Source organism: Gastrolobium bilobum, unplaced genomic scaffold (assembly GCF_033153095.1).
Source record: "Gastrolobium bilobum isolate Gb01-03AN ecotype WA unplaced genomic scaffold, APGP_CSIRO_Gbil_v1 utg38780, whole genome shotgun sequence".
Lineage (NCBI taxonomy): Eukaryota > Viridiplantae > Streptophyta > Magnoliopsida > Fabales > Fabaceae > Gastrolobium > Gastrolobium bilobum.
Genome location: NW_026895749.1, coordinates 450 through 72538, shown reverse-complemented (window position 1 = coordinate 72538; position 72089 = coordinate 450). Strand labels below are relative to the sequence as shown.

Sequence of the window (72089 nt, the reverse complement as noted above, 5' to 3'; positions counted from 1 at the left end):
GTAGAATTGTGTAATTGAGTGGTGGGATATTTGTATGAGTTAATTATAGGATTGTATGATGTATGAAAGTGTTGAATTGGATTGGAAATCTTTTGGTATGAATGCTCCTAGAATTCGGCCATTTGAGGGGTTATAAGGTGGGATGATGTAAAATTCATGAAATTGGTATTCTGAGGCTTGGAGCTAAGTTTAAATAGGATATGTGATGGTGTGGTGTAATTGAATTGGAAGAAAAATCATTGGATGTATTTGTGTGTGTATTTCGACCTAGAGAAGAATTTTGGGGAAAATGATGTGAAGAAATATTGTGTAATCAATGGTTGATGCCTTGGTGTATAAATGGTGGAATGGTGAGTCTGTTTAATGACTAAGAGGAGTGGAATTGTTGAAAAAATGTGAGATAGCCCTTAGGCCTAAATGGATAGGTTTGGGTATTATTGTTGTGAAATTGAATTGCTTGATATGCGAGTTATTGATTGATCATATTGTATATGGTCTTGTAGATTTCCTCTCACGGATTCCATAATGGAGGATTGAGCTTGGAGCTTATGTTGGAGAGCTCTCTTGAGGAGCAAGGAAGCAGAGCTTGTGAAGGAGTTACTTGTGGTAATCCCTTGGTACTGGGGTTAGTCCCCGTGTGTGCTTCACCATGTCCCTTGAGGGTAGTGGTTGGAGGTGTATGTTGATAGTATATTATAACATGCTCATGCATTTATGTATGTATAGTGGTACATAGGATGTACTGTGTCTCTGGCCAGTTGACTGTTACCTTCGGGCGTTACAGACTTTCACTGGATGGGTCTCCGTGAGGGAGTTCTAGTTGACCTGAGGTCATAGGGTGTCATCCGTTGAGGAGCACTCTAGGAATGTCTCGGGTGCATATGGATGGAAAGGTGCCTTGGTTAATGTTCAGGGAACACTTCCTTGGATGAGAACCCGTAGGCTATATGCCGAGGCCAATAGGCTGAATGTTGCATGGCTTTGGCATCGACCATTCCAGCTTCATCGTATTTTTATTCCATATGCATCCCTACTTCACTAAATTCCTTGCTTTATCCCCTTTTGGTTGTTATAATATGTTATTGATTTACATCTGAGTGAGCCATTGGGCAGAGTAATCTTTAGAACCTCTGGGTTACTTAGATATATTCGTATATCTCACCCCGCGTTTGGGGGTATCATTGCAAGTTCTAGTGAGCATGGAGGATCTTCCGGCAAGAGGCCTGCATAGAGGAGGAGTTGATCAGGGTGTGCATATGGAGAGCATAGTATTTTGAAGATTTATATTTGATGCACATAGCATTGTATCTAGTATTTTGGACTTAGGTTATGAACATATTGCACGTTGATATTGCTATGCTTTTGGTTTTCATGACTAGATTCTAAGTCTTTTGTAATTGATGTCTATTTCATGCCTCTTGTGTATATTGGTATTTTGGTGAGCATGATACTTGTCCATGGCCACATATTATGTTTTGAGGTATTTGGGAATCATAGATGTAAATTGGCCATATGATGTTTAAATGGCAATGAAATGGTGAATCTTGTAATGGATACATTGTACAAGGTTTATGCATGATGGAAGGGCCTATGGCCTACATTAGTAATTATACAAGTTTTATATTGGGTATTAAAGTGTTAGGAGTGAGACACTTGGTCTCTTTTGAATTCAAAAAGCTGTCAAAATATGATTTCCCAGTAGGGTAATCGATTACCTTCAGTGTGGTAATCGATTACCTGAAGCAGAGGACGCAGATTTCAGCCACTGTGAGGTCTGGTAATCGATTACCTAGAGAATGGTAATCAGTTACCTAGTTCTGTAATCGATTACCTTGAGTATGGTAATCGATTACCCAAAACAGGGGAACCAAAATTGAACTTCTAACTTCTACAGTAACCTGATGGTAATCGATTACCTTGAGGATGGTAATCGATTACCTCATTGCAGATTTGAAAAAGATGTTGTTTTATAACCTGGAGTTGATGGTATTGCTCGGAGGGGTTATAAAGAATACGTATTATGCTTCCGCGAGTTTTGCAATTATAATTACGGTGTTGGTTTTAATTGATTATAAAAAAGATTAATGGTTAACCACAAAGAAGTAATAAAGGAAAAAGTTTACCCGTAATTTAATTAACTTAATTATTGTGATTGTAACTGCCCTTAAGACCATATGCAATGTTAACATTATCGTTACATAACGGGCTGTTACAGTTTACCTGCAGAAACACTTCCAGCCTGAGAAGAGGGTCGTTTACTAGGCTTCAACAGGTTCGTATATCCTCCCAGCCCTACCACATTTCCTTTCTTGTTGAATCCACTTGCAGTTGTAATGAACATGCTCTCATTATCGGAATAGGAGGAGCTGGACTAACCGCCTGTCGGCGCCTGTGTGGACCTCTCCTCATCAAGCTTTTGATAGTTTTCCTACAAGTAAAGAAAAACCAGCACACATATGGACATGTAAAACATGACATAAATCCTCATAGGAAAAAAAGTCAAATAATAGACGCTCAAACCGTTATTTGCTCTGCTCTCGGGTTTAATCACCGCTTCTGGCCAGTTGTAGACTATTGAGAATGCGTCCGCTGGGAGGTATCCCAATCAAACTTTTCTGGTGGCACTTCCCCAGAAGCCTCCTGGAAATACAAATGAGAATCATTTATTTATTAGTTGCATTTACAAATTGTTGAATACCGAAATAGAAAACAATTAATACTTACTATATTTTTCCGATGCTTGCTGATTGTAATCGACCCTCCAACATATATGGCTCATCGCTGATTGGCCCTATTTAGCTTATTTTGCTCAGATCTCTTCTAAAAGTCAGGACAGTTCTTCCATTTTTCTTTCAATTGTGTTTTTACATTATCACGAGACCATTCATTTTTTCCGATGTTATATCTTACTTTGTGCATTCTATCTGAGAACTATGTAGTGGTTTTTGAATGCCAAGTTCTCGCCAGGTTTTGGCGATCCTCGGGCAGCCACCTATAATGATCTTGTAAATTGCCAATTTTTTGATTAGCGCATAATTTGGTGTCAAAAGTGTAGTTAATATATATTTTTGTAATAAATAATGAGATATACATAACTTACCAAGAATTCATTCAACCAACTAGTGCGAATGGGCTCAGGAACTTCTTTCTAAGTGCTCCATGGCTGAGTAAAGTTACGCAATATTTTATCTTCTATGAAATCCTTGATCTCATCACAAGGCTCAAACTTGACAACATTAAATCAATTTATTTTATTATAACAATTGAATAGGCATAAAGTCGCATTAATACATCATTAGTAACAATTAAAACTTACTTCGTAGTGCCTAAAGGACGAACCCATATACATCCAGTCTGTGGATTACAAGTCCCCCACTCTGGCTGAAGTGCTAAAGCAGCATCTCCAACCTCATTTGTAGGGGATGGAGCCTGCAAAAGGAAAATTTGTTAACCATTAAAAAGTTAGTACAGAGATGCTTAAAGGAAACATTAATATAAATCTAAATTTATGAGCGATAGTTTACTTAACTTGCTGTGTTGACCCCAGCGGGGCAGTGGGAGTGTGAGGAATACCCACATCGCCCATAACAGAGTCGGAGGTAGATGGTTACGATCCTATCTAGAATGGGGGAGGGATGGGAAAGCTGTACGACCTCTACTTGAAGGGGTAGATAACGTCATCCTACCTTCTGTGCCACCATGGAATGTAACTCGACCACGACCAGTACTACCATCTCTACCAGTACGCCCATCCGTACGATCTATCTATGAAAACTTATAAACATAATGTAAAAATATGTATAAATATAAGAAGTATGACATACAATGTCTACCACTATTCCCATCCATTTGTCACTGATATGCATACACCATACAGAATCCAAATGCAATTAACAACATGAAACATAATCTTAATATATATAACAAATGGCCTACAAATAAAAATTATGTATTTAGTACAACAAAAGAGCTTAAAGAAAGAATAACTTAAATCAGTCGAATGATTCCTATTCTTCGAATTCTTCTTGTACACCTTCCTCTGGAGTCTCAAAATCGTCGAATTCAGGCTTATTATCTGAATAAATCTCTGGTTCCTCATCATCTGATTCCTCATTGTCCAATTCAATAGGAAATAATTGCAACTCTGTAGCAGAATCAAAAATATTGCTTGACACATCATCCTCTACAACATTTACGGGCAGTTCATGTTCCCCATCATCCTGAAATAGATCAGTCACGTCATTTGAGTCTGACTCGATGGACTTGGGGATAATATTTCGAGCTTTGGTTTTTATAACTTTTATCCATCCTTGTTGGGAAGTAGGGAATAATGTGTAAATAACTTGTTCCGCCTGTTGAGCAAGTATAAGTGGGTCATAACCCAACGTATAACTCCTTGACCAATTGACCTCAACATTTCCATACTGGTCCACTTTTGTCCCACGTGAGGTGTTATCAAACCAATCGCATTTAAACATAGTAACTTACTTGCCCAATTTGTAATCCAATAGAATGATATCAACTAACTTTTCGTAGTAATCGCGCTCAGCACCGTCGACTTGCCCACCTCGACAACATACACGATAATTACGACATAACATATTTTGATTTGATTCGACTGTAGCAAACCTATACCCATTGATTATATATTTTCTAAACCGGGTGACAAATGTTGCAGCTCCACCTGATAAAATCCATACAACATCATGCACAGCTGATTAGTTTTGCAAAGTACTCTTGACACCATTGAGGAAATTGAGACGTAACAAATTGATCAACTTCGGAATCTGACCATGAAGGATTATTCGCACGCATCCACTTGGAAAAGAAACTGTAAGGAAAAAAATATTATAAAACTTATGATGATGACTATTCCTAAACTAAATATAGTCGTATACTGGAAACATTATCTCTAAGTTCACAAATGGAATCTTACTCTATATACGGAATGGCCTCTGGTGAGTTGTTTAGAATGTACCACTCCGCAATGTTCTTATCCCTTCCTTTTAGAAATGACTTCCTTTGTCTTCCTACGACTCAGCCTAGATAATTAAATAGTGATATTTGACCACTCGTATCACTGTCATCATCATTTCAAGGGACTCCTCTCTATCTTGATATAAATTCAGGAGGATAATAGTACGATGCAAATTTTCCAGTCTCTTCGACGAGATATGCTTCGGCGATAGATCCTTCAACATTCCTCAAATTACTAACCTTGATCTTCAGTGTGCGTACGAACCTGTGAACAGAATATAAGGTACTTATAATTTGTTGCAGCATGTGACACTGTCAAATGTATGAACAAAAAAGCTAACCTCTCAAACGGATACATCCATCTATATTGTTGCAGACCTCTAACCCTTGCTTCATAGGCCAAGTGAACAGGAAAATATTCCATTGAGTCAAAAAAGGATGGAGGAAACACCATCTCTAACTTGCATAAGATTATTGGCATGCTCGCCTCCAAATGCCGTAACCTTTCAGTATTAAGTTGAGAAGCACAAATTTCTCTAAAGAACAATGAAAGTTCGGTCAATATATTCCACACTTTCTTTGGTAATGCTTTGAAGGCGCAAGGCAATAACCTCCGAAAGAAAACGTGACAATCATGACTCTTCATCCCGTATAACTTTGCTTCGTTCATGTCAACACACCCGGACAACTTTGATGTATAACCATATGGGAATTTACATCCTTAATCCAATGCAACAATTCTAATTTTTTGTCTTTATTCAGTGTGTACGGCGCCTGAGGTTTGAAGGTCCGCCCATTGCAGTTGTAACCAAATGCAAACCAGCCCTACTGCAAATCGCCTGTATGTCCAGTCTTGCATTAAGAGTATCCTTCGTCCTTCCCTTGGTGTCCATCACAGTATACAAAATATTGCAAAGCACATTCATCTCTATATGCATGACATAAAGGATTGTCTTAACAATTGATATTTTTAGTACGGTAGATCCCAAGAGATGTTGCGTTTGTTCCAATGGTGATCAACTCCATATCCCTCAGGGTCATCGGAAGCAGGCCTCTCTTCAACACTTGAAATGTGCTTCACCTTCTCCCATATTTCTTGGCCACTTAATCGACGAGGTGGGCCCAACCTTTTGACAACACATCTCCTAAAGTTTTTTTTTATTTTCACATCAAGACAGCTCGCATGGTGAAATTCTTTCGCAATGATACATCATACGTCAGAGCCCCTTGACTGCATAACATGTTCAACTCGTCTACCAGAGGCCTGAGGTATACATCTATCATTCTTTTTGGGTTGGAAGGTCCAGGTATTAATGCCGTAAGAAACAAGAACTCTCTTCTCTTGCACATCCAAGGTGGGAGATTATACGATGTCACAATCACAGGCCAACAAGAATAATTCCTGCCCGTTTGATTGAAAGGAGCAAAACCATTCGAACATAAACCAAGCCGCACATTACGGGGATTCGCCTCGTCAAAATAAATCCAATCTTCTGCGTCTGATAGATGTGTCACAAATTTTTCATCCTTACGATGCTCCCAGTGCCATCTCATGTGATGAGCTGTTTGTTCGGAAGCATACAATCTCTTAAGTCTAGGCACTATAGGAAAGTACCACATCTTACTATAGGCTTCACAAGTCATTTTCCTTTTGTCCCTCACTACTTCGTACTTGACATGTTCACAAAACATACAGTTGGTGCTCTCAATGTCATCACTATAATATAGCATACATATTTTGGGGCAGCAATGAATTTTTGTGCTTCCAAGACCAAGCTCTTTCACCTTTTTCTTTGCTTGGTAAAAATCCTTCGCCAAGTTATTGTTTTTACGAACAACCTGACCCATGAGCTGCATCCAGCCGTTGTAAGCAGACTCACTCATGTGGTGATCACTCTTCAATTGTAGTGTTGCTAGGGTAACTGATAGCGCTGTATGTTCACTATGTTCAATATGTTCACAACCATCCCATAATGGACGTTGCGCATCTTGAAGCATGTTATAAAACCTTTCCGCTTCCGGATTAGGATCCTCTGCCATGTAGGATGGTTCAACATGAGTATCAGGATCAAAATATTGCCCAACCGATAGTCCCGTATCGTTATTTTACTTTTTATCCTTAAGCTTAACTGATGTGTTGGTTGCTAGCTCATGGTCTATCTACTTTTGGCTATGTGGCTCAAAGTCTTGGAGGTTAAAACCATGAATACTCTATAAACTTTAGAATCGAACAACCCTAGGACTTAAAGAAAATTCTATTTTACAACAAAACTAAAGACAAATCACATAATTGCTTAAAGATTTGTCTTATACCACGCTGGAGGATAGTGTTCATTTTGTGGGCTTTAGTTTAAGCCCAACGTTTGACCTGATAATTGTTACCAATTCACTGTTGTCTTTTACTTAAATAATTAAAAGTATAATGAAAAAAATTAAAAGTTGTACATCTGACAAGCTAATTCCCTTACATTGCCATTGTTTTAACAAGCTCTAAGTATGGGGTCTAATATTCAAAATCTTGCTATATTGCTATACATCTCAGTCTTTACACCACATAATACAGTCAATGTCTGATGTACTTGTCACATAATATTCACCCACAAATGAGTGGATCATATACAAACACTGCGAGCAATAATGGAGATAAAATATAAAACTATATTATTCTTTTTTAACTTCTTTAAAGAAAAGAAAGAGAATTGATGGAGTTTAACATCTAAATAATAATAATTTGAAAAAATTCTTCATAATCAATTTATAAATTAACGAAAAAAATGACAAAAACGACTACCTTTCAAGAGGTTCCATAAATTCTTCAGAAGCTAATTTGAAAAATAAGACATTATTATAGGTTTTTCTGAAAAGCTAATGTTGTCTCCAAAAAATGGAAATTGCAATCTATTAAGAGGCAATTCCAAAACAAATCTAAATTTTAGAGCAATAGGCTGCAGGATTGCAATCAAGTCATTGTATCAAGAAAAAGAAAAAAAATCATAACAATGTAAACCTTGTTACTGTTGCCTGTATGATCATTTTTGAAATCATGAACACATCCAATCAAATCTCAACTCTCTAGTAGCCAACTACAATCATCCAATAATAATTACTTCACAGCAGAATATGAAAATCACATAAAAAAAAGTGTGGAAACCATCCATTTTTTTCTTTTTTGCAGATAGATAGGAAGTAAGAGAGACCAACAAAATAAATAACATGTACACTAAGTAAAAATAAAGAAATTACATATTTCCCCCATACCATCTAAACATTTCTTTACTACCTACCATCACTATCACTTAAACTTTACACTCCTTAAAAATCCTTTCCTAGTCATAGTAAACAAACATGTTTCTTTGCTCTCTCTCTCTCTCTCTCTACTGGTAAAAAAGACCGTGTTCTTTCCTCCAGCCTAAAAGACAAAATCTATTCTTGATATGTGATCCAACCAAACCACACTTAAAATAGCATAAAGACAAACAACCCCAATGACATGACCAACAACAAAAGAGGATAAAAAAGCATAAAAGAAACCCCATTGAAAAGGACAACATCAGGAACACCTATTTTTTTCAGGGCTTAAGTTGACCCAAGATGCCTCCATTCTGAATACACCTAATTTTGTTGTCAACACAGAGTCCTCTAAATCCGTTTCCATATTTCTCAATATGAAAATCACAAGGAAATTGGCAAAACAAAATGCAACAATATGGGATTCAATCAAACTCGCCAATACCAACTGTAACACCATAAGACAAAATCTTGCTACATTGATATTCAACCAAATACTATGGAACCAAAATAAGAAGGGGAAAATAAATCAATTTCACAGAAAAAAAATTGTTAACAAAAATATAAAAATAAAAACATTTTTCTTGAGGAGGAGGCTTACAAACGTGAATGGTTCCAAATTAGTATTTTCTGAAAAATCAAAATTTTAACCCATCAAATTCGAAGAAACATGAATAAGAAAAAGAAGATCAAAGAATGGTAACAAAAATGGATTGTACCTCCGCCAGAAACAGGGCAACGTACAATGGGTGAGGTATTCCGACCACCGGAGAGACGAAAACGAGAAGTTCTAAGTTGGTATTTTCTGAAAAATAAAAACTTTAACCCATCAAATTCGAAGAAGATTGAAGAATGGCATCGAAAATAGATTGTAACTCCGTCAGAAACAAGGCAACAGAGAATGGGTATTCTGACCACTAGAGAGACGAAAATGGGTAGGTTCGAAGTTTATATTTTCTGAAAGAAAAAAACTTTAACCCATCAAATTCGAAGAAACATGAAGAAGAAGGATAAGATTGAATGGTGACGAAAATGGACTGTACCTCTGTTAGAAATCGGTGGCGTGGGTGGTGGCAGGACGCACATCTACATCGGTGGCGAAAAACTGGGCAATAGCTAGTGAACGGAAGCAAGGGAAACCAGGAAATTTTTTTACAAGGGGACTGTGTTGATGAAAATGAAAATGCACGGACAATGAAAGTGAAAGGAAAAAGGGTTATTTTTTTTACCCTAACTTATATTTGCGAGGAGTTTTGCATTTTTTCCTCGCAGAGCATAAACAGTTCATATTTGCAAGGGATTTTGCATTTTTTCCCTTGCAGATCAATCATTAATAGCCATTAATCATAATTAATTCTCATAACAACTCATATTTGCGAGGGAGTATGTATTTTTTCCCTCGCAGGGTACTCATTAATAAGCATTAATGATTATTAATTTTTTCACAATTGCGAGAGATTTTAGATTTCCCTCGCAAAAGCATGTCTAATTTAAATTTCAAATTTTAAAAATTCTCAAAATCATTAAGGATTATTAGTTTTCAAAACCGTTCACAATTGCAAGGGATTTTAGATTTCCCTCGCAAAAGCGTGTCTACCTATTTAAATTTCAAATTTTGAAAATTCTCAAAATAATTAATGATTATTAATTCTCAAATCTGTTCGCAATTGTAAGGGATTTTACATTTCCCTCGCAAAAACGTGCGTACATTTCTTTTTTTCGTATTTTTAAAATGATAAAAAAAGATTAAAATTGTTCGCAATGGTGAAGGATTTTACATTTTCCTCGCAAAAATATGCCTACATATTTAGTTTTCATATTTTGAAAATTCTTAAAATCATTAAAATCATTCTCAATTGCGAGGGATTTTACAATTCCCTCACAAAATTATTCACAATTGCAAGGGAGTTTATATTTCCAATGGAGGACAGTGACTAATTTTGTGGACATTCCAACAGTTGGGCAAAGAGATAGTCCTCGTTGAACCTCACTGCCCGAAATAAAGCAAGAATATCGACATCCTCTATTTGTAGTTGCTTGAATATCTCCTGAGAGCTGCAATCAACAAATTTACTCTTAGATATGAAATATAATGAGTGTAGAACTTTAATAAAAAAAATTTAGCAGGATCCAGCGGTGAACTTAAGAGAAAACATTCTTGCAATATCGTTGTCTACAATAGAATCCTGCACATAAACCACTTCGGTTTGGAATTTATGGTGATGTTATTGACCTCCAACCAGACAAGTCACCTTTGGATATGAAGAATGATGAGTCAGGGATATACCAAAAAAATCTCAGCTTGATTTGTAGACGAAAGAGATATCAAAGAATGATCAAAGACTGCTCCTCCCTCTCTTCTCCAGCAATCTTTCTAAAATGGTTCTCTTTCTTTTCTCTTGTGGTGAGTGATTTCCACACTCCCTTTTCTCCAAAATGCTACTCACACATGTTCAAAATGGTTAGGCTGAACATCTTGAACTGGGAACCCTAGCTTTCCTTATTGGGCTGGACTTGGCTTTTAATTAAGTGGTGACAGCTCAACTACCAAGACTGGTGCCCTTTCTGGTGGCACCAGAAGCATGTGTCACTTTTCATCATTTGTACAGTGATGACGATGAGGGTGGCTGGAACGTGTCTCTTTCAAACATTTTACTGTGCTTCTCACTTTTCATTCATTTGTACAGTGATGACGATGAAGGTCAATGGAACATGTCTATTTCAGACATTTCCTTCTGCTTCTCACTCACACTGAAGATGTATACATATAAACAAGCTTCTGCCCAATATGTATTCCAACTACCAGAAATAACAACTCCAAAGTCACAAGGGTCAAATTAATTAAATAAAGATAAGAGGACATTGACTAATTTTGAGGACAATCTAACGGTTGAGCAAATCGATAGTCCCCTTTGAACCTCACTGTCTGAAACAAAGCAAGAATACTGACATCCTCTATTTGCAGTTGAACGAATCTCTCTTGAGAGCTGCAATCAACAAATTCACCGTTATATATGAAGTATAATGAGTGTAGAACTTTAATATAAAAATTTAGCAGGATCTAACGATGAACTTAAGAGAAAACCTTCTCCCAAGATTGCTGCCTACAGTAGAATCCTGCACACAAACCACTTCGAATTGGAATTTCTAGTGATGCTATAGACCTCCAACCAGAAAAGCCATCGTTGGATATGAAGAATGATGAGTCGGGAATATACCAAAAATATCCCAGCTCGATCGAATGGTAGATGAAAGAGATATCAAAGAATGATTAAAGACTGTTCATTCTTTTCTTAAATTAGCCTATTTTCTGAAATGGTTCTCTCTGTTTTCTCTTGTGGTGACTGATTTCCACACTCCTTTGTCTTCAAAATGCTACTCACATGTGTTTAAAATGGCTGCTGAACATCTTGAACTAAGAACCCTGGCTTTTAATTAAGTGGTCAAGTCCAACTACCAAGACCAGTGCCCTTTCTGGTGGCACCAGAAGCATGTGTCTCTTTCAGACATTTTCCTCTGCTTCTCACTTTTTATTCATTTGTACACACACCTTAAATTTCAACCGTCTTATCTCTCCTAAGATTAGCTGACATAGGCACTACTGTCACTACACACACTCAATGTCTTCAAAAAAGGATGCACGATGCATTCAATGACTTTTTCTTATACACATTTTGCATCATTTCTATATAGTCTTCTCATACCTATAATGGCACATTCCCAATTTATGCCCTTGTCCCTTTTAAATTTGACTTTATTTGTTATTTTTGAATTTTGCGAGGGAATATATTCCCTCGCAAATATTTTCAATAGATCCCTTGCTATTCCCTCGCAAATAAAGCTGTAGCAAAGTCCGACGCAAATTGCGAGGGAAATTATGAAATTTCAGTCACAATTTTTGATGCCAGGTTTTGCGAGGGAACTTCAATCGTAAATATTTTCCCTCGCTAGTTTTCGTCGTAAACTTTTGTTGTTTGCAAGGGTTTTTATTTCCCTCGCAAATTGCGACGTAATTGTGACTGAATTGCTACGAATTCTGCGATGGTGTTGTAGGGACGAAAATTTTGCCTATTTTTTGTCGCAAATTTCGTCGCAGTTTGCAAGGGATATTTTTCCCTTGCAAATTTTCGTCGCTATTTGCGACTTTTCTAGTAGTGAGTAGGCTGGGTATTATACCCACTCCGGGCGCGATTGGGTCATATATCTTTTATTTAAACCCATTTCCCTTCCACACTCTTCACATCTCTTCTCCATTATAATTCTTTACTCTTACATACAATCTTACCAGCTTATTCATACTCTCTTATTTTGCTTGTTTATATATCTAAAAAAGAGTTTACATTCTGATTCTGTTCGTGTTGTTATATATTATCATGGTAGGAAATTGGAATGCTGACGTGGTGTAATTTTTTAAGGTGAAAAAAGGCCAACACGTATCAAGCGTAACTCAACAGTTGATGAACTGCATCAGAGAATTTGTCAAAATTTAGCCCTCCAAGGTAACCAATCTATCACTCAGGTCACGACAAGATTATGACAATATGAACAATACATTAGTTTGCAAGTTGTGGATGATGAATGTAAGAACCCGCACCGTTAATTAAGGTATTTAATTAATTAATTATGCGAAATTAGGAAATGATTCCATAATTGACCCTAATAATTATTAAGAGGCTTTAATAATTATGGTAAGTGATTATGAATGCTGAAAGTCGCTTTTCGGAAGAAAAGTGCAGATACCGGTTCTGCTAGTCGGTATAAATGCGTACCGAAAAAGTATCTCGGAAAATTAAGGTAAGTGCATGATAATTACTAGAATAATATGTAGGACTTGTAAAACGAGTTTCAAGTCCAAATGATGAGAACTGGTGCTAGAAACCGGTACTGGCTTTGAAAAGCGCGTACCGGAAAGGTGCTCAAAAAAATATAATAAAAATATGTTAATTCTTGGAAAAATGTGTAGTTTCAGATTCTAAAATTTTGGATCAAAATGCTAAGCGTAGTAAGTAAAGTTAATACTGTGTGTTTATGTGTTAAATCACTATAAATAGGCACACTTGGCCCTAAACCCTAGGCACTCAGTTTTGTCTACGTGACTTGGTGGCTGACTTGCACCTTATACACTGTTCCATTGCCTTCCCTTTCATTTCTTGAGCAAGCATTCACCTTTGATGCTTGTTCTTCCATTTAAACACTTGGTGAGAGTGAAGGTTGGTCTTGGGACTGCATTGTGGTGTTGTCTACATCTTCATTGTAACACCCCGTATATATCCGGTAGTGTTATCATTACATCGTATTAAGGGGTGCTTAAATAAAAATGCGGAATATTCTTTTTCTTTTCAATTATGACGTCATTATCAATTACCATCTTGATTACTTAATCAATTTGATAAAATATCGCCTGTATGTAAATTGCAATAAAACATCTACTGAAATACCTCAATATATAAATAAAGTGTGTATCTAAATCACGGCATTACATCTCGTAATCCGGACAATATCCTGATACATTATTACAACTCCTAAGACTCAAGACATAAACAAGACATAACAGTACTATGTGTCAAGGACAATCCCCATGCTCACCAAATAAACATAGTCTCAACAAGATAGACATAAATCTCCATAAGCATGCTCTGAAGCTATAAGCAATAAACAACATACAAATCCAGCATCCAACATGTCAGCATAAATAACAGCAAATCTAACTCAGCTCCAGCCTCCTGCCGCCTGAGGTCTCAACATTACCTGACCCTGAAATAAGCATTCCCCAAACGTGGGGTGCGATCTCTAAACAAGAAATCTCTGTAAGACAAGGGGTCCTCAAGGATCTTTCACCCCAAGCTCACTTACATGTGCAATAAAAGTTCTAAAAGCATTTAAATCAATATCAGTTCCAAAACTATGTAGTGCAACAGATATCTATGACATGTGTGTAATCACTATCTACTGGCTAGAGAAATGTAGGAATACGTCTATTCCCTACATGTAGTACAAGGAACACCGCTTGCACCTCACCCACAGCCTCACCCTCTTGTATGTTCTACATACTCAGGCTTACCGTATAGGTGGAACACCTCCATGCATATCAACAAGGAACTAACATACAATAGCTCAACAACATTTCCAAAACATCAAAAGCATGTAACACAGCATGCATATACCATATCCCCATGGGACATGTTGGAACCACAACATGGCTAAACCGAGGACACGAAAGCTTACCTCTAAGCTAGCTATCCAATGCCACAAGCTCAAAGTCCAATCACAGCAGATCACAATCTGATATGGACCAAATATAAATCAATAAACATGTACCACATGCATACAATTTAAAGACAACGCCTTCTCATTACGTTTTATGTCTTAAAGCTTCTAACAAAGCCACAAGTCCTTAATCACATGATTCTGACTTAGTCCATTAATTACAGAAGTTCAACTTCATCAATCTAGGGTCCAAAAACCCCCAATAGCCTACTGTACACACAGCACAGCTACTGTTCTACGAAATCCCAGAATATCTGAATATTTCTCGGGACCATATCCGGATATGCAATATCCGGATATCTCACTGTCCATATCCGGATATGCAATATCCGGATATACAGATTCCTATATCTGGATGTCCAATATCCAGATATCCCAGAACCTCATATCCGGATATCCAATATCCGGATATTCCACGGGCAGATATCCAGATATTTCACGACAGAATGCAGCAATTGCATTTCGTGAAGATATCCTTCAAAGGTTGGGTTTTTACCGATTTAAAACACCTAAACATGCATTTCTAGGTGTGTTAAGCATTATCCAACAACAAGTTATCATCTTTTAGCCTTAACATGCATCAAGCTTCCATTTTTAAGCCTTAAAACTCAAGTTAAAGGTTGGTGATCATACCACAGCTCAAAAACAGAGGATGGAGATGCTCTTGGAGCTCAACACAACCCCTCAAGTCTGACTCAAGGATGATGCACGAAAATGAACAAGAAGGTAGGTCTTTCACTCAACAAGAAGGCATCTTGGAGCATCAAAAAGCCAACAAAAGGTCACACCCCTCAAGAACAGCAAACACAGCTCTTCAAACTCCCTCACACAGGTTCTCTAACTTAGAAACACCACCACAATGCAGTCCCAAGACCAACCTTCACCCTCACCAAGTGTTTAAATGGAAGAACAAGCATCAAAGGTGAATGCTTGCTCAAGAAATGGAAGGGAAGGCAATGGAACAGTGTATAAGGTGGAAGTCAGCCATCGAGTTACGTAGACAAAACTGAGTGCCTAGGGTTTAGGGCCAAGTGTGCCTATTTATAGTTATTTAACACATAAATGCACAGTATTAACTTTACTTACTACGCTTAGCATTTTGATCACAAACTTTGGAATCTGAAACTACACATTTTTCCAAGAATTAACATATTTTTATTATATTTTTCTGAGCACCTTTCTGGTACGCGCTTTTCAAAGCCATGTCTACAAATTCTTCAACCAGTCAAGGAAAGATTTTTTTGAGTTGTATATGGATATTGCTGGAGCTGATGATGTTATTTTACCCACAAGGTTAAATGCTTTCAATTCTCCACGTAATGCATCCTCATCTGCTGCTCCATTTCTTAACATCGAAAAGGAAGATGAAAATTAAAATGAGCGTACCTGGGTTATGGATGACGACCATGATAATGACGATGATGGAAATATCACAATGGAAGAACGTCTTCTGGCCAAGGATGCTAGTGCTTCGGACAATGATGAGGATCGTGATATATCCGCATCTCAAATGCAAGAATATCATGAACGAGGGAGGGTCTGAAGTCCCACAACATAATGATATTGCCTCAAAACTTGAAAACGATTTTGTTTATGTAATTTATTTAAATGAGTTTACTTGTATTTATTCGTAGACACAGGTAATGTTGTTGTTACTCCATCTTGCGATGGAATTCCACATTAGACATACATTAATTGGAGTGGTCGGAGCGAACAAGAATCATGTACTGAGGGTTCAATTTTGGAATCGGGATCAGTACAGGGTTCGTGGCAATTGGGTGATAAGTTGATTGTGAAGCGGAAATTTACAACCAAAAAAGAGGTGCAAATGGAAATCAAGCGAAACCTCATGAGAGAGCATCAAGGAACGATTGTGATTGAGAGCACGCCTACAAAGTTAAGCATGAAATGTTTCGCACATGAGCAGGGATGCCCGTGGAGGGTTAGGGCAATAAAACCAGTTTTCGATAAAAAATTGGAAGGTTACCAGATGGGGTGGAGATCATAATTGCTTGAATGACCATATTTCTCAGGATCACAAACAGCTTGATGTTGATGTCATTGCTTCACTCTTTCTAGGTATGACTTTTAAGTCTTATGTGCTTCGCACAATTTATTGATATTTTTTTTTTGTCTTCATGTCTACGTTATCATTTCATTGATAGGGATGGTAAAGAAGGAACCATCAGTCTTAATTGCATTAGTCCAAGAAAGGATCACCTCTAACTATGGATTCAAAGTTTCATATCGAAAGACATAGTATATGAAGTAGAAAGCAATTGCAATGATGTTTGGTGATTGGGAGGAATCATATGCATTTTTGCCTAGGTGGTGTGAATATATGCTTCACTTTTCACTAGGTTTTTTTTATCATCTTCAAACAAATGATTGTTATGCGCAACAAATAGTTCTGGGAAAATGTGTGTTTCATTGCATCTTCTTGACTTTTAGATAGTGTTGCGAGGCTTTCAATTTTTGCAAATCGGTGATACAAATTGGTGGCATTCATTTATATGGCAAGTATAAAGAAAAATTGTTGATTACCACGACTCAAGATGGAAATGATGAATGTTTACCACTTGCATATGCCATTGTTAAGGGTGAGACCTCATAAGCCTGATCTTATTTTCTCACCAACATTCATGCTCATGTTACGAAACAATCAAATATATATCTCATTTCAGATCGACATCGTAGCATAATATCTGCTGTAGAGAATGATCATAATGGCAGCCACCGAATGCACATCACATTTTTTTCCTTTGTCATATTACTAGAAATTTTAATTAAATGTTCATAAATGAGAAATTGAGGAGGGCATTAAAGAATCTAGGTATGATTAACCAATCCTAACTCCAATTTGGGTGTATCATGGATTTCTAATGTATATGTTTATCATTGTGTGTAGGTTATACTTCTTCAATGGTGGATTTTGAAATACCATTTACACGATTCCTTGATACTAGTCCCCAGGTTGCAGAATAGATTGATATCTTCCCCAAGGAAAAGTGGACACATGCATATGATATGGATAGTCGAAGATATGAGCATATGATAACAAACTTGGCAGAATTTGTAAATAGGGTCTTAAAAGGGACAAGAAATATGCCAATAACTACTCTGGTTAAGCACACATACAGTAGATTGGTACATTATTTCATTATCAGGGGTCAAGCGGCTGTTTTGCAAAATCAATTTTCTCAACGTCATTGCAAAAATGTGGTTGAGTTAGTGAAGTACAATGAGTCCCTTTCTACAAGCCATCATGTGAGTACATATAATGTTGATCGAACAGTCTTTGAGGTTGGCGAGGGCTGGGAGAGGTCATATTCTGTCAACCATCTAGGTAGATAATGTCAATGTGAAAAGTTTAAGGCCTTCAAATTCCCTTATAGTCATGTTATTGCAGCTGCTTTAAGCGTTCGTCATAATCCTTTTCAATATGGGGATGATGTATTCTTGACAACTAACTTAGTTCAAACATACTCATTTACATGGCAGCCAATTAGTAATGAGCAAGCTATTCCACCCAATGTAGATCCAGTGTTCATACCTGACACTTCTATGTTGCATGCAAAGGGTCATCCAAAGTCCTCCAGAATATGTAACGAGATGGATGAAGTTGAGACTAAAGTCGCATCAGGTGTGGTATTTGCAAGCAACTTGGGTATAATCGCAGAGCGTGTCCTAATCGTAGAGCTAACAAGTGAATAGTCATACACAATTAATGCATAAACGCGTACTATCGATTATCTATGTCAATTATATCTATGTTGTATTATCCACGTGTAATTAATATTATTGTATTGATCGGTTGGTTGCTATGTTCATGAATCATATACCATACGCAAAAAAAATATATCATAGTCCATGAACATAACATAATACAGTCCATAACATAAATCATATACCATACACAAAGAAATACATCATAGACCACGAACATAATACAATTTGTTGGATATTTGTTATACTCCAATTGTTTAATTGATTTAAAATATGTTTTGATGATTACAATCATTTTAATGTTAATTTAATTGATAATATTTTATTATCTTGAAATTACTAATGAGCTAATTGTTTGAGATTTCAGAATAATATTTATTGTGATTTGAAATAGTATTCAAGATAATTGAAGATTGCATGAAGATTGGAGAAGATATGGAAGATATCATGAAGAGAGAAAAAAGGCATAGGATCAATATTCAAGATAATTAAAGATTGCTTGCAGATTGGAGAAGATATGGAAGATATCATGAAGATATATAAAAGCATGGAATCAAGTAAAGATTAGGAAAGATTTTATCTTTTTAGATTTCATGTAAGAGAAATAAAATATTCTTTGCCAAAGATTTGATTAGGATTGCATTGCATAATAGATTAAGATGTTATTATTATGAATAAGGCTTATTGCATATTATTTCAGTGTTGAGAAAAAACAAGAGAGAGAAGAGATGAAAAAATACAAGAGAGAAAAGAGAGAAGAATATACAAGGAAGAAAAGAGAGAGTTAGTTTTTCAAGATTAGAATTCTTTCTTGTGCATCAATTGAAGAGCTTTCTCAAGAACATTCATTCATACATTCATCTTTTGGCAAAGCGAATATTTCTCCATAGAAATCATATTACCTATATGCTTGAGGAAAAGAAGCACTGAGGTAAATCACTTTAAGTGTAATTTTCTTCTTGACCTTTTTGAAGGTCTGTACTGGGAAACTTGGAGACCAGTTCTTGTGCTGGGAAACTGGGATACCAACATGTCTCTTTTTATTGGAAATTGAGAGTAACTTGAGAACCCTTGAGTGATAGGTTTTCGGAATCCTAAAGAGTTAGGGTTTCGTACTGGGAAACTAGGATACCAGTTTGGAAATTTGTATAAGGGGTAGACTAGAAAACTAGGATACTAGAGAACTCTTTGTACACAAGTTTCATAGTGGAGTTGCCCGTCGAATTTCAGTATTCGATTTTAGCGCTCGTGATTTTTCTTCCCTTTTGGGTTTTCCACGTAAAAACTATTGTGTTAATATCTCTCTATCTTTATCTTGATTTATTGCTTTGAGTTAATTTTTAATTAGCGAATTATTTTTATAAAACTCAATTCACCCCCTTCTCTTGAGTTCATCAGGACCAACAATTGGTATCAGAGCAGTGTTCTCTTATCTGTGCAGGTAACTCCTGAAGAGTAGATCTCAAGATGAACCCAATGGAAAGTATCAAGGAAGGATTCTTTGCACAAAGACCTCCTCTATTTGAAGGAAAATTCTACAATTATTGAAAGAAAAGAATGGAGATTTTCATCAAAGTTGACAACTACCAAGTTTGGAACGTGATTGAAAACGGAGACTTCCAGATCACAAAGAAAGATGAAAATGAAAAAATTATTCCCAAGCTCATTGTTGAATACACTGATGGAGATTGGAGAAAGCTAGAATTCAATGCACAAGCCAAGAAAATTCTTCACTGTGGCCTTGGAACACAAGAGTACAATCGAGTAATGGGATACAAAACTGCTAAGCAAATTTGGGATCTCCTAGAGGTAACTCATGAAGGAACCAATGAGGTAAAGCAATCTAAAATTGATATCTTAATGCATCAATATGAATTATTTACCATGAAACCAAAAGAGTCAATTAGAGATATGATTACACGTTTTACTAATATTGTAAATGAGTTAAGTTCCTTAGGCAGGGAAATCATAGTTGAAGAACAAGTCAGAAAAATTCTAAGAAGTCTTCCAATAGAAGATTGGATGCCTAAAGTCACTGCCTTGCAAGAGACTAAAAACTTCAAAATCTTCAACTTAGAGCAACTGGCATGAACCTTGATGACTTATGAGATGCAACTAGAGTCTCACAAAAAAGATTATGTGAGAATAAAGGATAAAGGTATAGCTCTAAAAGCTCAATACAAGGAGGCTAATGATGATTCAGATAATGAGGAGGAAATCGTTATGCTTATGCGAAAATTCAGAAAATACTTCAAGAGCCCAAAATACAATGGGAGCTCAAGCAACAAGCAGGTAAAATTCAAAAACTCATCTTTTAAAACTAATGATGGCTGCTTTAAGTGTGGAAGAACAGATCATAGGGTCAAGGATTGTCCTTGATTAGAGCAAGAAGTCAAGAAAGAGAATAAGGAAAAAGATCACAAAAACTTTGAGAAGAAAAAGTTCAAGAAAACAATTATGGCTGCTTGGAGTGACTCTGAATAAGAAGAAGAAGGCTCTGAAAGTAGTGAGGCAGAAGCAAACATTTGTCTTATGGCTGGAATTAATTTTGAAGATGAAGACCATGAGGTAAATTTTCTTGAGCTACGATCATCCATGCATAAGTTGTCCAAGAAGCATTTAATACAAGAATTAGACTTTGTAATAGATGAATACTTAAAAATGCGTGAGTACAATGATGAGTTGTTAGATGATTTTGGTGAGCTAAAGAATGAGCTTAAGAAATTCTCTATGGTTAACAAAGAATTGAAGAAATCAAATGATAGCCTTGAAAAGGAAATCATTAGGCTTAAGAGCATTACTTCAGAACTAGAAAGCAAGAATGCCTCTTTGATATAGAAATTGCAAGAAACTAAGAAAGAGGAATATGTTGTAATAAGTGATACTCAAGTGGATAAAGAGATTGAGCGAATGGAGAGCAAGGTAAAAGAATTGACTAAAGAAAAAGAAGACCTCCAAAATCAGCTAGAAGCTGCCCTTAGGACCCCCAAGGTAGATAGACTCAATGTTGTTGACTGGTTGAACAAGAATTACAATAAATCTAAGAATGGGTTAGGATTTGAAGAAAATAAGAAAAATCCTTGGAAAATAAAAACTAAGCATGTAGATGTGTATGAGAAAAGAGTATGCTTTCATTGTGGTAATTGTTGGGTGGTTTGCTGTTGGTGGAAAAATATATATTCTGATGGAGAACGTTCCTCTATTCTAAATTAGCAAGAGAAAACAGATTTGTTCCCTTACTTCCAACACAAGTGCGCAAGTGCATGCATCAAGTAATAATGAGTGTATTAATGCCCAGATTATCGTTCTCACGAGGATAGAACTCTAAATATTGTCGTAAACTATTTTATAAAGAATGAAAATGAGAAGAAAAGTAAGTGATTGAACTGTCTGGTCAAACGTTCCCTACTACCTTGACAACGTTCCTCAAGAACAGTAAGTTCGGTCTGATGGCAAACAACTCCTTGCGTCGTTATATGTGTGATCCTTCTTGATGAGAGAAGGCACGACAATAGTCATTAGAGGTTGATAGATACAATGGTTGAATAGATTAAAAATAACATAGTAATAACTATACTCAAGAGACAACAAGGTGGATGGTTTTAAAACAGTTTTAACACAAGGAACAAATTTACTGCTCCATTCTTAAATAGTTATTTTCGCTGCTCAAGACTTAGCACTTTTTGGCTTTGTCCCAGTTTCTTAACTGTCAACTCTGATTTCTCAGCTCATGGACTAGATGGTTAACAAGTTTCCATATTCCTATGGCTCCCTTGACTCCAACTGTAACAGCCCGTTGTACACCGGTATTGTTAACATTAATTATGATATTAAGCGCAGTTACAATCACAACAATTCTTTTATAAAAATGCGAATAAACTTTTTCCGATTATTACGCGAGCATTTAAAACAATAAAAGCGTAATAATTAAAAGTTGTGACTATAACTGTAAACTCTTGCAGAATAATTATTTCAACTAATTTTATATCTTACTTTACTTATTATAAGTTACTAAAGGGTCCCCATAAACCCACTTAGTCAATTTCTCAATCTTACGTTTTTACCTATTCGAACATGGTCAACTAATTATTTTTCTGCGAAAACACCGTACCAAATCAGAACTTTCCCTCTAGTTAAAAATTTTTCTTACTTAATTACCTTTCTAATAAGCCATCACACGAGCTCATTTGCTCCGCTTATCGCCGTTTGAAGTTGGACAAGCAAAACTGCCAACCAACCCCAAAACAGCTCAAAACCACTCTCACTCCACGAGTTACTGAACAAAATCCACACATCCAAATGCTCTCAAATTTTTATACTACAAACTAGACATCTCAAACTTCGATTTGATATATCATACGCTTAATTTGACTGAGAAACGAAGGGGGAATTAATTTCCCAAAAACTGCCAGAAACAACCCCTGCAAAAGAGGGTTCTGGACAGTCCGTGTTCAATAAATCCTACAGGGCTGCGTGCAACCCAGAATTTGCTCATATTTTAACACCATGTAGGGGACATCTCAAGCTTCAACACGTCCCTATCGGACCTCTGTGGAGGGAGATATGCTCTCCCGAAGTTCATCTAAAATCTGCCAATTCTACAGAAAATTCGCCAGAGTTTCCTTTGTTTTTCCTAAAATCCCCAAATTTGCATAAGCTCACTAGTACCTCAAATGTACCTAATAATCCAATGGGTGGCACACACAAGGACCAACAATGCCTTGGGGCACTTACAACCCAACTCAGTTTATATTTATTACACAATATAGCTCACTTTAAATCCTTAAGTGGTTTCAATCAACAAAGTCCTTTTTCATGTATATTTCCAACATACAAGTACTCATAAACCTACAATAGGCCTAAATCCCTTCCATCATAGTATATCATGCATTTCTTTTACATTTACAACATTTAACTTACATATTACAACTTATAACTTCACTTCAAATTACAACTTATAAATATTACAACTTTAATTACAAATCGAAACATAAGCTTAAATGACACCAACTACTAGACTTAGGCAAAATGACATGAACAAATATGCTAATGAAACTAATCCTACATACATATGAGATGTTCATGCCCTAAGTCTAGACTAGGACACGTGGTCAACAAAATGCAAAATGGTAAAGGTGCTCCCACTAGTCATCCTACGGGCTTCTTGCCCGCCACTCCACTGCCACTGCTAGCTCCTGAAATAAAGCCCCCAAGACGGGGTGAGATATACGAATATATCTCAGTAACCCAGAGGTTCTGGAGAAAACTCCGCCTAATGGTTCACTTCGATGCATATAAGCAATATAAAACAACCACTTTCAAAACGGGATAAAGCAAGAGATTTAGAGAAACTGGGGAATATCGGCATATAAAATACGACGAAGCTGGAATGGGAGCTACCAATACCATGCAACGTCCTCGGCATATAAGCCTATGGGTCTAATCCAAGGCGTGTTCCAAGAACCACAACCAAGGTACCCCTTCCATCCATATACACCCGAGACTTCCTAGTGTGCTCCTAACCGGATAACACACCACGACTCTAGGTCAACTGGAACTCCCTCTCGGAGACCTATCCAGTGGAAGTCCGCACTGCCCGAAAGCTACACTGTCTACTGGCCAGAGACTCGGTACCGAAGTACCATAATAAATACTACATGTATGCTCATGTTATTCTACACTACTCATACACATTTCCTACCAATACCATCAACTGGCATGGTGGAATACACAAGGGGAACAAGCCCCAGTACCAAGAGATAACCTTAATCTGTTCCTCCACTTAGCTCCACATCAGTTTACTTCCCAAACTTGTTACTCAACAGAATGCCTACACAGAGGACATTCCTAATTACTCAAAATTCACACAACATATGCTAATTCATAATTGTACATGCATTGATCCAATCACTTACCTCAATCCACTTGGTCCAGGACCAAGGGAAATCCACCGATTCACGGTTCGGGATTCAAATCGACATACGACAACCTACATAACCATGTACAGCCATCAGTACACGTCAATTCCATCAAAACGCAAAAAACGTCAAAACCACCCCCTCCCTATGGAAGGTTCGGCCAAACAAGGCCATTTTTCAAATTTATTTTTCTAAATTTTCTTTCTCATTTTATTACATATCCTTAGGTTGCCAAGAGGCTAATTCAAATGTCGTTTTTTCGTTTTACGTCTTTTAAGCATCGTTTTGCTAAATAATTCACTCTAGGTTCTTTTATGTCCCTAAATACAATTTATTATTTTCCATTGATTCTACCACTTTCCAACCACCACACAACCCATTTTAATACCATTCAATACTTGATACATCTTCCAATCAACACAAACAACCTCAACTCCCCAATGCTCCCTTTATGGCCGAATTATTCACTTGGAATTTCCAAAGGATTCTCACTCAACTTTAATCATTCCACACCTCTTACAACACCATTATATCAACATATAATCATCCAACAACTCACCAATAACATCTTAACACATTTCCTAAAATTCAAGTCATGACCACCAAAATTTTTCTAAGTTATAAATCATCATTTTCACCTAAAATTTTCATGGCATTTCTAGCTCAAACACGTCATTCTAAGACATTATCATCTAATACAATTTTTCCATTTGAGCTCCCTATCATCACACATCAACACTTAAAGACTTAGGGTTCATACTTTTTGATCTACAAAATCAACCATAAAAATGATGTAAATATACTCACAATCAAAGCTTGACACTCCTTCAAGGCTTATCCAAGCAATGAGAGATCCAATAACTCCATAAACACCAATTTCCTCCAAGAATTCGAATCTGTCCTTGGCCAATATCTTCACAAAGAGGCGATTTCAAGGCTTGGGAGTACCACCAATGGTTTTAGAATGTGTTTTTCAATGAATTTCAACACAAAAATCAAAGGATTTGGTGGAGAAATAGATGATTTAGAGAAAGGGGGAATTTCATGAAAATGGAGGTGGGAGGGGGCTGCATCCACGTGAAGAAAAAAGGAGGAAGGAGAGAGAAGGACGTGCGGGTGAGGGAAAAGTGAGGGAATTTCAACTATAAATCCATAATCTACTTATTTTTCTGGTTCATGACATATTTTTGTTTCCTAGAAATATTGATAAAAATTTCGCGCTTATCGGTATACTTATACCGCAGTATTTTACACCGGAAAATCACTATTCAACAATTTTTCCCAAATTTGCCTATCCACTCGATTTTTCGTCTTGAGTCCGTTTCCGGCATTATTTTTGTCATTTGAGGTCTTCTACTCAATTTTTCATGCCTCGGGCTACGTGTTTGGTAAATTACCATTTTGCCCTTTTTGTACTTTGGCCTAATCTTTAGGGTTTTCACTAATCCTTCACTTAATTACTCATTTAAGATTTTAAATACTTAATTTAAAATTGCGAGGTGTTATACCAACAGATACTTGGTACAGAACCTTAAAATGGACGAAGTGACCCCTTATTCCTAAGGTAACCAATAGTGTCGATGCCAAAACACTACCTTCCCCCACTGGCTAAGCTGTTTGAAATCCCTTCCTTAAGGAAGTTACTTTCTCAGTATGTGTTCAATTTCCATTGATACACAATGAATATAGCTTACTTAGCCAGAGAAATACAAAAAGCTTCAGTACAAGAGTTTTGAAAATAATTCTTTAAGAAATTTGCAGCTTATCCGTTCCACAGATAGTTTAGCCCATGGCTGTTACTTTAAACATAATTATTCTAAACTGAAGTCTCGTAGACCCGAGATTTAGTTCAGATATAACGAGTGGAAAGGAGAGAAGAAATACTTATATTGAAATGAAACAAGAAAGATTACAATAAAATATAAAGTGGAGAAGATGGTTGATGCTCGTGAGGAGTCTCAAGTGAATGTTACAGAATAAAGGAGAAGTGTTGTCACTTAACTATAGCTACCACTATACAAAATTAAACTACAAATTAACTAAATACTACTAAGTGATCTCTTCTTAAGGAATTCAATTCCTCAGGAATTCGATGGATGTCTTCGTGCTGGGACGTCCTATTTATAGGAGAAGAGTTGATGGTAAAGTTGTAATTCTCTTGGATTTGTTCTCTTGTCTGCTTAGAAGAGGCGGTGTGTACTGTGCTTCGAAGGGTGCAAAGTGGCTGGATGGGACAGTAGTTGTTTGAGATTTGTTTTTCCTTCTGACCATACCCATGCCTTGCTTTCCTCTTTGGCCAATAGGAACTCTTTATTCTCTGCTGCCCACATTTTCCTTTGCTAAAGCGCTGCACCGCTTTTGCTTTATGGAAACTTCTTTTCACCGTTTCCTGAAAAGCGGTCAGAGAGATTGAGTGAGTGAAGCAGGTGTATTTAATGTTCTCAATCCGTTCCCCTTTTATATATTTTCCAAGGGCTTACGTCACCTTCCGTTTCCCACCGTGTTTTTGTCAAAAAGATATTAATCACGTGCTTTTAATGCTAAAGTTGCTCATCAGTGGATGGAACAGATGGTATTTTGCCATCAAAATGGGCTTAGATGGGAACGATTTTTTGTCCCATCAGTAATGTAGGACATTTGAAATATGATTGCATGGCTAGATTCAATGCTTATGAAAAGAATATCTCATACATTAAAAATATAAAAAAATTTCTACATGCAAAGTGAAACAAATCTGGATTAGAAAAGATGAACTTTCTAATTTTGTTGCAAAGAGAAAATGACTCAAGCTAGTCTGGGTTTCCAAATCTAATCACTGATTTAAGAATTCAGGTTGGAGTGAGGGGGAATAACTCATAGTACCTTGATAATGGTTGTTCTAAGAATATGACAAGAGATATTTTCAGATTTCTCTCACTCAAACCGTTCCAAAATGGATGTGCGACTTTTTCTGATAACTACAAAGGTAAAATTATGAGCACAAGTAATGTTGGTAAGTAACATACACACTCCATTGAAAATGTTTATTATGTCAAGGGATTAAGGCATAATGTTAAGTTGAAATTGATTTTTCACATGATCATAACATTAGAAGTATATCAACTTAATCATGTGTGTTTTCTGATGTGCTGAATTTTGACATTGTGGAGCTAATTTCTTCATAACTTGAGCTAGAAAAATAATTTTTTGATGAAACCAGTTGCTATTGAAAGCTAAGATAATGAAGTTTGATTCTGGATATTTTCATAATTTTTTTCTTAACCTCTCTATTCCCTGAAATTTCATGAAAGTGAGTGTTGAGATCTAAATTTTGTTTTGAACTAGTTAATTTTAAACAGTCATAACTTGAGTTATACAAATCTTTTTTCCATGAAACCAGTGGCATTGAAAAGCTAACTTAATAAGCTTTAAGACTGGAAAATTTCATAATTTTTGGATGTGAATAATATTCTTAGTTGATCTGTCAACGTGAATGGAATGTTGATTACTCTGTTTTTAGAAAGCTTGGGATGTGTACTATAATATAAATAAATAAAAAATTGATTGAGAATTCTTTTCCTCTCCCAAATGATTGGCTAGTTTTGATGATAGATAAAAGCACTCTTGATATTTGTTGACCTATTTTCTTCTTCACTATTATATTCAATTATATTTGCCTCACCATTCATTTCATATGATTTCTTGTTACATGCATTCTGAAGTGTATGCTTTAACTTTGTGGTTGTTTGCCATGTTTGTGAGGATATATATCTATGTGTGTTTTTTTTGTGAGGAAGCAATCTAGAACTTGTTTGAGTGAAGCTCAAGGCTCGTTAGTTGGGATGTTTCATGAGTAACTGAAAATGATATAGGCCTTCTTTGGTCGTTTGAGCTTTTCAAGCCAACCTTAACAGTAATTTTTATCCCTAGTAACCCCATTTGAGCCTTAAGCCTATTTTTTTGATTAAATCTCATATGCAGCCCTTTGTGTTTTAATTATTACAAACCTTTTTATGTGTGGGTATGCATAGTTTCTAGATTGAGTGCATGAATTGTTAGAGTACAAAAGAAAAGTACATAGGAGGAATGAGAAAAGAAAAAAGAAAAAGAAGGGGGATGAGAAAAAGGAAAAGGAAAAAGAATGTGAATGAGAAAAAGAAAGAAAACTGAAAAAGGAATGAAAAAAAAGAAAGGGGATGAGAAAAAGGAAAAAGAAAAAGAATGTGAATGAGAAAAAGAAAGAAAACTGAAAAAAAAAAGAATGAATAAAAAAAGGAATATCAAATTCAGGGGAAACAAGTTTCATTTGAGTTTCAAAGTAAAAACAAAATCTGTTTTTGAGAAAAGTAGAAAAAGAAAAAGAAATCTTCATGATGGGAAATAGTATTGAGAATATCAAAAGATAAGGTTTAGGGACTATGCATAACTATACTATCCCTTATTTATTTTCTACCTACCTGATACTATTTTGTTTTTGTTCATATCCACCTATTACATTACAAGCTTTAAAGTCCTATTGATTTGGTGGCTTATGAAATATTCCAACACTAAGAATGGAGAGCAGTCATGAGGTACAAGCCTATGGAAAGCTTAGAAAATAAGAAACAAGAGTGATTCTAAAGTTGAGTGCAAAGACAAATTACTGCATTGTTATTGTATATGCTTTGGAATGTTTTCCCTTGTTGCCTTTCATCATTTTCTATATTCTTATTCTTCACTGTTTTTTTACTATTGAGCTATTACTCCCTATTCATGCTACCTTGACAGTTTTTCTTCCTTATCTTGAGTGTTTACTCTTCATCTTTTCGATGATGCCAAAAGGGGGGAAATGGATGCCATATTTTGTGAATAATAATTTAGTTGTAGCTTAACAAAGTCTGGGGGAATAGTGTTCATGCAATCATCATTGAGCATTCACGTTATATCTGTAATGAATCAGTTTTTTTTGGTACATGGCATAAATTGTTTGTCATCATCAAAAAGGGGAAATTGTTGGATATTTGTTATACCCCAATTGTTTAATTGATTTAAAATATGTTTTGATGATTACAATCAATTTAATGTTAATTTAATTGATAATATTTTATTGTCTTGAAATTACTAATGAGCTGATTGTTTGAGATTTCAGAATAATATTTATTGTGATTTGAAATAGTATTCAAGATAATTGAAGATTGCATGAAGATTGGAGAAGAAATGGAAGATATCATGAAGAGAGAAAAAAGGCATGGGATCAATATTCAAGATAATTAAAGATTGCATGCAGATTGGAGAAGATATAGAAGATATCATGAAGATATATAAAAGCATGGAATCAAGTAAAGATTAGGAAAGATTTTATCTTTTTAGATTTCATGTAAGAGAAATAAAATATTCTTTGCCAAAGATTTGATTAGGATTGCATTGCATAATAGATTAAGATGTTATTATTATAAATAGGGCGCATTGCATATTATTTCAGTGTGGAGAAAAAATAAGAGAGAGAAGAGAGGAAAAATACAAGAGAGAGAAGAATATACAAGAAAGAAAAGAGAGAGTTAGTTTTTCAAGATTAGGATTCTTTCTTGTGCATCAATTAAAGAGCTTTCTGAAGAATATACAAGAAGGAAATGAGAGAGTTAGTTTTTCAAGATTAGGATTCTTTCTTGTGCATCAATTGAAGAGCTTTCTCAAGAACATTCATTCATTCATACATCCTTTGGCAAAGTGAATATTTCTCCATAGAAATTCATATTACCTATATGCTTGAGGAAAAGAAGCACTGAGGTAAATCACTTTAATTGTAATTTTCTTCTTGACCCTTTTGAAGGTCTGTACTGGGAAACTTGGATACCAGTTCTTGTGCTGGGAAACTGGGATACCAGCATGTCTCTTTTCCTTGAAAATTGAGAGTAACTTGAGAACCCTTGTGTGATAGGGTTTCGGAATCCTAAAGGGTTAGGGTTTCGTACTGGAAAACTAGGATACCAGTTTGGAAATTTGTGTAAGGGGTAGACTAGGAAACTAGGATACTAGAGAACTCTTTGTACACAAGTTTCATAGTGGAGTTGCCCGTCGAATTTCAGTATTCGATTTTAGGGCCCTTGGTTTTTCTTCCCTTTTGGGTTTTTCACCTAAAAACTATTGTGTTAATATCTCTCTATCTTTATCTTGATTTATTGCTTTGAGTTAATTTTTAATTAGCGAATTATTTTTATAAAACTCAATTCACCCCCCCCTCTTGAGTTCATCCGGGACCAACACAATTCATAACATAAAAACATATAGTCTACAACCATGGAGGCCACTGGAGATGACGCGCACCCCGATCTGGTAATGTGCGTCGGTCCCGACCCTGTCAACATCTGCAAGAACATGAGGTGGATCTGGCATATGGGGGTCTCGTAATTATGAATCATTGTATGAAAGAAATCATGCTCTTTTGTACCTAGTTGTATAGTAGATGATGTCGAAACATGGTATGAAGGTGCCTAAGTTGATGTACTCAGTTGCATGTGAGTTGACATCGAAGCATGGGGCAAAGGTGGGGTGGCCTGTGTCGGCTGTTGGGAAGGACAATCTGGATCGATACCCAACTCCCTATATACATCGTGATAATCCTGCTGGGACTACGACTGATACTCATGACTGCTGCTTTCCCCTTGGGTGTATGACACGTCCCCTCTGCCATGGCCATGGGACTAGCTTAAAACACGGGCTCGCTCTGTGACTCCATATATGGATGCTGTGAATCGGACTGGCTAGGGTAACCAGGCTGCTGCGAGCACTAAAAACTGCCTCACACACGACAAGCCAATCCTCTGATGTAGAGCCAGTAACGACTTGTCCGTCATATAGTCGCCACATCCTGTAGGGTGATAGTCATCTCGCCCTGAGTCATATGAAATGTATGTGTCTCTGGTTTCCACCTCTCGACCAAAGCACTGATCAGGGTAGTATCAATCTGAAAAAACATAAGACAATTATCACATTAAATCAATAATTTACAATTATTATAATCAAGCACAATATAATATATTACACCCTAAAGTGCATACCTAAATATATCGCATGCGTACAACATGTATAAATTCGGCCTGTGTAAGGTAATCAACGACGACATCCAGAATATCATTGGGAGCTGGCCCCCTGCATCTTACCGTGTCGGGTCTTATGCGAACGAACATGCTCATCATTCCACACACGCTGTGAAACGTGCGCCCTCTGCGTCCTCCTCCAGAGTACCCCCCCCCCCCCCCCCACACACACCTGTACGGTCCAGGTATGACATACATGTTGGGATCAGTAGACTCGGCCACACTAAAATATACTATAAAATTAACAAGTAGATTTTTTTAATTAATTAATTTTCAAAATATATACATGCGTAATACAAGATTTAAAATAAATGCAATTATAAATAATTTACATGCGTAATACAAGATTTAAAATAAACTAAATTATAAATAATGTACATGCCTAGTATAAGATTTAAAATAAATTAAATTCAAATAATATTTTTTGAAAACGTAAGCATATATAACAGTTACAAATAATTGTTTTAGGTCACTAATCAAAACCTAAGTCACTATTTACTAAGTCACACAAAAATCTCTAAGCAACTACCAAATTAATTCCTAAGTCAGTAATAAATTCCTAGGTCACTAAGTGGTTCCTAAGTCACTAACATATTCCTAACTCATTAATAATTTAATATGTCTCTAGTATAACATATATATTGCTGTAATTGAAACAAATAGAAAGCAGATAGGTGGACTTACTTTATAGACAGAGCTTCGCTACGCAATTCCCTGAAGAAGAGAGAGCAAGAGAACCTAGAGAGAAGTTAGAGAGAGAATGTGTGTGAAATGGTAAAAAGTGTTAAAAAGGGTTTATCTAGTCCAGCTCATGCCTGGCTTGGACGTGAGTAGTCACGCCTAAGTAGGACGTGACCTACATGGCACTCATGCCTGAATCAAAACGTGAGATCTTGCAATATATCCATAAATAGTATAAAAATAGCTATATGTTCATAATTATTTATTTTAATTATAATATTTAAATTTTTTTTGCCGTCAAATGTAAAGGTGTAAATATATTGGGCTAAGCTAAGCAAGACCTATGTAAAAAAAATTTAACTTGACCTGGTCTATTTGCTTGATGTTGACTACATTATAAGATTCGACTTGACTTGAATTACAAAAAAAAAACCCTAACCTAAATCTATTATTTGTTTAAGTCTATTAAGTATTCAATAATTATAAAAATTAGAAAATAAAATAAAATAAATTTTATTATTTATATAATTAATTAATTAAAAAAATTGATTTTATTTTAATTAAAATAAATAATATAATATAGATTAGCTCGTAAGCTTATAGGTTAAGCTTTGTAAAAATAAGCTTACCCAAAAAAAAAAAAAAAGCTTTGTAAAAATAGGCTGAGGATCTATTTTTTTAAATAAACTTTTTTTAATATCCAAGTTCTCTCTTTTACTCAATGTATTAGGTCAGGTCTAATGTAAGGTAAGTTGATCCGTATGTTCTAATAGGCCGCTAGTCAAAGGTGTCCGAATTAATATGATTAGTTAGATATATGTGATCATTATTGAATAATTACTTTTGAAACTGCCGTTTATATTTAAGCCTTCTAAGTTCTAACTTTTCGTAATCTAACTTCGTAATAAATATTCTCATACTAACATTACCAAAAATATCCGAAATCTCCATTAACTTAAATTTTATAACATCCCACTAGGCACTAGCAGGTGCTAGTAAGAATTGGAGTCGTTGTCTACCCAAAAATAATTGGCGTCGTTTACTTTCCCCTCTACCCCTTGGTGTTTGGGCTGATTTTTCTTCGATTTTTTCGTTTCGTAGAATTGCTTTGAACTGATCTCTGCGGGTTTAATTCCCCTGCAGACTACCCAAAAAAAAAAAAGAATTGGCGTCATCAACACAACACTTAAGCAACATCACTTTGTCCTTCGTTTAAAACTATATCTTCTTCTCGTCACTGATTGCTCCACCCTCATTAGCTCTTTTAACTTAAAACAACAACCGACCTATAAATGTTTTCATTCTTTTTTCTTTTCTTTTTCCTGCATGATCACTATAGTGCCTCTAGTATCTTCCAAACACTGCCACCATAACAACAAAAATTTAAAGAATTCAATTTACTGAAAGAAATAAATTCTCTTCAACCAAATGGTGATAGCTTAGTTGGCGCATGGGAGTGAGGATGAGAGCATGTGTTCGAATCTCCCCAGTACCACCTTTGGGGGGAATTTAAATCTTTAATCTTAGATCCGCTCCGAATTGGATTAGTTACGAAGCAATGAATCAATTAGAATATTTCCAGAAAAAAATTCTATTCAAGTGTGGAAACATATCTGCCAAAACTCTACCACTACACTACAACAAAGTAATTAAATTTTAAAGAATTCAATTCATCCAAAGAATTAAAGGATGCCTTTAGATAAATTCTTTTTTTTTTTTTAAGAAAAATGCTTCAATTATATAATTTTTTATATAATCTTTTCATAAGTTTTTTTTTTAATTTCTGAGAAAAGCACTTGAACTAATTTTATTTTTTTGGAGCTGCTTTCTAAAAAACATCAATTATTTTAATTTTATAAAAATATTTTTTAATTTAAAATATCCTTTTTCTTAAAAGTAAGACAATCAATAGGGTGACAATTCTCTACAAGGGTCAGAACACATCTTACAATACCGTCTTAACATTACCACTATGCAATTTAATTTTCACTATCATTTCCAAAAATATTTAATCATCATCATTAACAAGTTCGCAACTACATTGTTACATTTATTAGGCCATGCACTAATGTGACAGCAACATACAGAATAAAGTCGTTATTACTCAAAGAACTCTTTCTTTTATCAGCCATTAGGACGTCATTTTCATTCAAGAAACTATCTTGAGCAATCGTAACTATGTCTTTTAATATAAATTTCATCAAACAGACCCCTCTAAATTTGTTGTTTTTACGGCATGTTAATTTATTTTTCCAATTTCTATGAATTTTTTAAAAAAAATTGAGAAAAGTGGCAACCGAATGACAAGATTCCATGAAGCATTAAACAACATAGCAGTCAACGCATGAGCAGCGCAAAAAAAAAATTTGGTTGAAGATCAATAGCCCAAAACAAACTATAAAAGCATGTTCCGAGCTCTCCCAACAGAAGAGAGGTCAGCCAAAGCATAACAAAGGCATATCAAAAGATAGAATAGAAAAAAGTGTAAAACGGTACGCTGAGAAATAATCCAGGAAAAAGAATGAAAAAAATTATATTTTTGTTTCTTCATTTTTGGAGCGTACTATTTATCAAATACACACATCTAGAATGTATCTGAAAATTAGAACAAAGGAAATACTTTCTTTATTCATTAAATACGTAGAACGTGTGGGTTATCAAAACACATTTTTTTAGTAGAAATTCATCTTAAGCGCAAAAAAAAAAAATAAGGAGAGAGAAAGCAATAGGAGAGAGAATGGCAAGAACATAACCGTTAATTTATCCATAAACGAATGAAAATATCTCTCATGAACAAATATGAGAAAATCTATTCATAAGTATATGAAAATATTTCCCTGAGCTCATCTCACGTCTCAACAGAACTTGAACAAAAAATTGTTGAAATGTCTGTCTAACTCAAACTGACTACTTTGCAAAGCATTTTTGAAAAATCTAAAATGTGGACTGGCTTATTTAAACCAAAATGGCTTCTCGACACTACTCAAGAAAAAAAAAACAAAGACAATAAGTACAGCCGACTTCTCAAAACATTTACAAATAATAATTATGTAAAAAATCGTTTGGTTAAATTCGATTTTTGAACTCAAAAAACAAAGCATTTTAATAAATAATGTTTGAAGTGTGATAAAATGAAAATCAATCCTAAACACTAAGAATTTAGATCCTCTCATGTTAAAAAAAAACATGATATGATCATGTGGAAAAATCACAACCATAGAAAAGTAAATCAATGGTTATAATTTTGTAACGACTTATTTTAATAATTTTTCTCTCTCTTCCTATATCACCATTGATCCACCTTTGTATGATTATGATTCTTCACATAATCATATCATGTTTTTTTTAACAGAGAGGATCCAAATCCAAAAACTAGTAATATTTTTGTAAAACAGCTTCTTTAAGTTCAAATAATTTTTAACTTTGTTTTGGTGACAAATCATGAGAAACTTACTACTATAAACACTGTTCAACTATAATTATGACAGTAGTTAACAGCTAATAATTAACTTGGTAATTAGCTCTTGTACTTAAGAACTCATAGTATAAATAAGATGGACTCTGTATAAAAGACAAATTCTCCCGAATTCTCTCTTTCAATAAACAACTAATCACATAAAAAAGAGAAAGAATCGATGATGTAAAAAGCCCCAGAAAATAGACCAAACTTCCGTCTCCACTATTAGGAAAATATATTGCTCTGTGAAGCTAAAAAATCTTTTGAAGATCCTATCTAGTTTCCGCTGCGCATAAAACTACCAGACTACGAGTGGATGATTTCCATAAATATTAAGTATAAACTTTGATATGTGAAAGAGACTCATGCGTCAATGGTTTGATAAATGTTTAATCAACTCTGCTCTGTAAAAATATGCTTCAATACATGAACAGATACAGTTTTCTATTTCCAATTTTTTTTTTCTTTGGGGTCGGGCAGGTTTAATACAATGACCTCTTTCAAATCACCCATGCTCCTCAGTACTATCTCACTCCTTTTGGATTATTTCCATTGCAGTTAAACCCATATGTTTGTTTTCAAAAAAAAAAAAAAAAAAAACCCAAATGTTTACTCTGCTTTACCATTTACAATTAAATGCTATTAGCTTTACTCAAGAATATGTATATTGAGTCTCACTAAGAACCGGTGTACCACGTACCTCATCAGCTAGCAGTGCTTTTCCTATTCCAAGATAAGTAGGTCGTGTCCGCATAAGGTCTGCCCCAAAAAAACAAAAGCATAATATGTAAACAGCACCCAAGCTCAACAATTGTTTGGGAGAATAAGTTCAAAAGATAGGATAGGAGAATGACAGAACATGCTTTCTTTGCAAATTACCATTATTTGGAATTCTTCGTGAGTATGATCTACATATTTTCATTATTTTTCTTCTATGTGAGAAGCTTTCACATTTTCAATTTCAAATAATAATTTCATGACTTCACAATAACTAGTATAGATATGCATTCAGATAATCTCATTAATAAGGCCTTTCACTCCTGCCCTAAAAAAATGGATTTAGTCTTGATCTGTTGATCCGATAGCAATTAATAGAAGTCAGTACATCATATGACACCAGGGTTTAAAATCCTGTAAACAACTTTTACTGCAACTCAAGAACCTTGATTACTACAATGACGTAATAATTTCTAGTGGATTAATAGTATAATTTTTATTTTTTTTTACTTTAAAGCAATTTTAAACTCAAAATAGAAGTTCTTAATAACAACTCTGTAAAGGAAAGGCAACCAAAAAAAAAAAAACTGAAAGGCTATCATGCGGTAGATTTAAGTGCTAGAGAAACTAAAATATAGCAGTGTTCAGCATCCTCCAGGCGAACTTCATGATGAAGTGGCCTCTGTTGCACAAAATAATCAAAAAGCAATTAGGTAATTATGGAAACTATTATTACCTAGGAGTTTTCACATGAAGCAACAGGAAGATAATGGAGATCAGTAAACAAAAGGTGCCAACAAATAAATTGGCAACTCCGAGGAAGTCATTTTTTCCACCAAGCCAGTTTGATGTTGACAGAACAAGCTTCTTCTTTCCACCAAAACTGTAAGTGTTATAGTTATTCTTTAGGTGCACTACTATAACATCATCTGCATCCAAATCCTCTTCAATTCTACCATACAACTTTCGGAAGCTGGGGAGAGCAGCAGTCCGCATCCAAACTATGAGATCCTCTTGATCACTGAGCTGAATAAGGGAATAAGAATGGCCAAGAGAGAGAAACAGAATAACATAATAGAACTCATTAGAATCAGCACACAAGAATATATTATAAACAAAATCAGTATATAAAGAAAATTTATTGAGGAAAAGAACTAGATACAAGAGATGCTTAGTCCACATGCCACTCCCCACCCAAAACCCAAATTTCAACTTTAGTTTGACCTATTATATGCTACTGAGTATTAATATTTCACGCTCATCCTCTGATGGTGCAACTGATTTCAAGCCAAAAGAAAAGGCGTTGAAGGTTTGCGTATATAATGGTTTTTTTTAAGTTTGATCTTCGATAGAACCCAATGGCATTGACTGAACCATGTGACCAACCCCATTGTGAGATATGATTTGATTGTTGTTGAATTATTGATCATCCATTTGCACATACATCCTTTGTTGGTGAAACTGATTATAAGCGCCGACCCAAAAAAAGGGCAGCAAAACTCACTAGAAAAAGATATTTAAACTTGCACACCTTCTCTCTTCCACATATCCAAGGGGAATCTCCATATAAACTTCCTCCTCCAAATCTCCATGAAAAGGCATTTTTAACATCAAATTGGTATAACTCTAACCCAAATATAGTAGCAAGGGATAGTAAGATTCTCATAATGTTCATCTTCGCTACAGGAGCACGTGTCCTCATTGTCAATCCCATAAATCTGAGTGCACCTCCAGACTGATCAACTGTATTAACCTTACTTTATAAAAATCTAGTGTACCATCAAACCAATATTTCAAGGTATATATATATCCATTTGCATCCTATTGGTCTCTCGACAATCTCCTATATTCCATCTTTTTCCAATGCACTCATCTCCTCATTCATGGCTTGAACCTAGTTCTTATCCTTCAATGCTTTCCATACTAATGTTGGGATTCTGAAGAAATCTATGGGTCAAATGAAGCTCTAGTGCAGCAAGGACTATTTTTAGAAGAGACTAACTGAGAAATAAGGTACTTCATGCAAGACCATTTTCCTTTCCTCAGTGCAATTAGTAAGTTATCTAGGTCAGGATCATAGTTATTCCAAGGTATAATAAAGTATTGGATTCAGAAATATAAGAACTAATATCTCTCTTCTTATTTTATTTAAGAACTAAAATGTATTAGTAAGGATGAAATGGAGTACTCAGCTTATGGAATGCTGTTCTTCCATTGAAGGCAAGGACAGGAAAAGGACTCATTTTCATGAAACATGACATTAATGGAAATAAAGAAACATCGACACGTAGGTTGATAGCATTTGTACCTTTTCCTATTAGGAGCATAATGATAGGGCCCAATTACGCAAGGCCCAAGTCAGTAATGTGCATGTGAGGGACAAAGGTAAGAAACACTAGTATGACTCCACTCAATTGGTTACTCCTCAATCTGTTAGTGCTGAGTCAGATAGTCACTTAGAGGATGAAGAGATCATACGTGTGCAAGTTGGTTAGGATGGGTTTATAAAATAGGAGAGAGGTATGAATGAAGAGATACCTAGGAGGTCAGTATTGAGAGAAAGGTGCTGAGGAGATTTGCAGGGCGTCTCGAAGGTCCCTGAATTGTTATTTCAATTTCGTTCTTCTTTTCTTTTAAACTCTAAGCCATAGCAATAATATGGAGAACCATTCTAATGATTTCTGGTGATTGTTGAAATATTAATATACAAGGTTTATTCAGTATAAAATTGTGTGTTAATTGTTTGGTTTGTATCAAATTGGTATCAAAGCTCCGTCTGGGAGCTGGGTTATGGTGTGGACGAGAAGTATGGAAGGAATGGAAGAGAGGTTACGTCTGAGCGAGCAAAGTCAAGAAGAATTGGTGAGACGGATGGAAGCCAGTGAGGTTAATCAAACGGAAATTCTTCGTCAATTAAGGGAATTAGGGACAGGTCTTAACCAGCTTAGATCTGAAGAATTCAGAAATGAAAGAAACAACTGGGATAGGGGGAGGAGGAGTAATGATTCAGAAGGATCTCATGGGAGCCGCAGGGGAGCCAATTACGGGGAGGCCAGGATACGTAAATTGGAGATTCCTATTTTTTCAGATGTAAATGCGTATGCATGGCTGACTAAGTAAAGTGGAGAGATATTTTCAGATGAATGAAATAGGGGAAGAAGAAAAGGTACCCGCAGTGATGTTGGTACTCGAAGGAGAAGCTCTTAATTGGTATCAATGGTGGGAATTAGAGAACCCGACGGTAACCTGGGTGCAATTCCGACTAGAGATTTTGTGCTGGTTTCAACCGGAAATGCTGGATAACCCCTATGGACCACTTTACTCACTGAAACAAACCGGCACGGTGTCAGATTTCCGGAACGAGTTCGAGGCGGTGGTCGGAACCATGAGGTACTCAGTCGAAGAGGTCTTGAAAGGGGCCTGGCTTAGTGGTCTGAGAATCAGCATCAGAGAAGAAGTGCTGATGAATCCAGGGTTGAGGTTGGCGTCCATGATGAAGTTAGCCCAAAAAATTGATCAAAGGAATTTGGCATGGGCTGATGAAGGGGTAGGCTATTTTGGGCCCAAAAGTGTTGTTGGGCCACACAAGACCAACGCGGGGTATCAAAAGGGAGGACTGATTAAAAGCTATGCGGGTCAAACTAATGGCTCAGACCCAAGTAAGAACTCTGAAAATACCAAATCAAATGCCCTAAATCGAAGTGGGACTGGAACGGTGACACAAGGAAACTCATCAACGAACCGGAATGATGAAAGTCAGGGGAGTAAATTTCGAAGATTGTCGAACACGGAGATGGTGGAACGAAGACGACAAGGCTTGTGTTTTCGTTGTGAAGACAAGTGGAATCCAGAACGAAGATGCGCAGGGAAACAACTTCATCTTTTGATCTTGGATGAAGGAGAGGGGAACGATGGTAAAAAGACGGAAGAAGAAGCTCAGAACGCGTTGGAGCAGGTTCACGCGGATGAAGATCTGAAGCTACAACTGCCGTTACAGAGCATGATGGGGCTCACTTCGAGTCAAGCCATGAAAGTTTAGGGTGAGGTGGAAGGCGAAAAGTAGGTGCTAATCGACTGTGGATCGTCGAACAATTTTGTGAAATCGGAGGTGGCACAGAAATTGGGGTTGAAGGTGGAACAAATGTCTCTCTACCGTGTGGAGCTGGGTGATGGGCGCAAGGTTGCATGTAAGGGTGTATGCCGGAAGGTGAAGATAGTCATCCAGAATCATGAAATCGTACAGGACCTGTTTGTTTTTGACTTGGGAGGAGCGGATACCGTTTTGGGAATGGAATGGCTTAGGGATCTTGGGGAAATCCGAGCTAATTTTCAAGCCATGACTCTCAGGTTCGTGACACAAAACAAGGAAGCAATCATTAAGGGGATCCGTCCCTGTCCCGTACGATCTCGTCTCTTAAGGCAATGTCAAAGGCACTGTTGCAGGCTGGCGAAGGGTTTTATATAGAAAAAGAGGAGTTGAGTATAAAAGATGGGGATGTTAAGTTTCCTACAGAATGGAAGGAATTGGCAAATTGACGAGTATGCAGATTTATTTACGAAGGTTAAAGGAATACCACCACAAAGGACAAGAGATCATGCTATCACACTGGTTCCCGGAAGTCAAGTGCCTAATTGTCGTCCCTACAGGTACCCACATTACCAGAAGACAAAAATTGAACAATTGGTGGCAGAACTGTTGAACGATGGGTTTATTAGGCCTAGTATTAGCCCATACTCTTGCCCAGTAATATTGGTGAAAAAGAAGGATGGGAGTTGGAGAGTATGAGTGGATTACCGGGCTCTGAATAAAATCACCGTGCCAAATAAATTTCCGATACCAGTGGTTGAGGAATTGCTTGATGAAGTGGGGGGGGGGGTCAACTGTGTTCAGTAAATTGGACTTAAAATCTGGATACCACCAGATTCGAACGAAGGAGGAAGACATCCCTAAAACGGCATTCCGTACACATGAAGGCCATTACAAGTGCTTAGTCATGTCGTTTGGACTCACTAATGAACCATCCACCTTTAATGCACTCATGAATGAGGTACTGAAGCCTTTCTTGAGGAAATTTGTTTTGGTTTTTTTTTATGATATCTTAATTTACAGTAGGAGTGCAGTGGAGCATATTGAGCACCTTAAATGGGTTTTCTCAGTGTTACGACAGAACAAATTTGCTAACAAAAAAAAATGTTGTTTTGGGCAAGCTCGAATTGAATATCTGGGTCATTTTATTACGTCTGAAGGGGTTAGCGCAGATCCGGGTAAAATTCAGGCTATGGTAATGTGGCCAATTCCTAGAACGGTGAAGGAGTTACATGGGTTTCTTGGTCTCACTGGGTATTACCGAAAATTTGTGAAAGATTATGGGAAAATAGCTCAACCATTGACTAATCTGCTTAAAAAAGAGGGGTTCAAATGGGACCAAGCAGCAGAAGAGGCCTTTCAATGGTTAAAAAAAGCTATGAGCAGTGTGCCGGTTCTAAATTACCAGATTTTTCTAAACCATTTACGGTGGTAACGGACGCTTCCCGTAAAGGTATTGGGGCTATACTTATGCAGGAAAACCGACCATTAGCATTTATTAGTCGGGGTTTTTCTCCACGCTCGTTGAACAAATCAGTTTATGAGAAGGAGCTCATGGACATTGTATTCGCTGTACAGAAATGGAGACCGTATTTACTAGGGAGACATTTTATTGTAAAAACAGATCAAAAAAGTCTCCGTTTTTTGCTGGAACAACGGGTGTTGGGGGAGGAACAACAGCGATGGACGTCCAAATTGTTAGGGTATGATTTTGAAATTCAATATCAACCTAGTAAGGAAAATGTAATAGCTGACGCTTTTTCAAGAAGAATGCAATGTTCTATGATTTCTCAAGTGCAATTACCACAACTGGAGGAGGTGGACAAAAGAGGTTCAGGAGGATCCGGTGTTATGCAATATTACTCAAGCCTTGCTGCTGAATTCTGAGACACACCGGATTTAAATTGGTATTATCCAAGGTCTCTAAATTCCTTCCTTTAATTCTGTATGAGTTTCATGATTCCAGCTTTGGGGGTCACTCGGGATTTTCTCGAACTTATAAAAAAGCATTGGGGGTAGTCTATTGGGAGGGAATGAGGAAGACTATTCAGCAATACGTTGCTGCCTGCTCTGTTTGTCAACAAAGTAAGGTTCAAAATCTGTCACCAGCGGGTTTATTACAGCCTCTGCCCATTCCGACACAGGTATGGTCCGAAATTTCTATGGATTTCATTGGGGGTTTACCAAGAGCGTTTGGGGTTGATACCATATTTGTGGTCGTTGATCGACTCACAAAATATGTACATTTTTTAGCGTTGTCTCATCCTTATTCAGCAAAAGATGTGGCTGAGTTGTTTTTTAAGGAAGTAGTTTGTTTGCATGGTTTTCCCTTGGTGGTGGTTTCAGATAGGGATAGAGTTTTTCTGAGCAAATTTTGGTCAGAATTATTCAGATCCGCGGGTACTAAATTGCACTACACTACAGCCTATCATCCACAAGCTAATGGGCAATTTGAAGTTGTGAACAGAGGATTAGAGACTTATCTTCGTTGATTTTGCAGTCCTAAACCAAAGAGTTGGCCTAAATGGTTGCATTGGGCGGAATTTTGGTATAATACCACTTACAAGGAGTCAACCGGAATGACACCGTTCAAAGCTTTATATGGAATAGATCCTCCTCAATTGTTGCGTGTGGGAAATAGTTTCTTAAGGGTGGATGCAGTCTCTTCACTATTAGCTGCCAGAGATTTAATTCTAGATGAGTTGAAAGGAAATTTGGAGAAAGCCCAGAATCAGATGAAGGTTCATGCTGACCAGCACCGAAGAGATGTTAGTTTTGAAATAGGGGATATGGTTTATTTGCGGATTCAACCGTATAGGCTGAAAACTCTAGCTTCCCGGATCAATGAGAAGCTTAGTCCCCGTTATTATGGGCCTTTTTCGATTGAAGAGAAGATTGGAGCAGCTGCGTATCGTTTGTCTTTGCTCGAGGGGTGTAAAATTCACCCTGTTTTTCATGTCTCTTTGCTTAAAAAGGCTTACCCTGCTGTGCAAAATGCTCAACCATTACCTGACATGTTGACTGAAGAATGGGAATTGCAGGTCACTCCTGCAGCTGTGCTGGATTGGCGTAGAGACACTCAAGGCTGAGTGCAGGTTTTGGTGAAGTGGAATAACTTACCCGCCTTTGAAAATTCGTGGGAGGATTTCAGTAATCTTGATGCTCAATTTCCTGATTTCCACCTGGAGGACAAGGTGCTTGTTGTGGGGAGGAGTATTGATAGGGCCAATTACGCAAGGCCCAAGTCAGTAATGTGTATGTGAGGGACAAAGGTAGGAAACACTATGACTCCACTCAATTGGTTACTCCTCAATCTGTTAGTGCTGAGTCAGATAGTCAGTTAGAGGATGAAGAGATCATACGTGTGCAAGTTGGTTAAGATGGGTTTATAAAATAGGAGAGAGGTATGAACGAAGAGGTACCTAGGAGGTCAATATTGAGAGAAAGGTGCTAAGGAGATTTGTTGGGCTTCTCGAAGGTCCCTGAATTGTTATTTCAATTTCGTTCTTCTTTTCTTTTAAACTCTGAGCCATAGCAATACTATGGAGAACCATTGTAATGATTTCTGGTGATTGTTGAAATATTAATATACAAGGTTTATTCAGTATAAAATTGTGTGTTAATTGTTTGGTTTGTATCACATAACCTATAAATACACAGTTGAAATAAATGTCATGTAAATCAAAAGCTTGATTAGGACAAAGCTTATAAAATACGGCCGACACTAGTAGTTTAACCATGACAACTTCTCTGGATCATCATGTTTCTGACCGTTGTCATTCTCTCCAATTCCCCTGCAAATGTGGGAAATGAAAAGCTAGGATGTGTCACAAGAGGGCTTGCAACATATAGCTGATATGCATTTGACCAAATCTTCAGAAAATATATTAGGTGTCATTGAAACTTAATCAGATATTTGCGCCCTAAAATATTCAGCAAGACTGATTATATTTGTTGAAGAGCTTTGAGCATAATTCATCATGGACAATGGTTGGGAATGACAATTACACAAAGGTTTAGTTAAGAATTCTACTTGAGGAGATACTTTTGTAATTGTTAAATATTGAGATAATGGCGAATGGTAACAATAAACACCAAAATCTAAGTGCTTTTCTTCTAGCCGACTTTTATTGTATTCTTTTGCCAAAGTCTGAAGCTCATTTCCATTATGTTCCCTTGGCAAAATCTCGAGCTCATGGTCATTGAATTGTATTGTAGAACATTCTCTTTTGGTTAAAAATTCAAGCATAGAAACCTCAATGAATCGTGCTCTAACTGTTGTTTGACGATACTTTATACTTTTATACTTAGTAGATGGATATGCAAAAGACAATTGCTAATCAAAAGCTTTATGGTACAAGGAGAGAAGTTATTTCCAAATATACTACTTCCAACCCTAACAATGCAATTTCCTTAATCAATTGAACAAGAGATGAACACCTATTTACAAGTGTATTTTCGAACAAGCATTTGACCTGAAGTTGGTCTTGTAATCTTCTCTCTAGCTATAGAAGCTCTTGCCTCAAAGTATCGTGGACTCGCATGTAGGGGTCCATTATTTTCTAGCTTTAGCAAATTTCACGAGATAACCCGCATCTAGCTTTATTCGGTTTGGAGCCTTAAGGTGATTTTCTGGATTATCCTTAACTCTTTTCTTCTTTGATCGCTTATGCCTTGGAGTTAATTTTAATCCGAACATTTTATTTTCGCTACCCCCCAACTCCCATATGCATTAGGTGAAACAGAACCATTAGCCACTTGGTAAACTCGTACCAGGACCTATTGCAGCCTAAAGGCTCCTCCTCCCTTTTGTGACCGACATGAAACACTCCCTTGGAGGAGCGATAGATCCTACACCAAACAAAAATGCTTTCCAACAGTACCCCAAGCCACTGAGGAGGGGAGAATGTGATGTCGTCTCCTCTAAAGCCCACACTCTGTTGTGCTTTATGTTCCTTAATGGGTTAGCTTGAGAGTCCAGATTTCTGGACAATCCACTTTAGCCCAATTTGATGACACCCATGTTTTTTGGGCCCACTTGACTCAATCAAACTTGTTGTCTCACATGGCCACTCCTTACATAAAATAGACATGGAGAAACTATTCTCTTTGAATTGGGCTAAGTGCACCATTCCAGAATAAAAAATTTGGATCGGGTCTAAAAGATGACCCAACTCTTTGTTTGCCCAAATATGATCCTTCTTCAACCTCTTACATGTTCCTAGCTGCTTCTTTATTCCATGGATAAGTAGCGATGAACCCTCCACCTCACAAATAAATTCAAGTCCAAAGGTTTAGGTAACGGTGATGGGTGCTCCACCTCCTCCGTTGATTGTGGCTTCAACTGTTCTTGCACTACCTTTATTGAAACATCTCCTTCATTCATGGCTTCATGAAATTCATTGATCTCTTTTACTTCCATGGTTTGTTTCCACGATTTCTTCTTGCATGTGCATCATCGGAGTCCTCCAATCTCCTCCAACATCCTATTCTCTTTTTATCGAATCACCACATGTTTCCACCTTCTCTGGCAGAGATTTTTTCTACATCTCAAACTCAGATTTAAGGAATATTGGTCCTACATATCGAAAGGATTCTTGAATCTCCTCACTCCTCTTCTCATCATCCTCAACCTTCTTCTTCAGCGTCTCTGTTTTTGGTTTTGTTGATTCTGATTCACTCATCTTTCAAACAAATCTCAAGTTGGTATACCTATAAAAAATCTCTTAAAAATGTCCACCAACTTGCATTTGGATGGAGTCAACTCCAACATATGTACCAACTTCATGCTCGACCCTTAAGTATCTTCACCGCTTCGGACAACTTTGCAGACTCAGGAATTCCCTTTGCTTGGCAGTGTTGTTCAACACTGATAGGCCACCTATATCCTTCTCCGCCCCAAAAATCTGGAATCATCTTCCTCCTCTTCTTTTTTTTTTGGTTGGTTTCAACGCTCCAAGATCAAGAGCTTTGATACCAATTGATAAGATTGGATCCGAATCAGAAATCAAGGAAATTAAAGAACACAAGCAAGTTTTTGGACCAGATTACTATTTGGATTTTTTGTATATTGATGAATCAATGGCTACAGTAATGGAAATTTGCAGAAAAGGAAACTACTACACAACAATGCTGTTACAGAAAGAAAGATCTAAAGACAGAAACTATAAATCAACAGCTTAGAGAGATGCTGAGCCTTCCAAGTCCCAATTTCAATTCCAATTCCAATTCCCAACTGATTCCCCTTCGCATGCCCAACTCAACATATAACCAATCTTCCTAACCAACTTAGACAGCTCAGCACCTACATAACAGAATTGCACACACTTAATTACGTGTGCTATAATCCAGAATATTCCCATGACTAATTATTCCTATGTGACACCTCTTACCATACACCTTCACATGTTTCGTATCAGAAACATAGACTTAAGTAAAAGGAAGATGTCCAAGACATTGTGTTATAGCCAAATTTGAGAAGAGACTCTGAACTAGATTGATGACAAGAGCACAACAACTTTTGATCAGTATCACCTTCAGCTTGCATATTGAGGAGATAGTATAACCCTCCTTGTTCCTTAGTAACTCCAATTGTCCTCCCCGTGGCAAGATATTAAAAGACACAATGAGAATAAAAAAAGGTTACCGCACAAGTTTGGTCTATGGTTAGCTTTTGAATAAAAATAACACTACTGAAAGTTTATGAACATGGAGCAGATTGTTGAAAACTTGAAATATAGTGAAGAATACCACAATCTGCAACTTATCTATACGATACATTAGCTATAGTTATGTTCTACTTACCAAAAGAGGGATAATAAGTAATAACTAATATGACAAAAAATGTAAGGAATGGAATGGAATGTGATCAGTACTCGGTAGCACCAAAGTCAATACAATACTAGAGGCATTAATGGATTGAGAACATAAATTCTCACCCATCACAGTCAAAGTACAATGGCTAGAATGCTTACTGAGAGGATCAATGGGAGTCCGAACTCCGAACACACTCCAGCTTACCTGTACTAAGGGTTCAAACTTCAACTCCCACCTTTGGGGCTTTCCCAGTAATCTTAGGGTCTGAAGGTGGCCAAAGGTTTTCATGAAATGTTTAGGGCTTGCTATTTGGGAGGAGGACTGGAAGGACTAGGAGAGAGCAGATATGGGTAGAAAAATCCAGGACAAGATGAATGGCGCAAACAGGGAGGAATAAATTGCAATAAGGGCGGCTGATATGAGGGCTGCAATGAAGGAAGGATAGGGTCGATTTGTAGAGCCAAAGTTTCTCACATCAGGAACTCTCATACCAACTTGAATGAGAAAAAGACTGAATATCATTTCAGAATAATTCTTAGTACATGGTTTCATTGTAATATATAGAACTAGCTGAATAATTACTTTCATAAAATAATGACTAATCTACGCTAATGGAATATTTTACTATAATTACAAAAAATTACACATTATGTTGTAGAGCATGCAAGACTGATGTGTGACTATTATGATAGATGACAATAAGAAAAAAGACTCAATATATAATTCAAAAACTTAGAACTTACAGGAATACTTGCATCCAGGTTTCCGCCCCCAATCAAGGTCCCGTTCTGAAAATTAAATGGGTAAACATGCTTCCCAAATTTGTGATTGCGATCACTCTTCCATGCAATGTTCTTCCTATTGATCTTCAATTCGGATGGCCCACGACTGAACTGATATGTATCATTGAACAAACTCCAAGCTATCAACCCACAAGGTACAATTGGAAGATTATCAGAGGACTGTAAAGGTTTACAAGAACTGGTGCCATTGTATCCAAGTCCATGTAAGAGCTGCAGATCACTTCTACTTTTGACATACCTGAACATATTTTTAAGATTTGAAGGAGCAGTAGAGAAATAAAATAATGTATTTGAAGGTAAATCTGGGAACATGTATGTTTTGGATGGAAAGAAATGAACCAGGAATAAAGAAACGCATTTTATTTTATACTCTAATTCAAGAGACCTTCACTAGACCTGAAATACTTTTGGATATAGTACATTATATTAATTCCGAAGACAAATCAATGACATGCACAGCAATAAATTTTCAAAATTTAACAACAGGTGAGATAAAAGTTGAGAAAAATAATCCAGAATTGCATTGGAGAAATGACAATAAGTCCAAACACAATCTAAGAAAAGAAATGATAATGGAGCAGTTAGCCCCAGTACACAAGGCTCCCGACTTGCGAGGGTAGGGTGAGAGTCGAAAACCAACTGGCCTCATAACAGAGCAAACATTTAGCTTTGCTCAATTGAATGTACTTACAGAAGCACTAACTTGGAATAAATGATTTCCCATATCGAGAGGACCGGTACATGATATATAGATAACTCGTATATTGACCAAAACACATACAAATAAACGAAAGCAGATAAATTGGAAAGAGACAGAACAAAAAGATATAAGATGAAGTTAAGCATTGACCTCATCAAAATAATACTTTTTGTATTTCTTTTGAAGACTTCATCACTGTATTGGAAAAGAAGAAAATAAAGAATGCTTACCGTCGGTGGTTTTGGTAATAGTTATCAAGCTGATAGTAAATATAAATTGGTGCTCTCATTGGCTTAAGTACCTACAAACAAGTTGAAAGCACAATCAAGAGACAGTAAAAAGATCAACTTTATCGTAATTATTCAGCAAAAATATCAGTTTAGTAACCAGCCCAAAATTCTTCTAAGATTAAATGAGGGAGGAAAAAGTAAGTGAAGAGTGTTATGAAAGTCAAGTAACAGCAGAAAAGCATGTAAGCAAATATCACACAATTAAATGTCCTTTAGAGCAATGACATAAACCATCACCATCTATTACCAGATAAGATTTCCATGATTCATAATAAGGAGTGATTATTTATTCCTTACAATTGTCTTGGCAATTTTCATATTTTCTTCTGCTTACAAATGCTTACTATAAATGGCAACCAAGTCACAAGAAGCCTATGGTTAAATTAGTATTACTTAAGCTGCTCGTCTCCATTGTTTTGCTCTTGGTTTTTTTAAACCCCTTTTAGGAGGATATCTATCCAGTCTTATTTTATTTGTTTCTGTCCTCTGCTTCCTCTCTTCTCTCTAATATATATTTTCTTTGTCTATCACAGAAAAGTATAAAGAAGGTAACCCTAGAGTATAGGTAAAGTTGCTCCTTTATGACTAAAAGGTTAGCGGTTCAAATGTGGGAAACAACCTCTTTACAAATATGTAAGGGTAAGGTTGCATACAAGAATTGCTCTCGCCTCACCTTCGCTAGTTGGGGTTTAATGAAGAGTGGTTTTTTATTTTTTATTTTTATCCCAACAGTCTACTTCTAAATAGCAAATGAAATCACAATCTATTTCATCTAAATTTGCTTTTGCTAGGAAAAAAAATTGCTAACAATAATAATTGACACAGCCATAGAACATTACTAGAGAGGTTTGTGAATCCTGTTGCAACTTCCAAAGATGTTTAGAGGTAGCCAACCACTCATTTAAACAAGTAAGGAATTATGTGCCACCAATTTATTTTATTGCATATTATGAACCCTGGAGTGATAATCAATGAATGATTTAATTAATCAAAAAATAAATCATCTATCACCTTTAATAATCGTGAACAGTTTTTGGAGATTGAGTCATCTTTGATATATGCAACCTTGTTATTTCTGAATTCTTCAGGTACACAATCAATGTCATACCTGTCCACAATTTCAACAACCTGCAAATCCATAGGACAAATAAATATTGCAGTAAGCAGATAGAGCTGGACCAGACATTAGGGAATAACAGAGGGAAAATATGGTTTTTTTTATTGATATGACCTCCCTTATCCCTGGATAAAAGGAAAACCCAAGGTTAGGAAGAGAAAGAATGGTTACAGAGCTGCTGTCCCTCAGGAATTTGAGAACCTGGTCTCTCCCACACACTCCCAACTTTACAACTGAATAATATCTCCTATCTACCCTTTTTTCCTTATATCCTACTTTTGACCATTTAGAGAATATTCTCCAATATCCGGCAACCCCTAACTAATTTATCTAACAATATCCATAATATTCAGTAACTCCGCCTATGTGTGCTTACATGCATGGTCTGTCCTAAGCTAGAGGGTTGGCATTAGGTGTGGTGAGCTAGCTGTAAAAGAAAACAGCTATATTTATGAGATGAACCCTTATAATTTTTTGTTGGAGCGTACCCTTCTTAGCGACACATTGCAACCAGACCCCAGGTGTAGCAAAAAATGGGTTAGGGCCCTTGCCACAAGGAAGGTGTAGTGATAAATAGGCTAGGGTCCTTGTCCTAAGGCAAGGCGCCACATCTTCACCCAGATTTCATGACAAGTATGTCAAGGTCCCAACATGCAGATGGGTGGGCATGGCGGGCAAGAAATGCCCAGAGGTTAACGATTGGGAAGCTGGAACACTGGAACCTTAACGGGTAAATTGAGAGAGTTAGTAAATATTTTTGCTAGAAAGAAAGTGAACATTGTTTGCTTGCAAGAAACTAAGTGGATTGGAGAAAAGACTAAGGAAATAGAAGGTACCGGTTTCAAGTTGTGGTACATGGGTATAAACAAGAGTAAAAATGGTGTTGGGATTATGATCGTAAAAGCTTTAGAGATAGAGTTGTTGACATCAGAAGAAAAGGCGACAAGATTAGTTTGGTTAAGCATGTAGTGGGCGATTTAATTTTGAATATTTTTAGTGTGTATGCCCCCCAAGTTGGATTTCAATTAAACGATAAGAACCAATTTTGGGAAGATTTGGAAGAGATTTTAAGGGGGATAGCACGAGAGAAGATTTTCATAGGAGTAGATCTAAATGGTCATGTTGGTAAAAGTAGTGGGGTTTTGATAGAATTCATGGAGGGTATATAGCTATGGGATGAAAAATAAGGCAAGAGAGGATACTTGAACGTTGCATTAGTTTCTAATTTGATGCTAGCAAACACTTTTTTTTCAAAAGGAGTCACATTTAATCTCATTATAGCAGCCAAAATTGTAACCGGATTGATTTCTTTCTTGCTAGAAAAGTAGGTATTACCTCATGTGTTGACTTTAAGGTCTACCCTGGAGAATGTGTCGCTACGCAACATAAGCTGGTAGTTTTAAAGGTTCAGTTAAACAAAGTACAAAAAATGAGGAAGAGTGCTTAGAACCCAATAATAAGATGGTGGAAGCTAAAAGAGGAAAAACAAACAGAGTTTAAGGAAAGAATGTTTCATGAAGGACTATGACTAATAAAAGAGCAAATGAAATATGGAATGAGATGGCTGTATATCCAAAATGTGGGAAGGGGGACATTAGGAGAAAACAAAGGGAATAGATTTCAAACAAAGGAAACGTGGTGGTGGAATGAAGAGGTGCAAGAGGCAATTAAACAAAAGAATGAATGTTATAGATGTTTGCATAAAAATCCTGATAATAAGAACTTGCAAAAAGTTTAGATTGGCGAGGAAAAACACTAAGAAAGCAGTGCGAGAAGCTAAAAGCAATGTTTTCTTCGATTTGTATACAAATCTTGGGAGCAAGGGTGGTGAAAAAGTTATGTATAAACTTGCAAAAGTAAGGGAAAAGAAAAGTAAAGACCTCACCCCGGTTAGATGTATCAAGGACGAAAATCAAAAACTTTTGGTAAGAGATATAGAAGTAAAAGAAAGGTGAATGAACTACTTTAACAAACTTTTTAATGGGGATGGCAATAAAAGTGAGGTGGATTTGGAGGATGCTTATGATGATTTCAACAGAAGGTTTATGCGCAGAATCAAAGCGTATGAAGTTAAGGAGGCTTTAAAGAAGATGAAAAATAATAAAGTTTTGGGACTCGATAGGGTCCCTATCGAAGTGTGGAGAGGCCTAGGTTACGAGACAATAAATTGGTTGACCAATCTTTTCAATAAGATTCTCCAAACAAATAAGATGCCTAATATATGGAGTAAAAGTATACTTGTGCCTATTTACAAAAACAAGGGAGATATTCAGAATTGTTCTAACTATAAAGGCATTAAGCTTATAAGCCATACTATAAAGTTGTAAGAAAGTTATTGAACAAAGCTTAGGGAGAGAAACCAAAGTCTCTATAAATCAATTTGGGTTTATGCCAGGAAGATGTACCATGGAGGCCAATTTTTTGGTATGACAATTAATGGAAAGATATCGAGAAAAGAAGAACGACTTACATATAGTGTTTATAGATCTTGAGAATACATATGACAGGGTTCCAAGTAAGATTCTATGGTGGGTTCTTGAGAAGAAAAAAGTACCATCAAAATATATAGAGGCAATCAAGAATATGTATGACAATGCTATTCTATGTGTGAAAACTTGTAATGGAATATCAAGTTATTTTTCCATCACGGTAGGTGTACACCAAGGTTCTGCTCTAAGTTCTTATCTCTTTGCCCTAGTTATGGATGAACTAACAAAAGATGTTCAAGAGGAAGTGTCATGGTATATGCTTTTTGCAGATGATATTGTGCTCATTGATGAGACCAAGGGTGGTGTTAATAGAAAACTAGAATTGTGGAGAACCACGTTGAAGTCTAAAAGATTTACATTAAGCTAGAGCAAGACTGAGTATATGAAGTATGAGTTTTCTTAGGTAAGTTTAAGATTTCGTGCACCTGCTTGGACAAGAAGTACTCAAGAAAAATACTTTTCAATATCTAGGATCAATTCTGCAAAAAAGTGGAGAGATTTACAAGGATGTAATTTATAGAATCAAAGCAGGGTGTATGAAATGATGTAGTGCATCAAAGTTTTTGTATGACCGCAAAATTCCCCTTAGGTTAAAAGGAAAATTGTAGAGAACATCAATAAGGCCTGCAATATTATATGGAGTTGAATGTTAGCCAACACATAGGCAACATGAGCATAAAATGGGAGTAGCAGAAATGAGGATGTTAAGGTGTATGTGTGGTCATACAAGGATGGATAAGATAAGAAATGAAGTGTTAGAGATATATAAAACCATTAATGTAGCCTCACCGAACAACTTACGTTTTTGTACAGTTTTTCAGCACAGGTGGGTGAGTCTGTCATTGTCCACCCTTCAAGTCTAGTGAGCTCTCGTGTGAGAGGACGTATTAGAAATATATATAATCATTAATGTAGCCTCATCGAACAGCTTAAGCCTTTGGGTTAAATTGGTTCTTTACATGAAGAAATTCAACGAAAGGTGGGATTAGTACCGGTGGTTGAAAAGATGAGAGAGCATAGATTGAGGTGACTTGGGCACGTGATGAGAAGACCCCTAGATTCTCCCATAAGAACAAAAGTTTGTTATCAAGAGCTTGACACAACGAGAAGAAGAAGTAGACCAAAATTTACTTGGGAGAATGTAGTAAAACAAGACTTAATGGAGTGAGATATAGATTGGCGAATGGTATGTCTTAGGATGGATTGAAGGAAAGCTATTACCATTATGGAGGGTTAGAACCGAATATCTTCCTATATTCCAGCCGAATATCTTCCTATATTCCAGACGGTCCCTTTTTAATCTTTTTCCCTTTATCTTCCTTTCTTTCTTTCTTTCTTTACCTTTTTTTTATCTTGTCCTTTCTTTACTTTCCTTCTTTTCTTTTATTTTTTTTTTCCTCTCAATCTTTCTTCTCTTTATGTATTCTGTTTTTCCTTTTTGTTATTTTTTTTTATTTTTACTTGCTTATTCTTTTTTTGCCTCTTATGTATCTTTATTTTCACTTTATTTTAATTTATTTTTCCTTTTAATTGCTTAGTTCTATTTTTAATGGATAATATTATATATATTTTTTAAAAAAAATATCTTTTTTTCTCAATCTTTTTATACTTTTCATTTGGGTTCATATGTCACCGACCCCAACTAGTTTGGGATAAAGGTATTGTTAATGTTGATGTATCCATTAATATTAGGTAATAATATCCACCATATCTATCAATATCAATTAATATCAGGTAACTTTAGTTACTATATCTATCTATCAATTACCATCGGTAACACTATCTACTATATCCAACAATATCAATCAACCATAACTCTTGTTACTAACAGGCCTGGCCCAACATGATCATTGGGCCCATCCTTATTTCTCCTAAAGTACACTTTCCTAAATGGGGGCCTACTACTGACATAAACATGAGGATTTTGAAGGGAGAAAAGAAAAAATTCACTGCATAACATTAAAGGAAGTAGAAATGATTTATACACTATTCGAGGCACGAAGTGTAACAAGTCCAACGGGAATGAAAATGAAACCCATCAATAGAAATGTAGCAATGACCTGCATAGAACATGGTTAAGATTTAGCATGTACATTTTATAGAGTAAGGAATCATGAAATATTCAAGTATTGTTGAAGAACTAACTGCTGCAGGTGTAAGGACAGGTTTACATGCTGGAAGGTTCTGTTGTGTAAACTGATAGAATGCTGCAAAACCTCCAAAATGGCAATCAGTACAAGTTTCATTAAGAAAAGAAAAAGGTAAGGAAAAATAAGAAATAAAAGAGTTCAATACAAAGGACTTGTCTAAAGAAGAAACATGTAAAAGAAATTCAATCTATAGGACATTTCTGACTTACTTTCTAGTCTATGTAGAGGCCAAATATAATAACAAGCTTTATTTCTTTCCAAAACAAAGTCAATTTTCAAGTAGAAGAGAAAAATGTATATAATGCATTGAAACGGGATGCATCTGCAAAATGATTCCTCAATTCTTTATGTATTAGGTCACTATAATGTATAATATAAAAGATCTGAAGTTAGGTTGCAGCATGTGCGAAAGAACAATAAATATGAAATTTTTTGAAGTACAGAAACAAATGACTACAATACAATTTTATAGAAGTGAATAAATGAAATCAATTATTCTGCCAGATCTCCTAAAACTGTATGTTTGCAACAATGTCAAAGCTTAAGTACAATATTCAAAACTCAGGCATTTGACTAGAGAGAACATCTAAATACAAAATTCTACATCCTTCTTTGTAACTGCTGATAACTAACCTCTATCTCTTGATAATAGTTACTAGATGTGAAATAATTTACAATATGATTCTAGTCGAGGTGACTAAAAAAGAATCATTCCACAGCATCCAATTCAATTATTCAAGTATGAACCTCCTATAATCTGAACTATCAATATGCTGCCCTACTAAGTTTCCAGTCTAACACAGGTCATATGGGGAAGAAAAGAAAAGGAAAGAAAGGGATTTATTCATTAATTATATGATTGCAGCATATGAACAAAAAATTGTCTATCAGAAAATCCATCCATGCAATGCCCAAACTTTTTGCGTTCTAACTTAACAGAACTAGTTGAAAGTAAAATGCACGCACCACCATGTCGTGTCGAGCGTCCTGGAATTTCCGGCACTCCTGCACTTACTGTTGATGAACTCCCTCCATCGTGATCCATTATCACAGCTTCCCAAGTTTCAGAGGTACCTCCACAAATGAACCTACCCAATTTGCATCAGCACTTGCATTTGCCAACACTGCATTACAGGTCAAATAGTACAAGTTAATCCTTAATAGCTTCCAGAACTTGCCTTCAGTAATTGAAAAGCAACAAAATAGTACAAGTTAATCCTTAATGCTATCTGAATTCAAATTTGCCTACTTGAAAAGGCTTTTGGTCAGGGTAGACGACAGAGCATCTCCAACCACAATAAATAAATAAATGAAAGTAGCATTTTTTCAGTCTCAATCCCGAATAAACTAAAATTGCATGACTTGAAACCCAAATCTGCATTCTATTTTCTTTTCCTAAATGCTCACAAACAATTTGCAAGAGCGCCAATGTCAATAAGCGAAAGAAAATTTCGATAACTGTTCAATTCTAAGATAATGTAAGGAAAAAGCGAAAAAATAATAATAATAAAGGAACTCAAATTGATGATTCTATACTTAACAGGAAAGATAACTGTTCAATACTGATGTAATTCATGTACCAAATTGAACCTCTTACTCTGATATAATACACATAACCAATTCCAAACACCGTAGCTTTCTAATTTCTAACTGAACTAAATTATTAACGGAAAGGAAGATTTCATTTCAAAATCCAAATCTCAACAACCAGGAAACTAGGCATTACCTGGAATTTCGTGTAGATCTTGGAGTCGACCGAAACGTAAATCGAAGAGAAAGCAATGGAAGATTCGAAAATGGAAGAAATAGGTAACCCAAAAAGTGAGGAATCAATGAGTATATATGTATATTCTTAGCTTGTAGAGAGGAAAGTGATGGCCACGCCAGAGAGAACGTGAACTTTCTTTTATGTGCAGGCTCTACAATTGTCTTTCCCTTTATATTATTATTTATTTTAAGGCTTTAATATTTATAAAGTGAAGTAAAAAAGTTATCTACGTTTGCTTTCAAAACGACATCGTTTTGGTTGAAAATTTAAAAATTATAATAAAAAAAATTATTATAACCTTAAAATAAATTATAATTACAAAAATATCTTGATTTCTGTCTCAAAACGACGTCGTTTTGGATTCAATGTGGATAAGTTATCTACGTTGAAGATAGAAAAAGTGAACCTTTATTTTAAATTAAATAAATAATTTATTATTTTAATAATTTTAAATAATAAAATAATTATTTTTTTAAATATCGAATACGTAATAAACTTAATTAGGTTAACGAACTTATGTCAATATTTTTATTTTTAAATATAGATAAGTCGAAGATATAAGTCAAATTATAACTTATGTCTAGAAAAGCAGGCCTATAAGGGATTAATGATTTTTATATTATAGGAGATAATTTTAACTTTTATTAATATATAAAAGTGTGTGAAACTTACATAAAGAGAAAATAATATGGGTTTTTTCACCCTTTTGCCCCTTATTAATTAATTAATAACCATTTTGCCCCTGATTCGAAACTATCTACCAATCTGCCCCTCTTTAATCGACTACCTTGCATTTTTAATCGACTAAACGGTTGTTGGAGATTTAATCGACTAAATCTCTGTACTTAATCGATTAAAATCATACTGACTTATTTTTTTTTTTTTTGTAAAATATGAAGATTTAGTCGACTAAATAGGGAGATTTAGTCGACTAAATCTCCCAGCAGCCATTTTTTGTCTGTTTTGGTCATTTAGTCGATTAAAAATGCAAGGTAGTCGACTAAAGAGGGACAGATTGATAAATAGTTTCGAATCAGGGGCAAAATAGTTATTAATTAATTAATAAGGGGTAAAAAGGTGAAAAAGCCAAATAATATGAGTCTCACAAATTTTTTTGTATATATAGAAGATAAAATAATCTCTTAAAATATTAAAAATATTAATCCCATAATCTAATGTCTAAGATATAGCACGGATAGTTATTTATCCCATATATTTGTCACTCTTATTAAAAAATTAATAATACAAAATTATTACGAGGTATTTCAACATATTTGAATTATTTAAAATTGTTCGTGGGACTAATTTTTATTTGAACTTGGGAGTTATGTGAATTTTTGCAAGATTACTTGTCTCATATTTAAATTATATTTTTTTTAATAATCGAATACCTCAACTTTTTCTTTGTGAGTTTATTTTTTTTTTAACTATTAAATTTAATTTTGTTACTTTTTTTTTACTGTCACATAGTGTTCGAATTAACTTGTTTATATATCAGGATTTATTTATCTTTTCAATCTCATCATTAATCATTCATTATTAAAAATACGATAGAAAAAGAAATATCTTTCACAAAAATTTAAGTTATAGATGAAGGATTTTCTTTTTCTTTTTTTGTTGGTAAGCGAAGGATTTTCTTTACAGTGGAAAAAGGAATATCTCACATTGTATTTAAAAAAAAATTGCTGACGAAGGATTTTCTTTTCAATAACAAGTAGTATATCCTTATATTTCCCAATTTTAGAGGTGATAATTAGAGTCTTTTTTTTATAACAATAATTAGAGTTATTAAGGTCATATGACATAAATAGTATCAAAAAAATAGTTATTTATGTCAAATCTTTGGGCTTTTTAACCATTTCACCCTTCATTAATTAAAAAATAATTATTTTGCCCCAGATCCAAAACTATCCACCAACCTGCCCTCTTTTAATCGATTAAGTTCGTGATTTAATCGATTAAATGATCAAAAAATGCATAAAACATTAACCCGTGGTTTAATCGATTACATCACACCAGAAACCTTTTTTTAAACCTTATTATTTAGGCTTGCTCGTCTGGAGTTTGCACGAGGATGGGAGGTTGAGACTGAGGAGGTAGTAAAGGAGGGGGCCCATGTATCACATGAGGAGACTGAGTCTGATAAGGCGAAGGAGTAGATTTAGGGTTCAGGGTGTTGTTATATGATGTTAATGTATTTTTCGTTTATTTTATGTATTTTCTTTATGTATTGAACTGTCCAATCTAATGAAATAGATGTTTCCTTTCGTTTACGTTGTTGAAGTTTAATGGTTTCACTTTTATGTTGTTAAAGAATACCCACAAATAGGGTAAACTATCAAGAAGGCCCACAATTTGGATCATGAAATCCTGATATACCTATACATTTGAAATGAATCAAGTTTAGGTATTTAAAAAAAAAAACTAAAGAACGTTTTGGTACATCAAAACCAACATCAAAAGCAATTTTGGTACATTTAGGGAATCGAAAATGCACATATGTCATTTCAAACCACAAATTCCTTCCCCAAGTCACATTTACTAAGACCATGAGTGTAGAAACTGATTGGACCAAAAAAAAAACTTGTGGAAATAGATCCATATTGTTAAAACCACTGGTTTAATCGATTAAACCAGTGCTGAAGGTCATATGATTTTGTTTTCACGAGTTTTTTTGGTCCAATGAGTTTCTACACTCATGAACTTAGTTAATGTGACTTGGGGAACGAATTTGTGGACCCAGAATACATACGTGCATTTTCGATTCCTTAAATGTACAATAATTGCTTTTAAAGTTTGGTTTGACTCCTCAAAATGCTATTTAGTGTTTCTAAACACCTAAACTTGAATAATTTCATATGTAAAGAAATATTAGGACTATTTGCATTAATTTGTGACCCTTGATTGAACAATTTACGACAAAAGAGGCATACATTACATTAACACATTACCATGCAAATCAAAATATATGAACAATTCATTACAAAAGCCATTACAAAAGACGATTCAAGTTTGTCTAATCCTAATTGAACATGTGCGTATGTTGTGACCAACTTGTTTGCACAAGCTACCTCTACTCTGATTGTTTGAGGGTTGAGACTCTACCCAATCCATCTCATTCTGTATCCTTAAAGACTTTGGTCTTCCTTGTGCGCTAATCAAAAAGGCATTCAAGATAATAATTGTGCCATCGCCTTGTGGAATCAACAACTTATTGCCTATCGGATACCAGTGTGCAACATAAACCTGAGCAATGTGTGGAATGGAGAACACAGGGTCAACATAATCATAGTGGTTCAACTTCTCTACCTTGCACGCTGCTAACACATGGCTGCAAGGATACCTTCTAGCTGTGAACCTCCCACATTGACATTTGCGATTGATCAAGTCCACCCTCATTATGTCACCAACATCATGTGTAAATTGGTTATAGGCATCCTCAACCTCAAACAACTGCAAATCCCTATCAAAAACTCGTGCACGGAGACTCACTATTAATTGATCACTTTTTGTATGGCTGCCTCAACCTTCTTTGAAATTCTCCTACCTTTTGCCATAGCTTTCTGGATCTTTTTGCGTCTATTGACGAAATACTCAACAAGTCTACTTTGGGTCACCATGACCAATGCCGTTATAGGCAGATTACGTGCACCCCTAAGGACCTTATTCACACACTCAAATAGGTTAGTCGTCATGTGACCAAGCCTGCATTCCCTCCTCATCATAAGACCTACACCATTGTTCTTTTGGGATCTGATCTATCCATGAAGCAACTTGTGGGTTATTGTCGATAAATTCTTGAAATCTGATGTCAAAATGAATCTTCGAACTCATGTACCCTGAAAAACAAAGAGTTTTTATGTATTAGACAAATTTACAATACAAATAATCAAACTCAACAACAAGTACATATTAATGAAATTTTATACCAAGTTTCATCAGGGTTTTCTTCAATTCTACATCCCTAAACTTAGTGTTAAAGTTGTTTCCGATGTGACGTAGACAAAACATGTGATAAGCAAATGGAGGCTGCCAACCGACATGATCTCTGACGGCCCTTATGATGCTGGGTGATGATCGAATATTAGACAAATATCATGCCTATATGTCACATAAAAACGCATGAGGCTAAGAAGCCACATTACACTACGGTATACACTCGACGTTTGTCAAAACATTGATCCGTATCAAGCTTTAAGTTATATTATATCCATACAGACGTCAGCCAATTGGGCAAGAATGCATATGATTTATCTCAGTCACCAAATAACTTCACAATAGCCTTCATTTTAGCCTTCTAAGCCTTCCTGTAAGTTATATTATATCCATACAGACAGTGTATCCTTTCTTGTATAAGAATTGGTTTTAAGGATAGTTTTTCCTTTAACATACCTATAAATAACAAACAAGATCAAAATATTGTCAATAAATAATTTTCAATAAATAACATAAACATAACATATGTAATAACACATCATACAATACATACTCATAATGGTTGCATATATAACATCTGAATCCAGCTGTCTATGATCCCGGGTAAGCCCTTGGTTTGGGTAGGTGTGATCTTTACCCCACTTACTAACCATCCAAGTATTTCCATTCTTCGGCAGCAATGCCCTCATATACCAGGGACAACCATCAGCATGGTATCGACACTTCATCACAAATCTATGCTCATCACTTTTTGCTACTACGGTTGTACGATGAGCCTTCATACAATATAATTTCACTACATGTTGCATTTCAGATTTAGAACGAAGCTCCTAATACAAATATAATGGATCCCCTAATTGCCAACCACCGAGCATGTCATTGTCACTATACGACATCTCTATCTCGTTATTAGGGTGTATAATTAATGAAGGAATAATGCAGGCTTTCGTTCTAAAATGGCTCAATCTCAGGCCCTACGTCTAAATCAACATTTTGGTCAATACCAATAACAACACAAATATGAAATATTAAATAAAAAATTTAATTTACTAACTTACCACTGCTAACTGGGTCAACATGAAGTGGTGTCTTAAATATAAGGTTGGTAAAATACATAAGAGTGTGTTTAAGCTTTGTTCGTTTGTGGGAACCACTTAGCAATCTTTGTATATATTGTTTGATATTCAAGCAGTAGAAATTTATATTCTGCAATTATTTTTTGTTATGATCATGTTATGGGAATTATTTTTAAATACGATGATTTTAAATGAAAATGTTGTTTTAAAAAGGAAAAAGTTCTACTATATTTTAATTCAAATGTCGTGATTATAACTATGCTTAATATCATATATGTGTTAAATACATGATCATATCCCTATGACATCCTTACAAAAAATTTGGCACCAATTTGCTTTTGAGTACTTTTTGCCAATTAACAAGTCAAAGAACCCAACCACTATCATTGTAACACCCTATTATCGGACTGGTGTGTTATCATCAATTATGATATTAAACACAGTCACAATCACATCAGTTATTTGAAATTACGGGAAAACTTTTCTTTTTAATATCATTTGCACTTTTAAAATAACTGTATCAGAGAATATACTAACTGTGATCATAACTCAAAACTTATAGCGTAATTATGAATATAGTAGCTTAATACCATAAAACTTACATTTGTAGGTACTAAGTGGTTCCCATAAATCAACAAAGCTTAAAACTCATTCTATCATTGTTTAACACTGAATACCTTCACCTTTTTATTTACTCCAGGAATTTTATACTTCTCCCATGATTCTCATTTCTTAATATTTTATATATTTCTTCGTTAGCTTCGCGTGGGTTCAAATCGCGCTCAATTTGGAGCACAGTAGCTCAAGTTATGAATTTTCTAAGAAAGTGATGTTAAACCCACAAGGCCTGGCGCGAATAGCGCCACGAAGCATAGAATTTTCAGATTTCCATCGCGAACAACACCAACTTGGCGCGAATAGCGCTAGGAATATGTTTTTTTCCTGTATGTTGGCGCGATTAGCGCTACCACGGCGCTAATAGCGCCACGGGTCTTGAAATATACACCAAAATAGGGCAATGCAACTTACTTTGGTATTTTCCCATAACTTGAGTTTTACTAACCCAATTTTACTATCTTGGTCTCGTAGGAAAGCTAAAAGAAGGATCTATAACTTCCAAGAAGGCCAAAAGGTCCAATTCTATCATATGGGATATGAAAATTGGGCAGCACTCTGTTTATATTTTCAACAATTTCCAATTTTCCAATCATTTACCTAATCAATTATCATCCAATATTCACTTGACTATTTAACATCCTAATGCTTTCAATAAGTCATTTACCCTTCCATCAATCATACACCTCCATAAAATATTCTTTACAACAACTAATTCTTAAAGATAATCCAAGTGGCATGGACATTCTCCATGCTCACCCATATCCAAATGATAAAATGAGGCATATACAATTGGATTCCAAAATACAACTAATAATCAAGAGAGTTAGGATTACATATCAACAACAAAAGCATGGTAAATACAACTACATGCAATACCATGTTCATATACTAAGTCCTCTATGCAATGAATGTCAACATATACATATACAAATCTTCCAAAATGACATATGAATCTCATGCATCAAAATCTATCTCCACCACTAGGTGGGTTTCTTTCCCGAAGCTCCAATATGCTCACCTGAACCTGAAATGGTGCCCCAAAGAGGGGTGAGATATACATACATATCTCAGTAAACCAATGGCATCAGAGGGTCACTGCGCCTAATGGCTCACTCAATGTGCCTGCAATGATACATATATGAACAGTACAACATACAAAATCACATCACAATTGGGCAATATCCAAGAACATCCACTACAGGATTCATTCAAGGACCCCATCAAACTTCTCCCGGTACGCTTCCGAGCGCCTCTCCCATGGTTGAGAGACTCCATGGCAAACCCAACTAGAACTCCCAAGGAAACCTATCCAGCGGAAGTCCCACATTTGGAGCTCCCTTATACCGCACCCAGAGACAACTCTACGGCAAAACCCGACCGAAACTCCCCAAAGGAGCATAAACCGGCAGAAGTCCAAACCAACACATCTACTGGCCAGAGATCACAATTACAATAACACACAACATGCCACACGCATGTCCATCAACATGTCAATAATGCATGAACATACTATTACACAAATTATCAAAAAGCACACATCCAACCATCACCCCTAACTTGGGCATGGTGGAACACACAAGGGGTTAACCCCAGATCCAAGAGTTTACCTCAACTCAACAAGCAATGCTCTCCAACGTAAGCTCCAAGCTTAATCCACTTCTATTGAGTACGTGAGAGGTATCCTATAATGATCAAACAACAATGATCATCAACAAGTTAATCAACAAGTCACAACGATTCTACAACCCACAATAAACCTCACCGTTATATCCAACACTATCAAACCATTCCATATACCCAATGGGCTCCTTAGTGAATTTTAACTAAGAACGATTGCTCCTTAATTTAGTTTTTCTTAATTTTTTCATTCACTTCCTTTTGAACACAACTTACACAACTTTTACAATTGTTCCCTGAGGACGATAATGTGAGGCTCACATGAAATCCTATATTACGTGATGCGTATGCTTGCGCGATTTTGGTAGATTTGCTCTTCATTCGATTCATTGCTCCTTGGACAAAAAAGTTGTTACACATTACTTTTGCTCCCACATTTTTCTAAGCACATCTCGACCCAACAATAGCTTTAGAGTTTAGACAAAGAAGATAGGGACATATGCAAGGGTGTTTCGATTTTGACAAAGAAAAATAAATCAACCATGGAGTAGCGAACTTGTCCACGTCACACTTGTGGCCCAATGACTTTTTTTTTTACCGCTGCATCTAATTCACTATATCCAATAACGAACTTTCTAGTTGGCTATTGCCACGTGTCTTGAACATGCTTAGATTTGACTGCCATGTCTGCAAATGAAGTTCACTATCTGCTGTAATGAACTTGTATGCGTGACCTTGAAGGTCGAGGCATGTGAGAGGGAAAAACAAAATTTTTCGAGTGGAATAACACACACCATATCAAGAAACATGTTTTAGGGCATGGATGTTACCTTGTTTGCTTTCCAAAACTTGAGGATGATCAAGATGAGGCTTGAAGATGCAAGCCCTCTAATGTTGATCCACACCACCCTTTGTCAAGACGGAAGAACTCTTCTTCAAGGCCACCAACGAAAACACCAATGGAGGTAAACTATGCGCCCAATGTGTGAAGGAGGAAGCTAGGTCAAGGTGTTTAGAAGAGTGAATATTCAACAAGAATAAACACAAAAGTGGCGCGTGGTTTTCTTTGAAAAAGGTTAGGTTATTTCGAAACTCTCTTAAGAAAAACCTGACAAAAGGAACCCACAAGGAGATGAGAGAATGAGTTAAAAAATCTTATTTTCTTCACTCAAATAAGGCCCTATATATAGCGCACACTATAGGGATGAGTGGAGTTGTTGCAAAATTCAAATCTTGTCAACAACCTCCTCTCACATCCTCATGATATCAAGTGAATATCTCAACAAGAATCTGACTCAACAACCATCATATGGCCAGCCATATGGTGTGCCCCACTTGGCCTCATAACAGTCCAGATACTTTGAGCAGTTGCATTCAAACTTGAACCAACTGTCTCACTTATTCTCTCAACAAACCAAATCTGACTCGAGCTCATTTGGTTGATCTTATGACCATCATCAGATACCTAAATCAGCGCCACATATCCTCACTAGAAGATTCTCAAAGATCTCCTCTTGATATTTGGGATTTGTTCCAACAAGATCTTATCTTATCCATTTGTTATGAAACAACTTTTCATAGCCAATTCAAATTCGAATTCAAACATTTGAATTCAAACGTTCAAATATTTAAATTTTAAATTCAAATTCAAATTCAAATTCAAAATTCAAAATTCAAAATTTCAAATTTCAAATTTCAAATTTCAAATTTCAAATTTCAAATGTCAAATTTCCAATTTCAAATTCAAAATTCCAAATTCGAATTTCAAAATTCAAATTCAAAATTCAAATTTCAAATTTCAAATTTCAAATTCAAAATTCAAAATTTAAACATTTGATAATTAATTTAACTAATTAAATTAATTAGTAATGTCTTGGACCATCCAAGCCTATTAACTAACCATGCGCCTTTTTTTCCTTTTGGTGGGCTTCCAAACTTCTTCTTGGGCTAACAACCATTATTAGGCCCAATACCTTTAATGCTATATTGTCATGACAATAAGGTGTTAGTGTGTGACCCATTAGGCCCAACATAGCCACTGACATAAATGGGCTTGGGCCCAATAAGCCCACAACCCATCTAATGACAACACAGAGCACTAGCTATGCTTTGTTGCCCCAGAGCTAGTTAGGTTAATGACATAATCATCCTATTACACATATTTGGTTGTCGTATGTATTTCCTTTCGTCTCGGTTACCTTCCCATAAAACCTAGGGTAAGGAAACGTATCAACCCTTGCGGTTTAGGGTAAGCTTTATTCGAAATAGGGAATCTTCAATTTATTGACTCTAAAGGCAGATCATCTCATGATCTCTTTTACTATGCATAGATTCCCGAGTCCCTGTAAATGTCATCCCGATTTTTCTGGTTTACAGATAACCTAATCTCTCACAGAGATTTGACGAATTCCTTCAGCTTATCACCCTAGCCCTGTGCTCTTTCAGGACAAGCCCAACAGTATACCTATGAGTCTCCATGTTTCAGGCAGACGAGGTATACAGTCAAAGCATGCCTTCTAGAACACAGTCTAGGTAATAACTTCTGGTCTAAGGAAAGACATACCCAAATATAAAGAGACTACTCTAATGATACTCTCTGTGAGATTTCCTCATAGAGTCTCTTTTGTGGGTATGTTCAGTGCGAGCTATACTTTTATAGATCCACCCACGACTTTAGCTAAGACATCTCCATATCTGTAGCTCATAAGGTCTTTACCTTGCATCCGAATACAAGTAGATAATTCGTGCTAGTCTTACCCGAGATCACTGATCCTCATTCTCAGTGTCTCTAGACTAGGAACATAAAATTAGGAATAAACATCCAGTATCCTTGAATCCTCATGATCGTGATCTCATCACAGATACTCAAGAGATACCTATTTTATTCCAAGGGGTTTATCCAGTTAATATATAATATTAACAGTAATATCGAGACAAAATATGAAACAGGATAAAGAATGCTTTTATTTATTTGCGACAATACAAAAGTCTACATCTATGTCCTTATTTAATCATAAGATTGTCTCTAGGATACCCAAATACTAACAAGCTCTCACTTGGCCTAGAGCCAATCAGACCTAAGTCGTATACCCAAAGCCTCATAATGACTATCATGTTTTCTCTGAGAAACAACCTTTGTCAGAGAATCGGCCAGGTTATCATCTGTGGGAACATAATCCATCTTTACATCCATTCTATCAATGATTTCTCTAATTAGGTGATATCTGCGGAGCACGTGCTTAGATCTTTGATGAGACCTAGGTTCCTTTGACTGCACAATGGCTCCAGTGTTGTCGCACAGCAACTGTATGGGCTCATCCACGCTTGGAACCACCCTAAGTTCAGATATGAACTTCTTGATCCACACGGCCTCCTTAGCCGCTTCTGAAGCAGCTATATATTCAGCTTCTGTCGTTGAATCTACTGTTGTCTCCTGCTTGGAACTCTTCCAAGATACTGCCCCACCATTTAAGGTGAATACGAACCCTAACTGTGACTTACAGTCATCTTTGGTACTCTGAAAGCTGGCATCAGTGAACCCTTTCACTGTTAGCTCATCAACCCCACCATAGACCAGAAACACATCCTTAGTTCTTCTTAAGTACTTAAGGATGGTCTTGACTGCCGTCCAGTGACCCTCTCCAGGGTCCGACTGGTATCTGCTCGTAATGCTTAAAGCATATGAGACATCTGGTCTCGTACATATCATGGCATACATGATGGATCTAATAGCCGAAGTGTATGGAATTCCACTCATGCGATCTTTCTCAGCCTGTGACTTAGGACACATGGCCTTTGAAAGATGTACTCCATGACTGACGGGAAGAAAACCCCTTTTCGACCCTTCCATGCTAAACCTCTTTAGCATCTTGTTAATATACGTGGATTGAGATAAACCCAGCAGCCTGTTTGATCTATCTCTATAGATTTTTATACCAAGTATAAAGGCCGCCTCTCCCAAATCCTTCATGGTGAAGCTTTTTGAAAGCCACTCTTTCGTCGTTTGTAATGTGGGGATGTCATTTCCTATTAACAATATGTCATCTACATAAAGTACTAGGAAGACGACATTACTCCCACTAACCTTATTGTAAACACAAGGTTCATCCTCGTTCTTGATAAAACTGTTACTCTTAACGACTTCATCAAAACGAATATTCCAACTCCTTGATGCTTGCTTTAGCCCATATATCGACCTTTGAAGTTTGCATACCATATGCTCCTTATCTTTGATTTCAAAGCCTTCAGGTTGTGTCATGTACACATCCTCCTTCAAGAACCCATTCAAGAAGGCGGTCTTGACATCCATTTGCCAAATTTCATAGTCGTGATATGCCGCTATTGCAAGCATAATCCTAATAGATTTGATCATGGCAACAGGTGAGAAAGTCTCATCATAGTCAACTCCTTGTCTTTGACGATACCCTTTCGCAACCAACCTAGCTTTGTAGGTCTGAACGTTGCCATCTGCATCAGTCTTTCTTTTAAAGACCCATTTGTTACCAATAGGAACTATTCCTTGCGGTTTAGGAACCAAGGTCCATACCTTGTTTTGATACATCGAATCCATTTCAGATTCCATGGCTTCAAGCCATCTAGAAGAGTCAACATCCTTGACTGCCTCTTCGTAGTTACTTGGTTCATCATCCTCGACGGTTTGCTGATTCTCAATCACAAACCCATACCTCTCAGGTGGATGGATGCCCCTCGTTGACCTACGGAGTTGTGTGTTTACTTCTCCATTGGAGAACGTCGCCTGCGGAGCAGGCTTGGGTTCCTCAATCTGTTCATGTGGTTCTTGAACTTCTTCAAGATCAATCTTACTCCCACTGGCTCCTTGAGAGATCAAATCCTTCTCAAGGAACTCAGCATTCTTTGACACAAACACTTTGTGTTCATCCATGGAGTAAAAGTAGTATCCCTTAGTACCTTTGGGATACCCCACAAATAGACATTTAGTACTCTTAGCACTAAGCTTGTCTGATGCCAACACTTTGACATAAGCTGGCGATCCCCATACCCTGAGGTAACTCAGGTTGAGTCTCTTACCATTCCATATCTCATATGGTGTGGTCTGAACAGATTTAGACGGTACCCTATTTAGAAGGTATGCTGCTGTGTCTAGGGCATATCCCCAAAACGATTTTGAAAGTTGAGTCTCACTCATCATAGACCTGACCATGTCTAACAAGGTCATGTTTCTCCTTTCGGAGACACCATTTTGGTGTGGTGTGTAAGGTGCAGTAAACTGCGAGAGAATTCCATTTTCTCTCAGATAATCCTGAAACTCATGGCTCAGATATTCACCACCACGATCTGATCGTAATGTCTTAATCATCTTGCCACGCTGTTTCTCTACTTCATTCCTAAACTCCTTGAACTTTTCAAAGACTTCAGATTTATATCTCATTAGGTACACGTACCCAAATCTTGATTTGTCATCAGTAAAGGTAATGAAATAGGAGTATCCTCCTCTAGCCTCTATAGACATTGGCCCACAAACATCAGTGTGAATGAGTTCTAATAACTCACTAGCCCTATGACTCTCAAGCCCCTTGGGCTTGTGACAAGTCATTTTCCCAGCTAGACAAGATTCACATTGTCCATAGGATTCCAAATCCATGGAATCTAGGTATCCATCTGCATGCATCCTAGACAATCTTGTTTCGTTTATGTGCCCTAGTCTACAATGCCAAAGATAAGATTGATTATCTATCCTAGGTCGTTTCACAGCTACATTGAGCACTTCAGTTCCCATTTCCAGAACATACAATCCATTTATTAATGAAGCAGTACCATAAACAATATCATTCAAAATGATAGAAAATGTACCATTCTTAATACTAAAAGTAAAACCATCTTGTTCTAAACAAGAAATAGAAATAATGTTTCTAGAAATGTTCGGAACATAAAGACAATTATTCAAATGCAATAAAAGGCCCGTAGGCAAAATAAGGTCGGCATCTCCAACAGAATGAGCAGCAACCCTTGCTCCATTGCCAACGCGAAGATCCACCTCGTTTCTCTCCAATCTCCTTGGGCTCCTAAGCACCTGCAACATATTGCAGATATGAGAACCACAACCGGTATCCAATACCTATGAAGTCGGATTAGCACAAGAATAATTTATCTCAATCATGAAAGTACCTGAGGCAGAAGCATCACCATGCTTCTTGTCCTTCACACTCTTTAGGTAGTCTGGACAATTCCTCTTCCAATGGCCTTTCTTGCCACAATGGAAGCACTCAGCATCACCTTTGTCCTTGGATGCTTTCTTACCCTTCTTGTTGCCCTTCTTCTTCTTGGATTTTCCTTTGGGCTTAAGGGAGTCACCTTTAGCAGGCTCCTTACCCTTACCCTTGGCCTTGCTAGGCCCACCAATCAGAAGAGCTTGTGTCCTATCCTTTTTTATAGACACTTCAGCAGTTGTTAACATACTTAACAATTCAGGCAAGCTCACAAGCATCCCATGCATGTTATAATTTATTATGAATTGACTGAAGGAAGGTGGAAGTGAGGCCAGGACTAAGTCATTACTCAGTTCGGCATCCATCAAGAAGCCTAGATTTCCTAGCTTCTCAATCAACCCGATTATCTTAAGAACATGACTGCTAACAGACATGTTCTCAGACATCCTGCAAGAGAACAGTTCTCTAGAGGCCTCATACCTTTCATGCCTGCCTTTAACGTCATACAACTCCTTGAGATGTAAGACAATAGAGGGAGCATCCATATGCTCATGCTGCTTTTGCAGTTCAGGCGACATGGATGCCAACATGATGCATACTGCCATCGTATCGCCATCCATGTGTTGTTTGTGGGCCTCAAAATCATATTCCGCGAACCCATCTTCCCCTTCCCTAGGAGCTACGGGTAATGCACCATCAAGGACGTAGGCAATCTTTTCGGCCCTAAGAACAATTCTCAGGTTCCGATACCAGTCCATAAAGTTTGAACCGGTCAGTTTATTCGTATCAAGTATTGAGCGCAGTGACAGTGGATTAGTCATACTAAAAACTGAAAAATGTAAAGAAAGATTAATTAATATATTGTCGTGTTACAATTTATTAAAGACTTTAAATAAATTGCCCCTCCCACTATTTTATCTAAGTCAATGACCCTTACCATTTGACTTAGGGTTAATCTACTTTTAGATTTTACCTTAGTGAGATTAAGAGTGCGATTATTTATTTTAACCCTCGTCTGAGACCGCAAGATTAATTTAAATAATGGGTTGATCCTAATCAACAGTATCTCATACCCTCTCTTAACATTAGGTTGACAACTCCTTGTCACTTAGTGGTGCATCTCATGCAACCAACCTAGCATTATTACCCTAAGCCCATAAGCCCGGCTGAGCCTACAACTTATGCCTTAGTTAAGCATTAACCAGCACCCTAAGTGTCTAACACTTCTAATACTACTCTTACTCAACGAAACAGTGGGTCCCAACTTAGTTGTGGAGCACCACTATGTAGAGGAGGTTCGAGTAATATTGGTGGTGGGAGGTAATCATATGCTTAATAATTTATTCCTTTTAAGGGTTCCTTTTATTTAGGGATTTTATTAGGTCTCATTAAACGCATATATTATCATGCTAGTCGTAACCTATGTCATACATCTATCGGTTTATACTAGTCAAAATTGGACGTGCATAATAATACATACAAGCGCGCTTTGTCCAATTCATGCATACTAGTCGTTTAAAACATAAAAACATACATGCTAATAAAACAGTTTTATTTGAGACGGTCATGGTGCTCGTGCATTCGTCCTTCCGCTTCTCAAGCCATGGCTCCTTGTCGTCTAAAGGCCACTAGCCTATTTCTCTAATTACATATAATTGAAGAAACTCCAAAACATCTTTGGAGGGACAAATACAAAATTTAAAATTACATTTTAATTCAAATCGAACAAAATTACACCTTTAATTTAAAATATAAAATTTGAAATTTAAACTCGGGAACCATGACCATCCCCTTCCAATTTGTACCTGTAAATACAAATAACTTGCAAGCACATAATATCACATATTATACAACATGTTCATCCATACGTCAAATCATTTTAACATTTAAAATATCAACACAAGAATCATGATTCAAATTTTCTTAATGGCCGAATTATATAACAATTAATATAATTTAAATTTTGATGACTCTTTCTCAAAGAACACAAAATTAAACCACACATGCAGACACCACACATGGTATGGCCGAATCACATATCACATATATGATTAAAATTTTTTTAACAAAATTTCATGTCTTTCTCATGGAACAATCAAGGTACTCACAGCGAAAATGTTTCCTTTAGAACTTTCACAAAGAAAAAACAAAACCATCAAGGTACATAGCAATCACATTAACATGTTCATAAAATAAAAACTTTAACGATTTAAAGCATAGGCCATATGCTATGTTCATAAAATAAAAACCGAAAAGGGAAAAATAAAATTTTACCACTTGAAAGAAACTGACCTTGAAGGTCGAGGCATGTGATAAAATTTTTCGAGCGGAATAACACATACCATATC

The 72089-nt window shown here is 36.2% G+C and overlaps 1 protein-coding gene across 3 annotated transcripts; it reads right to left on the bottom strand.

The window, feature by feature from the left end:
• Positions 1 to 35842: 35842 nt before the first annotated feature.
• Positions 35843 to 56396, bottom strand: LOC133295613 (putative ALA-interacting subunit 2). 3 transcript variants are annotated; one of them, XM_061494453.1, is made up of 9 exons: positions 56265 to 56396; positions 55505 to 55662; positions 54534 to 54604; positions 54374 to 54448; positions 49794 to 49910; positions 48723 to 48793; positions 47733 to 48030; positions 36823 to 37112; positions 35843 to 36128 (listed from the first exon to the last, which is right to left on the bottom strand). In XM_061494453.1, the coding sequence occupies exons 2-9, from the start codon at positions 55581 to 55583 to the stop codon at positions 36074 to 36076; spliced, it is 1056 nt and encodes a 351-aa protein (XP_061350437.1). In that variant the 5' UTR covers positions 55584 to 55662; positions 56265 to 56396; the 3' UTR covers positions 35843 to 36073. The 3 variants fall into 3 exon arrangements, with proteins under 3 accessions (XP_061350437.1, XP_061350438.1, XP_061350439.1); XM_061494454.1 differs by having other exon boundaries at positions 54534 to 54595; XM_061494455.1 differs by lacking the exons at positions 55505 to 55662; positions 56265 to 56396 and having other exon boundaries at positions 54376 to 54448; positions 54534 to 54595.
• Positions 56397 to 72089: the final 15693 nt, after the last annotated feature.

Excerpts from the sequence above, each read along its gene's own strand:
- LOC133295613 (XM_061494453.1), bottom strand. The coding sequence starts at position 55,583 with ATGGATCACGATGGAGGGAGTTCATCAACAGTAAGTGCAGGAGTGCCG. Across the intron at positions 54,449-54,533 it reads CTGTCCTTACACCTGCAGCA|GTCATTGCTACATTTCTATT; the intron begins GTTAGTTCTTCA and ends TGTTCTATGCAG. Across the intron at positions 49,911-54,373 it reads CACTTCGTGCCTCGAATAGT|GTTGTTGAAATTGTGGACAG; the intron begins GTATAAATCATT and ends ATGGATTTGCAG.